We start from the raw sequence: 70,000 nt of genomic DNA on the forward strand, positions 1-70,000 counted from the left end.
TGTATGTAGGTATGTAATTATGTATATTCTATATACATACATACATATATATATAAATATATACTATATATATATATATATATATATATATACATATATATATATATGTTTACCTATTAGTTTTCTTAAGTTATCATTTATAAGTTTTTAAAAAGTACACTATTATGCATTTATGTGTAGGTTATACGTCTGGTGAATATCTGAAATTATTTTGCTATTAAATGAATAGCTAGTTCGTGGTCAGGTTTGTTTATATCATAAAGCCCCTGAATACATATAGTATATTCACTTACTATAATTCAGTCGTTGTTTTCGTATATAGTACCTTTATATTTCTTATCCATTGCTCCTACGTTAACAGGTCAACGTCAAAGCGAAAATAGTAAAAAAAGAAAAAAGAAAAAAAAATTTAGTAAGATATTCAGAATGTACTTAATATCACTTGATGGAAACATGTCATCATTTGCTTTAGAATCTTTGTTGTTTAGTGTACCGAACACGATAAGTCGGTTTGAAAGTGTATACTGGATAAAATAACGGTGTGATGATGGAGAGTACAAATGACTTCAATTATCTAAGCGTTCTCCAACAATCAGAATGAAGTGCAGGAAATTTAAGAAAAATAAAAGAATAAATAAATAAATAAATAATAATAATAATAATTATCATCATCATCATCATCATCATCATCATCATCATCATCTTGATGAACATAAACTAGGACAAACAAATCATTTTTATGTTCGCTTTCAGCTAAAAAAGAAAAACATTTTTGATGAAGAATATAAGCTAGGACAAACAGAGGATAATAATAATAATAATAATAATAATAATAATAATAATAATAATAATAATAATAATAATAATAATAATAATAATAATAATAATAATAAGGAAGGAGGCCTTCTCTGAGGTCAGTAGCATTGAATACTATAGCAGTTTCAACGGCATTTAATTTATATGGAATCTTCTCAACTCTTCTTATTATCTTTTTCTCGTCAGCATGCAGCTGGTAGAGATTATCCATGACGTCACAAGCCACGCCTTTTAGCTCCCTCTTCAGTCCCATATCCATTACTACCGCCAGTCACGATGCCTAACAAATACTTCTCAATTTCACAGTTTACGGCTTGTATGACATATACATTTTAGTCAGCTATATCTGAACATAATGCAACACTAATTTCACAACCATATATTTTTCAAATGAGATATACCGTGAAATATATTATGCGTTATTGGCTTCTCCCTCTTGATAAATAATATTTTCACATCGCGCATTTCTACATTATATACTTGAAAATGTATGTTTAAAGCCATTATAATGAGTTACGATAACTCATGGTATGAATCAAACAATATACAAGATGGTAAAAATGATGGTATTTGACCTGTCTGTAGGGGGAAAATAGAGAGAGGGGGTAGGCTTACAGTAGGGATTTCTATGGACATATGCTATTTCGTAGTAATACACATTACTGTGAATTGTATAAAAGCAATATACTGACCATTACTAGGCCATGAACAGGAATCAGGCTGATATAGTCCCTACTATTTACAGGGACACAGTATCAGCTTCAGTCATTAAATTATTTCAAGAGCTAATGTGCCCTTAAGGAAACCTAAGGAAACCTACGGTATTGTTATTTTGGCTAATCTGATAAGCTGTAGTAAAAAATTGCCTTTTTGAGGTGGATTCTGTTTTGATAAAACCTTCCAGATGCACTTACCTGATTGGTACTTGCCATTCATTGTGTACAAGTATGTAAAAAGTTTGTTATTGAATATTTTTTGCTTTTGATTCTTACTTTTCATACATTGTGTATAAACAAATAAAAAGTGATAACATGATTCAGTACTGAATATTTTTACCAAGCCCTTACGTGATGTTTGCTTAAAATTCATTGTGTACAAAGAAAACACTGATTATTTAATTCATTATATGTTTTTAGCAAACCCTTCTTACTTGTCATTCATTGTGTGCAAAAAAAAAAAATACAAGGAGTATTTCATTAGTATGTAATACTTTTAGCAATCATAGTAGTACAGAATACTACCTATTTACGGAGTCACAGTAGACTTTTTTACGAAGCTAAACTAGAGCAGAATTGATGCATAAATTTATTACAACTGCTATATGCTTTAAAATAAATATGGGTAACATTTTTTTCATCTCTCTTTCAACAAAAAATTTGATACAAATATTCAACATGTATTAATTAAAGCCAGGGATAACGGTAGTATATGAGTATACTACTATTTTCATACAAGCTCACACTGAATGGCAAAATGTATGCCTTAAATTAAGAGCATACTCTTTTTTATACATATAGAATTTTGACATTATGCCAAGCACTGGGGCAACTAAGGCCATTCAGCGTTGAAACAGAAATTGACAGTAAAAGGTTTGAAAGGCGTTACAGGAGGAAAATCTCGCAGTTGCACTATGAAGCAATTGTTAGGAGAGGGTGGACAATAAGATGGAAGAAAAAGAATATGAACGGAGGTAACACTAAAATGAATGACAGTAGTTGCAGCTAGGCGCAAAAGGGACACTGCAAAGAACCTTAAGTAATGCCTACATTGCACCGAATGGGGTGTACTGACAGAGTGCATAAATTTGTCATCAAACTGTATCCTCCACATTTCATTTAGGCCTAAGGCAGTTATTATTTCAGTATTGTACATAATACCTTTTTATAGCCTGAAACAACAGGCAGTAACACCTGAACAAAACGATCCATGCTCCAGGCTTTTCAAGTCGTCACTTTCAAAGTCGAGGATTAAATTCATCTTAATGAGAGTCTAAGCGCCGCAAAGTTCTTGGCCTCCTGTCTGTAGTCTGTAGTGCTAAGTACAGGTCATATACCATCATTTTTACCATACCATCAATTTTACCATCTTGTATATTGTTTGATTCATCCCATGAGTTATCACAACTCTTCATAAATGCCATTGAACACGTATTTTCAAGTATATAATATAGCAACTTGCGATGAAAATATTATCTATACAGAAAATATCGACTTTGTGAGCAGGAATTAAGAGGTACTGAGCATTATTACTAAGAGGAAGGAGCCAATAACGCTTCATATATTTCACGGTGTATCTCATTTGAAGAATATATTGTTGTTGAATTAGTGTTTCATTATGTTTAGATATATCTGACTAAAATGTATACGTCATACAAGCCGTAAACTGTGAAATGGGGAAGTTTTTCTTCGGCATTGTGACTGGCAGTAATGGCTATGAGTCCGATTGTAGCTAAAAGGCGTGGCTTGTGACGTCATGGATCAGCTCCACGTGCTTTGATTGGTCCTAATTTTCCCCATCCTTATACTCTTCCAGACTTGGGAAATATGCACCCCGGCCAGACCACGAAGATCTCAACGCCTCAGGGATAGATTTCGTTACCATCCAACGACCAATTACAATCCCTGCTCACCGACCCGCCCACCGATTGTACACGACCTTGCCTGCTATAAATACTTCGAAAACGTATCTAAATTCACTTTTCTTTATACTCTCATAGATGACTGCCTGTGCACTATCGACACGTTAGAGGAATAAACCTAAGACAAATGAAATCTTTACATGTCCTTGGGAAACCTAATACACCAGCTACATGCTGACGAGAAAAAGATAATAAGAAGAACTGAGAAGATTCTATATAAATTAAATGCCGTTGAAACAGTTATAGTATTCAATAATAATAATAATAATAATAATAATAATAATAATAATAATAATAATAATAATAATAATAATTTTGATGATCGTCAGCTAGCACAAACAAATGATTTTTATGTTTGCGTTCAGATAAGGAAAATAAACAAAACAAAAAAGCTCATTTTTGATGAAGAATCATAACCTAGGACATAAGAAGTGAATTTTATCCCCGCGTTTAGAAGATCAAGGTATTATTAATCCGTCTGGAAGCTTCAAGCCGGAATATGTGGAGAGAAAATCTTCATATAGTAGGTCAGATAGATTATAAAATTTCTTCGTAAGTCAAACGCCCTGCGGATGGTATTAGGGCGGTTAATCCTTGTTGTGTACAAGAGACAGGAAATGGGCACAAGCAGACCTTGGGTTACGCTATAAATAATAGCCTCTCTCTCTCTCTCTCTCTCTCTCTCTCTCTCTCTCTCTCTCTCTCTCTCAAACACATTGTGTACAAGCCTTATAGCTTATAATATTCTGTTCCATATACTCTCTCTCTCTCTCTCTCTCTCTCTCTCTCTCTCTCTCTCTCTCTCGCTCTCTCTCTTCTCTCTCTCTTAAATTATATATATATATATATTATATATATATATATATATATATATATATATATATATATATATATATATATATATATATATATTATTTTTATATATGTACATACATATATATAGTGTATATATATACATCTATTATTTATATATGTATATATCATATATAGTGTGTCTGTGTGAGAGCATATGTGAAAACACAAAATTCGTACAATAATGCTTAAAAAAAATAAATGGAATATGCGAAAATATTTCCCCCACCATATATATATATATATATATATAATATATATATATATATATATATATATATATTATATATATATATATATATAGATACATATATATATATATATATATATATATATATAGATTATATATATATATATAGATATATATATATATATATATATATATATATATATATATATATATATATATATATATATATATATATATATATATATATATATATATATATATATATATATATATATATATATATATATATATATATATATATATATATATATATATATATATATATATATATATATATATATATATATATATATATTATATATATATATATAGATATATATATTATCTATATATATGTATCTATATATATATATATATATATATATATATATATATATATAGATATATATATATATATATATATATATATATATATAGATCTATATATATATATATATATATATATATATATATATATATATATATATATCTATATCTATATCTATATATCTATATCTATATCTATATATATCTATATATATATATATATATATATATATATATATATATATATATATATATATATATATATATATATAATATATATATATATATCTATATATATATATATATATATATAGTATATATATATATATATATATATATATATATATATATATATATATATCTATATATATATATGATATATATATTATATATATATATATTCTATATTATCTATATATATATATATATATATATATATATATATATATATATTAATATATATAGATATATATAAATATATATATATATATACTATATATATATATATATAAATATATGTATATCTATATATATATATATATAGATATATATATATATATATATATATCGAGCTACAATGTCCTTTAATATCTAATTCGCTCTACCTCGAATTATATATTTTCATATATGCTTAACCGAAGGGAATTTTTTCTCGATAATAGATTTACCTGTACTTGGGCGCGAACGCAGGTACAGGTTATAAACATCCAGGATTGCATCAGTGGAAGCGATAACCCCACTGGCAACCATCCGCGAGAGGCTTAAGGTATATGTCGTCTCTCACCTCAAATACTTTCTCGCGCTAAGAATAGTTCGTTGGTTTGGAGACAACATCAACCCGCCTCGACTCCGGTAGTTAAGTAGCGCTTTTGACAACACGTAGCATTTTACATAAGTCATATCACATTACAGTGATTCATATACATATATCGAGCTACAATGTCCTTTAATATCTAATTCGCTCTACCTCGGAATTAATATATTTTCATATATGCTTAACCGAAGGGGAATTTTTTCTCGATAATAGATTTACCTGTACTTGGGCGCGAACGCAGGTACATTATAAACCAGGAGCGTCAGTGGAAGCTATAACCACTCAACCACCGCGAGAGGTAAATCTATTATCGAGAAAAAATTCCCTTCGGTTAAGCATATATGAAAATATATTAATTCCGAGGTAGAGCGAATTAGATATTAAAGGACATTGTAGCTCGATATATGTATATGAATCACGGTAATGTGATATGACTTATGTAAAATGCTACGTGTTGTCAAAAGCGCTACTTAACTACCGGAGTCGAGGCGGGTTGATGTTGTCTCCAAACCAACGAATACTTCAGCGCGAGAAAGTATTTGAGGTGAGAGACGACATATACCTTTAAGCCTCTCGCGGTGGTTGAGTGGTTATAGCTTCCACTGACGCTCCTGGATTTATAATGTACCTGCGTTCGCGCCCAAGTACAGGTAAATCTATTATCGAGAAAAAATTCCCCTTCGGTTAAGCATATATGAAAATATATTAATTCCGAGGTAGAGCGAATTAGATATTAAAGGACATTGTAGCTCGATATATGTATATGAATCACGGTAATGTGATATGACTTATGTAAAATGCTACGTGTTGTCAAAAGCGCTACTTAACTACCGGAGTCGAGGCGGGTTGATGTTGTCTCCAAACCAACGAATACTTCAGCGCGAGAAAGTATTTGAGGTGAGAGACGACATATACCTTTAAGCCTCTCGCGGTGGTTGAGTGGTTATAGCTTCCACTGACGCTCCTGGATTTATAATGTACCTGCGTTCGCGCCCAAGTACAGGTAAATCTATTATCGAGAAAAAATTCCCCTTCGGTTAATCATATATGAAAATATATTAATTCCGAGGTAGAGCGAATTAGATATTAAAGGACATTGTAGCTCAATATATGTATATGAATCACGGTAATGTGATATGACTTATGTAAAATGCTACGTGTTGTCAAAAGCGCTACTTAACTACCGGAGTCGAGGCGGGTTGATGTGTCTCCAAACCAACGAATACTTCAGCGCGAGAAAGTATTTGAGGTGAGAGACGACATATACCTTTAAGCTCTCGCTGTGGTTGAGTGGTTATAGCTTCCACTGACGCTCCTGGATTTATAATGTACCTGCGTTCGCGCCCAAGTACAGGTAAATCTATTATCGAGAAAAAATTCCCCTTCGGTTAAGCATATATGAAAATATATTAATTCGAGGTAGAGCGAATTAGATATTAAAGGACATTGTAGCTCGATATATGTATATGAATCACGGTAAATGTGATATGACTTATATATATATATATATATATATATATATATACTATATATATATATATATTATATATATATATATATATATATATACATATATATAATAGTAACATTTCGAATCATTTTTTCTGATGCTTCGGCGCAGTCGAGTTTTCTGTACAGCTGCTACAACGTATAATAATCAAGGCCACTGAAAAAATAGATCTATCTTTCAGTGGTCTCGGTATAACGCTGTACGAGCCGCTGCCCATGAAGCTTTAACCACGGCCCGGAGGTGGTCTATCCTATGTCGTTGCTAGATGCACGGCTGTGGCTAATTTATTAACCTTAAGTAAAATAAAAACCACTGTGGCTAGAGGGCTGCAATTTGGTATTCTTGATGATTGGAGGGTGAATGATTACCGTGCTAATATGCAACTCTCTAGCCTCTGTAGTTTTTAAGATCTGAGGGCGGACAGAAAAACTGTGGACAGAAAAAAGTGCGAAGAGGATAAAGTGCGGCTAAAAAAATGCGGACAGAAAAAAAGTGCGGACAGTAAAAGTACGGACAGAAAAAAAGTGCGGACGGAAAAAATGCGAACAGAAAAAGTGCGGACGGAAAAAATGCGAACAGAAACAGTGCGGACAGAAAAAAGTGTGGACAGAAAATGTGCGGACAGAAAAAAGTGAGAACAGAAAAATAGTGCGGACAGAAAAAAGTGAGAACAGAAAAATAGTGCGGACAGAAAAAAGTGAGAACAGAAAAATAGTGCGCGGACAGAAAAAAGTGAGCACGGAAAAAAGTTGAGAACAGAAAAATTGTGCGGACAGAAAAAGTTGAGAACAGAAAAATAGTGCGGACAGAAAAAAGTGGGACAGAAAAAATGCGGACAGAAAAAAAGTGAGAACAGAAAAATAGTGCGGACAAAAAAAAAGTGCGGACAGAAAAAAGTGAGAACAGAAAAATAGTGCGGACAGAAAAAAGTGAGAACAGAAAAATAGTGCGGACAGAAAAAAGTGCGGACAGAAAAAAGTGAGAACAGAAAAATAGTGCGGACAGAAAAAAAGTGCGGACAGAAAAAAGTGAGAACAGAAAAATAGTGCGGACAGAAAAAAAGTGAGAACAGAAAAAAGTGAGAACAGAAAAATAGTGCGGACAGAAAAAGTGAGAACAGAAAAAATAGTGCGGACAGAAAAAAGTGCGGACAGAAAAAAGTGAGAACAGAAAAATAGTGCGGACAGAAAAATAGTGCGGACAGAAAAAAGTGAGAACAGAAAAATAGTGCGGACAGAAAAAAAGTGCGGACAGAAAAAAGTGAGAACAGAAAATAGTGCAGACAGAAAAAAAGTGCGGACAGAAAAAGTGAGAACAGAAAAATAGTGCGGACAGAAAAAAGTGAGAACAGAAAAAAGTGAGAACAGAAAAAAGTGCGGACAGAAAAAAGTGAGAACAGAAAAATAGTGCGGACAGAAAAAAGTGAGAACAGAAAAATAGTGCGGACAGAAAAAAAGTGCGGACAGAAAAAAGAGAGAACAGAAAAATAGTGCGGACAGAAAAAAGTGAGAACAGAAAAATAGTGCGGACAGAAAAAAAGTGCGGACAGAAAAAAGTGCGGACAGAAAAAAGTGAGAACAGAAAAAAGTGCGGACAGAAAAAAGTTAGAACAGAAAAATAGTGCGGACAGAAAAAAGTGCGGACAGAAAAAAGTGAGAACAGAAAAATAGTGCGGACAGAAAAAGTGAGAACAGAAAAAAAGTGCGGACAGAAAAAAGTGAGAACAGAAAAATAGTGCGGACAGAAAAAAGTGAGAACAGAAAAAAGTGAGAACAGAAAAAAGTGCGGACAGAAAAAAGTGAGAACAGAAAAATAGTGCGGACAGAAAAAAGTGCGGACAGAAAAAAGTGAGAACAGAAAAATAGTGCGGACAGAAAAAAAGTGCGGACAGAAAAAAGTGTGGACAGAAAAGAGTGCGAGCAGGAAAAGTGCGGACTAAAAAAATGCGTACAGAAGAAAGGTGGACGGATAAAATTGCGAACGGAAAAAAATGCGAACAAAAACAAAAAAGCAAGTGCGGACAAAAAAAGTGCGGACAAACAGACAAAATCGGTACAATAGTTTTCTTTTACAGAAATCTTAAAAAGGAGATATTTACTTGCAATGTGAAATAAAGAAGTAATTGAAAATAAAAATAAAAAACTATATCCACATTGAATAATAATAATAATAATAATAATAATAATAATAATAATAATAATAATAATAAAGAATCTTCATTTATTATTAGCTAACGAAGAAATGTACCCCAACCTAATCGCTCCCCCCAACCCCCTCGCCTCCTTAAAATAAAGATAAATGAAAAACTTATGGATAAAAATATAAAAAAAAAAACCGCGGAGCGCGGAATCTCACTCCGTAACCACACACACACTCACACACACACACACACACTCCACACGAATTTACCCTCCCTTTTCCCGCGCTCCCACCTGCCTGAACATTCACTCAACATCAAAGCCAGTCCGTTGTTGCTTTTGTATGTACCTACAGAGCGGTTTGATTGCCGTGCTTGCTTGTGCGTTGCGTGTGTGTTCCGTGGCCATATCGTGTTCCCTCTCTGTTCTATTCGCGGAACAATGGCGCCGATGTGAGGTGTTCGTGCTTACCGTTTTTTTTTTCTCTTATTCCCTTTACTTTTTATTTCCTCTTTTTTGATTTTTGCCTCTTTTTTTTCTTTACTTTTTATTTGCTCATTTTTACTTTCCTCTTTTGCTTTCCTATTTTTTTTATTTTGCTTTCCTCTTTTGTTGGTTTACCTCTCTGCTTTCCTCTTTATTTTTGGCTTTACTCTTGTCTGGTTTTCCCAATTTTATCCTTCTGGAATACCTCAATCTTATCCTTCTGGAATATCCCAATCTTATCCTTCTGGAAAATCTAAATCTTATCCTTCTGGAATATCCCAATTTTATCCTTCTGGAAAATCCCAATTTTATCCTTCTGCAATATCCTAATCTTATCCTTCTGGAATATCTCAATCTTATCCTTCTGGAAAATCCCAATCTTATCCTTCTGGAATATCCCAATCTTATACTTCTGGAAAATCCCAATTTTATCCTTCTGGAAAATCCCGATCTTATCCTTCTGGAAAATCTAAATCTTATCCTTCTGGAATATCCCAATCTTACCCTTCTGGAATATCCCAATCTTATCCTTCTGGAATATCCCAATTTCATCCTTATGGAATATCACAATTTTATCCTTCTGGAATATCCCAATCTTATCCTTCTGGAATACCCCATTCTTATCCTTCTGGAATATCTCAATCTTATCCTTCTGGAATATCCCAATTTTATCCTTCTGGAATATCCCAATCTTATCCTTCTGGAATATCCCAATCTTATCCTTCTGGAATATCCCATTCTTATCCTTCTGAAATATCCCAATTTTATCATTCTGGAAAATCCAAATCTTATCCTTCTGGAATATCCAATCTTATCCTTCTGGAATATCCAAATCTTATCCTTCTGGAATATCTCAATCTTATCCTTCTGGAATATCCCAATCTTATCCTTCTGGAATATTCCAATCTTATCCTTTTGGAATATCCCAATCTTATCCTTCTGGAAAATCCCAATCTTATCCTTCTGGAATATCCCAATTTTATCCTTCTGGAAAATCCCAATATTATCCTTCTGGAATATCCAAATCTTATCCTTCTGGAAAATCCAAATCTTATCCTTCTGGAAAATCCCAATCTTATCCTTCTGGAATATCCCAATCTTATTCTTCTGGAAAATCCCAATCTTATCCTTCTGGAATATCCAAATCTTATCCTTCTGGAATATCCCAATTTTATCCTTCTGGAATATCCCAATCTTATCCTTCTGGATTATCCAATCTTATCCTTCTGGAAAATCCCAATCTTATCCTTCTGGAAAATCCTAATCTTATCCTTCTGGAAAATCCCAATCTTATCCTTCTGGAATATCCTAATCTTATCCTTCGGAAATCCCCATCTTATCCTTCTGGAATATCCCAATCTTATCTTTCTGGAATATCCAATCTTATCCTTCTGGAATATCAAATCTTATCCTTCTGGAAAATCCAATCTTATCCTTGGGCTGGAAAATCCCCAATCTTATCCTTCTGGATTATCCCAATCTTATCCTTCTGGAAAATCCTAATCTTATCCTTCTGGAATATCCAAATCTTATCCTTCTGAAATATCTCAATCTTATCCTTCTGGATTATCCCAATCTTAACCTTCTGGAATATTCCAATCTTATCCTTCTGGAAAATCCCAATCTTATCCTTCTGGAATATCTCAATCTAATCCTTCTGGAATATCCCAATCTTATCCTTCTGGAATATCCCAATCTTATCCTTCTGGAAAATCCCAATCTATCCTTCTGGAATATCCCAATCTAATCTTCTGGAATATCCCAATCTTATCCTTCTGGAAAATCCCAATCTTATCCTTCTGGAAAATCCCAATCTTATCCTTCTGGAAAATCCCAATCTACCCTTATGGAATATCCCAATTTTATCCTTCTGGAATATCTCAATCTTATCCTTTTGGAAAATCCCAATTTTATCCTTCTGGAATATCTCAATCTTATCCTTTTGGAATATCCCAATCTTATCCTTCTGGAATATCTCAATCTTATCCTTCTGGAATATCCCAATCTTATCCTTCTGGAAAATCCCAATCTTATCCTTCTGGAATATCTCAATCTTATCCTTTTGGAAAATCCCAATCTTATCCTTCTGGAATATCCCAATCTACCCTTATGGAATATCCCAATCTTATCCTTCTGGAATATCCCAATCTTATCCTTCTGGAAAATCCCAATTTTATCCTTCTGGAATATCCCAATCTTATCCTATGGAATATCCAAATCTTATCCTTCTAAGAAAATCCCAATCTTATCCTTCTGGAATATCCCAATCTTATCCTTCTGGAATATCCCAATCTTATCCTTCTGGAAAATCCCAATCTTATCCTTCTGGAATATCCCAATCTTATCCTTCTGGAATATCCCAATTTTATCCTTCTGGAAAATCTCAATCTTATCCTTCTGGAATATCCCAATTTATCCTTCTGGAATATCTCAATCTATCCTTCTGGAATATCCCAATCTTATCCTTCTGGATACTCAATCTATCCTTCTGGAATATCCCAATCTTATCCTTCTGGAAATCCCAATCTTATCCTTCTGGAATATCTCAATCTTATCCTTTTGGAAAATCCCAATCTTATCCTTCTGGAATATCTCAATCTTATCCTTCTGGAAAATCCCAATCTTATCCTTCTGGAATATTCCAATCTTATCCTTCTGGAAAATCCCAATCTTATCCTTCTGGAATATCCCAATCTTATCCTTCTGGAATATCCAAATCTTATCCTTCTAGAAATCCCAATCTTATCCTTCTGGAAAATCCCAATCTTATCCTTCTGGAATATCCCAATCTTATCCTTCTGGAAAATCCCAATCTTATCCTTCTGGAATATCCCAATCTTATCCTTCTGGAAAATCCCAATCTTATCCTTCTGGAATATCCCAATTTTATCCTTCTGGAATATCCCAATTTTATCCTTCTGGAATATCTCAATCTTATCCTTCTGGAATATCCCAATTTTATCCTTCTGGAATATCTCAATCTTATCCTTCTGGAATATCTCAATCTTATCCTTCTGGAAAATCCCAATCTTATCCTTCTGGAATATCTCAATCTTATCCTTCTGGAAAATCCCAATCTTATCCTTCTGGAATATCCCAATCTTATCCTTCTGGAATATCCCAATCTTATCCTTCTGGAAAATCCCAATCTTATCCTTCTGGAAAATCCCAATCTTATCCTTCTGGAATATCCCAATCTTATCCTTCTGGAATATCTCAATCTTATCCTTCTGGAATATCCTAATTTTATCTTTCTGAAATATCCCAATCTTATCCTTCTGGAATATCCCAATTTTATCTTTCTGGAATATCCCAATTTTATCCTTCTGGAATATCCTAATTTTATCCTTATGGAATATCCTAATTTTATCTTTCTGGAATATCCCAATCTTATCCTTCCGGAATATCCCAATTTTATCTTTCTGGAATATCCCAATCTTATCCTTCCGGAATATCCCAATCTTATCCTTCTGGAATATCCTAATTTTATCTTTCTGGAATATCCCAATCTTATCCTTCCGGAATATCCAAATTTTATCTTTCTGGAATATCCCAGTTTTATCTGTTTATCTCTCGTAATATTTCAATTATTCTTTTACACTTTTCCCTTTTTGATATACGTTTTTATTTCATTTTTATAACTGTTTTCCAATCCTTTATTGAACTATTTTTTTTTCTGTATTTCGTCACATATTTAGTATTCTGATTAAAAGTTAAATTTTAATATTAATTTTGTTATTATTTTATTTCATTATTTTATTTTTAGGAATCTTTTCCTTTATATTTGTACAGTTAATTATTTCTTCCTTAAGGTCACAGACGTCAATATTATGCGTTTATGTACAAAATGAGTTATGTTTTTAATTTTAGTTCAGTTTACACACGCATAGAATTAACCAACATTTTTTTATCTCTATTTTCAACATGCATTGATTCCTCTCTGCCGCATTTCAGTTATACATAAGTATAGATCATGTCCGTATTTCCTACCTATATCCTTCCAGAAATACGTAGTATATGAATTTAGAAAATTAATGTTCAATCAGTGTTCTATTTCATTGAGATATGAGAATCCACTGTCACGTTATTAGTTTTGCGAACGAATCTTATGATATTCTTTATTAGCCTCCCGAATGTTTATCAAAATCTCGTGTTGAATTCCTAAGGTTAAATATTTGATCGGTCACAAAGCAAAGCTTTAGAGACACACCACAAACAAGTGGCAATGGATCGCAATTTGCCGTTGATTAGCTTCTGTTGTGTCAACAAACAACGCCGAGAGGCGCTTGTTTTATGGGGGGGGGGAGGGGGGGGGGACTTGAACAGGTTGCTAAGTTGCCCGCAAAAACATTCGAAGAAGACGAGCGATAAATATAGCCGATAACGCCCTCGGTTGGAGACGGAATGGGGTTATACTATACGGGGGAGGGGCCAGCCGTCGGGTCGTACTGTAAATCATTCGTCTGGTAAACATTCCTCCTGTTGGGGTCTCATCGTTAATGTTGTGGCAGAGTGAAAGAAATATGATTGTTTACCCGCCTGGGCCAGATTAGGAAATCGATGTGCACAGCTTTTTCTAGCTAGTCTTATTTGTTTGTGTGTGTGTGTGTGTGTGTGTGCGAAAGTGTTTGCTCTCTCTCTCTCTCTCTCTCTCTCTCTCTCTCTCTCTCTCTCTCTCTCTTTTAGCTGATAGCTATAAGATCCACGAAACAATTCATAACAAAAATTCTCAATATACTGTATACCTCCTCTAACACCATTCCAATGCATAATATCCTTTGGAGCACCTTTAAAAAAAATGTAATTTAAGCCTACAGGCATTTTTATCTGAGTTAGCAGGATACATCTCAAGAACAGCTGGACGGGATCTGATCAAACTTGTGGATACATTTCATTAAGTCAACTTTCAGAACAAAATCTGCTCAGGGTTGAGGTGGATTTCGACGTCTGTGAATTTCTCCCCAAATCAAAGTAAATAATACTCAAGTTGGACCTTTATTTTCCCAATAAATAAATGTCCAACTGTCCCAAGGGAATCTCTTGGCTAAATATAGCTGCGTTAGGCCTCCTCCACGGCTGGTTCACCCAGCCACGGTACGTATCATTGACGTGCGCACGGGCAAACAAACGCAAGTGTAAACATACCCCTTTGCACTTTATTGCCCGAGATAATGAAGCAGTGAAATTAATGAACGTGTTTGCCACACCCCCACACACCCCACCCCGCTCCCATCCCCTCCCCTGGCGAAAGAAATTGAAAGCAAACATACACGTATAATTAGTGTACAGTTTGCTACCAAATTCCACCGTTACATTTGTCGTTGTGACAGCGCCATAAAGAGGAAAGCTATCTTTAGTTAAAGGCTCAACCTTCATATAAAAGGCTTTTAGACTGAGGTGTGGCAACTTCTCGCGTCGATAATCGTTCGAGAATAACGGATGCTGGGTAGAAGGGAGCATAAGAGAATGTGTATTAAGTTAATGATAACGTGTTAATGACACAAGCTAGAGAGAGTTGCAGAAAACGAAATTTTTTCTTAGCGCGAAAGTATTCTTTATAGCTTTTTTCAAATGAATGTCTTATTAAGCTTGAAATTAAATAATTTTCAATAATAATAATAATAATGATAATATTACTACTACTATTATTATTTTTTTTTCTTTTTCTTTTTTTTTGCTCTATCACAGTCCTCCAATTCGACTGGGTGGTATTTATAGTGTGGGGTTCCGGGTTGCATCAGCGGAAAAAATTTAGGGGGGTGTTTTTAAATATGTAAATATAAAATCAATATGAAATGACCAGGATCATATCATTAAACTTTGCATTTTTAAGTGAAAGGGTAGAGATGGAAAAAATGCATTTTAAATATTTAATCAATTTAAATTTAAATGGTTAGACATTTATGAATACAAATAATTTAAAATGAGATAAATTTCACTGTAGCAGCTGGTGGTGGAATGACGTAAACGAGTCCTCGAATGATTAAGAATGTCAAGCGAGGACGAAGAAATGCACTTTTGTACGAGAGATTAAGGTTCACAACTGCGAGGGCTTAACCTTCTTCCTTTCACTCATCCGCTAAAAAATACAAAGTAAAGGAGAATCACCACGGGAAAAATCAGAACAAAAGATACAACACTAATAAAAAGTAACTAAAATAAACCAACAAAAAATCAACACTAATCAAAATATCAATTACTGCAATCGCATGATTAAAATCTACAATTTTCATGTAAATCAATAAAATCTTGAAATCAACGAATCACCGAAACAGCAGTTAGCTAATCACGAAAATCACCTTACGTAAATATTTACTTAAATCAACACTAATTCACAAAAGCTCTCAAATCATCAGTAAAACAAATAGCAAAATCAACGAGTAGTCAAATACCTAAGAAATAAATTTATAGACTGCATTGAATTCATAGGTTCAATCTAGCAAGAATTTAATAAATTAAAATACTTGAAACAACTTTCAAAACACTGGCATATAGAATATGTAACACAAGAACAAGAATTAAAGCCCCTTATGCTTACCCTGTTGCGATAACAGTTCTGGCGAGTGTGGAAAAAATCATTAAATAGACGATCATCGCTAAGCAGCGTCCGGATCCCATCCTCGATGAATTAGTGTGTATTAGTCCATGATGGAGAAAAAAAATCATAGTAATTAATCCAGCACTAAATCCAGTAGTAATCCAGGACGGAGTCATAAATCCAGCGATGAGTGGTATAAATCCCTAAATCCACTTGAAAAAAATGTGAGAGAGAAAGAGAGCCGCTCCTCGTCACTCCCGTGTAAGGTTATGCTGAAGACTGCTTAACTGTGTGAAAAAACTTCACAAAGGCTTTAGCGGCAGGCAGATATAACTACTGTTAAGTAGTTACTTTTTAAAAGCAAAGGGGCAATTAGCGACACTTCTGTATGCCAAATGTATAAATAAACTGAATTATTCAAATTAATAATTTGAAGTTTTTTCAATCTGCCCCCCGCGGATTTAAATTTAAATTTCTATACAAGACCAGATTGAGCTAGCTGCTTATTCTTCTCAGAACAAATCAAAGCAGCCCCCCGTTGAATTCTTGCAATATTGTCATTAGAAACATAAGAATCACTCTGAGGTACAAGATTTAAATCTAACTGATCAATATGAGAATCACTTAACCCATCACCTTTAACCAAAAGAATAACAGACGATATATCCCTAAAGACAACACTTTTATTACCCTTGACCAATTGTACTTGAACAGCCTCACCAAGAGAATTATAAATAACATCAAGAACTCTAGCTAAAGGGTAATTGGGAGCCTTAACCATTGAATCCTTTATCAAAACTATGTCACCTTTTGAGATTTTAACGTGCTCTCTAGGGTAATATTTATCTCTGTGTAGTTGCCTGATCTTGCAATCCAAATAAAAATTCATTGTGATAACTATTACGCAATTTCTCTTTAATATGAATTAAACGCTGAAAGTCCTTACCCAAATCAGAAGAGTCATAATCATCAAGTTGACCTTCGTGATATATACATTCCATAACCTGTGTATCATATCCAAACTTCAAAAACTCTGGTGACAGCACCTGAAAATCATCATTCACATTCTGCTCCCTCAATGCGCCAAGTTCAGAAATGGGTTTCTTATTAGCGTAACATATGCATTGTTTAATTACATGAGAAAATTCAGAAAATCTAGAATCCTTATTATGGATTGCTCCCTGTATTAACTTTCTTACCAGACCAACTCCGGACTCTATGATACCTCCAATACACGATTCAGAGAACCAACGAGGATACTTGTGAAAATTCAGTGACATCGACACCCCTCTGATTGAAGAATTCCTGCACCTCACTTGCTTTCAGACATTCCTCAATCCATGTGAATGCACCACCAAGATTTGAGCCAGAATCTGAAAATACTTTGTTAGGCAAACCATAGCTGTAAACATGATTTGAAAAGCCAATAAAAAATCCTTTAGAATCAGCTGAAGTTACTATTTCAACATTAATCATGTTAGACCAAATACATTTAAAGATTACCCCATAGGTTTTAACTTTGTCACTTCCATACATTGTGAAATATGGCCCAAAGTAATCAATGAAACATACAGAAAAAAACCTCTTTATGGGATTCACATTCCATTCTCTATAGTCATTAGCATTAACTTTAAACTGGTCTACTATTAAACGTTGTTTACAGTGGTAACATTCATTCACAACTTTCTTAACTGTTGAAAATCCCTTAGCAGAAAAAATGCCGGTTTCAATTTATGTAACACATAGTAAGTACCTGAGTGATTAACTTCAAGTGAGTGTCCATTATCAGTATTCTACCGAAATCACTATTTTATCTAATGAGTATTGGAGTTCTCGACATCATACCTTTAGACATCTTTCCCATCTTACATTTTACTCTAAGAATACCATCAGAGTCAAAAATACATTCATTCTACTAACTAGCTCAGGAATAGACTTTTTTGCTTTCAGTTTTGAAGTGAAAAAATCATGTAAATCTGGAAAGCAATTCTGTTGATCAAGCTTTAGCAAATCATTACTGCATTTTTGGTAGCTTGCATCTAATAAGGCAATTGACTGCTGGCTCTTAGAATTTATTCTTAATCTTATATTGTTTATGAAAGCTTAACTTTCATTAGTACTTTAACCGCTTTGTTAAGTGAAGAATACTTAGTTATATCAACAACTGTACCAACTGACATATCTTCAACACTTGCCTTATTTTAAAAACCACCGCTTGGGTATATCCACATCATTAATCATGCCTGGATTAGGAATTACAAGCCATTCCAGTAAACTTAAATCTTTCCGCAACATCTCGGGTCCGGTCAAGTAACAAGAGTTTCTCAACTTTGAGAAAGATACTAATCTAGTAGTGAAATCTGCAGCATTTTCATTTGATCCTACATGAGCTAACTTCACCGAGTGTATAGACTTACAGAGGTCGACAAATATTTGTGATTCTATTATTCACATACACACTTCTCTTTTGAAGCTTTGTTCTCAAGTTCTCATAATCAGCTAGCCAACTTAAGGCAATCGTAGAATCTGAAAACAACAAAATGCCATTAACTGCAATAGGCAACAATACAAGTAGTGAGCATTTTATACAGCTCAAAAAGCCCTTTGCAATGCATACTCTACTGCAGTGAGTTCGAGTACAGGCATAGTTCGCCCTTGCAGATTTTTATTCAGAATCTTATTATGGGCAGATACGAAGGATACCAACTTTGAATCTCTCTCCTGCAAGTAAATAACACATCCAATAAAGTTTTTACTCGCATCACTCATTACAATTATATCAAAAAGTAGACTTTCTGCTACCCATATATCTTGGTATCTCTAGCCTTTCACCATTATTGAATTGTGAAGCTATGTTTCTCCATTCATTTAGCTGAGCACCATGAAGAATAGTATCCCATTTTATTTACATAATCCGACTGTAATTGCCTGAGGAAAATCTTACATCTGTTTAAAACAGGCAAGTTAGCATTATTTCAAATCAAATATACTCATTACTGAACTCAAAACTGCCTAGGAGTATCAGCTTCAACATTTAATTTTAACACATGTGGCCTTTAGTACATCATTATATCTGTCCCAGCACATGCCAAGAATTTTAACCTCTTGTGGAGTCTCTGTGCCAACTTTACAGTCAATCTCATGCTGAAATTGAGAATAATTAGTAACATACTGCTGCAACGGAAATTTATGCTGCTCAAATATTGTACTGGCTTCCCTGTGAACCATTTCAACTTCATCTTCCATCTGCGCAGCCAATCAGAAAATTATCAAGATAACTGCCTTGGTAGATTCTTTTTTTCAATTCCTGAATTTCTTCAGCATCACCATCTGTCCCCATATTAACATTATTAAAGACTGCACTGCAACAGATATGGAGAAACAGACATCCCAATATTACTCGCTTTGAGCGATACACAACTGGTGTAAAATCTCTGGATTCAACATCCTTAAACCAATAAAAGAGAAATTTTGAGGAATTCTCATCATCAATGGCTAATCTGTGAAAGGCTTTTGAAATATCAAATCCAAATACAAACTTGTCAAACCTCATCATGGTCAATGCATCACTTATCTTAAATTCTTGTTGTAACCTGGGTGAATACATTGATTCAGACTAATGCCTTTACTACCATCAGGTCTCTTTCTGCAAGATTCGCCATGTAAATAACTCTTACTTTCGTAGTATCTCTTTCTTCATTTAATTACAGGACTGTGGCTAATGAAGAAATATTTTGGAAATTTTCCTTTTATATTCTTCAAAATCTTCAACTTTTTCAATGATTCCCAAATCAATTTGTGACTGGAAAACTTCATCAACTCGCTTTAGAACATTACTGTTCATGTATTTCTTCTTCAGACTGCACAGAACCTTGAAAGCAAGTCCCTCATTTGATCCAAGAAGATCTTTATATCTAGTCAACCAAGGAATTGGTACAACATAATGTCTTTCAGAATCTCTGGAAATGTTGCATAAAATAAAATCCGTCACTTCTTGCTCAGTTTCATTAGTACACATTCAATAGAATTCTCTTCTTCCATATTTATGAATATTTACAATTATGATCCAACTGAGAATAATCCGCAACCTCTGCTATATCTGGCATGCTTTCAAAATTACATATTCATCAAGTGTTGGCACTTCATAGTCAAATCCATCAGAATCAATCTCCATAGTGCCAATATATGAAGTAGTAGATTCTATTTCTTCAGAAATCTTCTTATTAGACATCAAAGATGTATCTACCACTTCGGAAAGATTCTTTATCCAGTCAGAAATAGAACCAATCATATTAGTTTATCATTAATTCTGTAAAAAGAAGTCAGTCTGTCTTTTTGACCTAGTACTCCACTCTCCATGCTCATCACACAATGCCAATCCTTTGCACCTATCAGTAACTTTATATCATCAATGTCATGAATTCTGTTTACACATTGAATTTATCATAAGCAACCTCTTTACACCACTCTGCCTTAACAGTTCTATTAATTAGACATATGAGGAGCTTTCATCTGAATTTTAATCTTAGGAATACAAATGCAAGTAATTTCATAACTTACATCACCAATCTTAAAAGGAAAAACTCACTGACTTGGTACAAATCTTTTGATTAGTATTAATCCCCTTGATAATCAAATGTATCTTAGGATCTACTACCTTTAAGTTTAAGAAATCTGCTAAAACTTTCCTCAATAAAGGAATTCTGGCTACTGAATCCAAAACTGTAACCACTTTTACGCGATCATGTTCAGTTGTCACTGTTAGTATGGTAATAAAGAATCAACAATATCCAAATGACTGGATGCTGTAACAGTTGATGGAATTTCATTAACACTCTCAACAACATTGAACCACCTTTGTGGTAGTTTGTTTACTATTACTAGAATCTGTTGGCTTTGAGCTACACAAAAAACTCCAGTGTTTACCCTTTTTGCATTTGAAGCATACACCTGATGTTTGAAATCTGCACCCATTACTATTATGACCTGCTTTTAAGCATTTAAAGCACTTGTGCAATTCTTTCAATCGCTTTATTTTATCAGATACTTCCAAGTACTTTGTACAACTGGCAATTTTGTGATCTTTAGCGTTACAAAGCATACATGTACTCCTTGTTAAACTAGTATTCAAACTAGTAGCCAATACTGCGGTCTTACATGGACTTCTTTCACTAGTGTTTTAATTGAGCGTTATATCTGCTGCAAGCTTCTAAAAATTTACAGTGACATCATCTAAAGTAGGATAAGACTTATTTGTGATCGCAACTATGATATCTTGAAATTTAGTAGGCAGTGAAGACCACACAAAATAAAGCATAACAGTGTCCAAATCAATAGCATATCTTTCACTGCATCAATCAGCTTCTTAATATGACATAAAAAATATATGGATCATCCTTGCCCCAAACAAACCTCAAGTCAGTTAACTCTTTAATGAGGACAAACTTCTGAGGCATTTCATCAGCAAATGCTGCGATCAAAATTGTTTAGCCTGACCAAAAGTTTGCTGGGACACATGGACTAACTAATCATAGCCTTTGCTCTACTATGACATTGCTGCTCAAGTAAATTATACCTCTCGACTTCATTTAAATTATACGGAGCAGTCAAGTGTTCAAAACTTCAAAAGAATCGCTTGCATGTAAATTTATCTTCCTTAGAATCTGCATAAATACTGAGGCAAATTCAACTTGGGCAAATCAATTCTAGTTCTGCAAGGAGTTTTTATTATCAATCTGTAAGGAGAGATTATCAAGTCTAGATTGCATTTTGTTTGACAGTAATTTAATTTACGATAATATTCCTCACATTCAGAATCCTGCCTATCCAAATCCTCCTGCGGAACTAAGGAGTCCAGTCTAACTTTACTCAAAATCAAATCATCTAAGCTCTGCAATCTTTGACTGTACTCACTCAGAAAACTCAACTGTGTTTGCAATTCAGCTTATCCAAAGAATCAAACAGCATTACACAATTTAGATATACAATACTCAACCTTACGGCGTATGGTAGTACGTTCACGCTTTTCCGATTCCGCCATTGCCTCTTTAACTAATAGACAACACACCACACAAATCTACTTTCAAATAAAAAACTAACACGTATAACGCGAGAGGAGGGGGACCCGGACACCGCCCAACTAGACACGACCAACATTCCACACCAGTGCTTAAAAATATGAATCCAAAAGTTCGAAGGACCAAGCGGAAAAAATTTAGTGTTTTTTAAATATGTAAATATAAAATCAATATGAAATGACCAGGATCATATCATTAAACTTTGCATTTTTAAGTGAAAGGGTAGAGATGGAAAAAATGCCATTTTTAAATATTTAATCAATTTAAATTTAAATGTTAGACATTTATGAATACAAATAATTTAAATGAGATAAATTTCACTGTAGCAGCTGGTGTGGAATGACGTAAACGAGTCCTCGAATGATTAAGAATGTCAAGCGAGGACGAAGAAATGCACTTTTGTACGAGAGATTAAGGTTCACAACTGCGAGGGCTTAACCTTCTTCCTTTCACTCATCCGCTAAAAAATACAAAGTAAAGGAGAATCAACCACGGGAAAAATCAGAACAAAAGATACAACACTAATAAAAAGTAACTAAAAATAAACCAACAAAAAATCAACACTAATCAAATATCAATTACTGCAATCGCATGATTAAAATCTACAATTTTCATGTAAATCAATAAAATCTTGAAATCAACGAATCACCGAAACAGCAGTTAGCTAATCACGAAAATCACCTTACGTAAATATTTACTTAAATCAACAACTAATTCACAAAAGCTCTCAAATCATCAGTAAAACATAGCAAAATCAACGAGTAGTCAAATACCTAAGAAATAAATTTATAGACTGCATTGAATTCATAGGTTCAATCTAGCAAGAATTTAATAAAATTAAAATACTTGAAACAACTTTCAAAACCACTGGCATATAGAATATGTAACACAAGAACAAAGAATTAAAGCCCTTATGCTTACCCTGTTGCGATAACAGTCTGGCGAGTGTGGAAAAAATCATTAATAGACGATCATCGCTAAGCGCGTCCGGATCCCATCCTCGATGAATTAGTGTGTAATTATGTCCATGATGGAGAAAAAATCCATAGTAATTAATCCAGCACTAAATCCAGTAGTAATCCAGGACGGAGTCATAAATCCAGCGTGAGTGTATAAATCCCTAAATCCACTTGAAAAAATGTGAGAGAGAAAGAGAGCCGCTCCTCGTCACTCCCGTGTAAGGTTATGCTGAAGACTGCTTAACTGTGTGAAAAAACTTCACAAAGGCTTTAGCGGCAGGCAGATATAACTACTGTTAAGTAGTTACTTTTTAAAAGCAAAGGGGCAATTAGCGACACTTCTGTATGCCAAATGTATAAATACTGAATTATTCCAAATTAATAATTTGAAGTTTTTTTCAATGCATCCTGCCTCCTTAGGAGTCCATCACTTTTCTTACTATGTGTGCCGTTTCTAGGATCACACTCTTCTGCATGAGTCCTGGAGCTACTTCAGCCTCTAGTTTTTTCTAGATTCCTTTTCAGGGATCTTGGGATCGTGCCTAGTGCTCCTATGATTATGGGTACGATTTCCACTGGCATATCCCATATCTTCTTATTTCTATTTTCAGATCTTGATACTTATCCATTTTTTCCCTCTCTTTTCTCTTCAACTCTGTGTCCCATGGTATTGCGCATCAATGAGTGATACTTCTTCTTGACTTTGTCAATCAACGTTACGTTCTGGTCTGGTTTGCACGTATCACCCTATCCGTTCTGATACCATAGTCCAGAGGATCTTTGCCTGATCGTTTTTCTATCACTCCTTCAGGTTGGTGCTCGTACCACTTATTACTGCAAGGTAGCTGATGTTTCTTGCACAGGCTCCAGTGGAGGGCTTTTGCCACTGAATCATGCCTCTTTTTGTACTGGTTCTGTGCAAGTGCCGGGGATTCACTTGCTATGTGGTTTATGGTTTCATTTTTCGTTATTGCACTTCTTACTACATATGGGAGAGATGTTAGTTTCGTCTATCGTACTTTGAACATATCTGGTTCTTAGGGCCTGATCTTGTGCCGCTGTTATCATTCCTTCAGTTTCCTTCTTTAACTCTCCCCTCTGTAGCCATTGCCAATTGTCATCGCGGGCTAGTTCTTTAGTCTGTCTATGTATTGTCCGTGCATTGGTTTGTTGTGCCAGTCCTCTGTTCTTTCTGTCTTTCTCCTGTCTCGTATATTTCTGGGTCTTCGCTACTTTTATTATTCCTTCTTCCCATGCACTCTTTAGCCACTCGTCTTCACTGGTTTCAGATATTGCCCCTGTGCTCTGTTTTCGATGTTGACGCAGTCCTCTATACTAGTAGTCCTCTCCTTCCTTCGTGTTATGTATAGTCCTGTCCCGTATTTGCTCTTGGGGTGTAGTGCTGTGTGTTATTGTCATATGTTTCCTGGTTTTCTGATCTATGCTGCGGATTCTGCCTTCGTCCATTCCACTATTCCTGCGCTGTATCTGATTACTGGCACTGCCCATGTGTTTATAGCTTTTATCAATATTCCGGCGCGTTGAGTTTGACTTGAGTATCGCCTTGAGTCTCTGATATATTCTCCTCCGATCGTGTCCTTCATCTCTTTGGTGTTTTATATCTCCTCCTTCCATTATGCCCAGGTATTTGTATCCTGTCTCATCTATGTGTTTGATGTTGCTCCCATATGGTAGCTTTATCCCTTCAGTTCTCGTTACTTTGCCTTTTTGTATGTTGACTAAGGCGCATTTTTCTATTCCAAACTCCATCCTGATGTCCCAGATACAATCCTTACAGTCTGGATTAGGGTATCTATTTCCTTGATGCTCTTACCATACAGCTTTTTATTATTATTATTATATTATTATATTATTATTATTATTATTATTATTATTATTATTATTATTATTATTATTATTATTATTATTATTATTATATTAATAATAATAATAATCAAATCTGTCTTATTAAGCTTGAAATTATTTTCAATAATCAATAAGAATAATTATTAATTATTATTATAATGATATTATTATTATTATTATTATTATTATTATTATTAATAATAATAATAATAATAATCTGTCTTATTGAGCTTAAAAATAATTAATTTTCAATAACAATAATTATGATGCTAATAATATTATAATTGTTTTTAGTATTATTATTACTACATTAATAATAATAATAAATCTGGCTTATTAAGCTTGAAATTAATTAATTGTCAATAATAATAGTACTCCTACTACTACCACTACTACTACTAATAATAGTAATAATAACAATAATAATATCATTATTAGGGAAAAACTCTCTATCACGAGAGTATATATAATGTTCTAAAGGGTCCACAATAATACAAAGTGTAAAAAGTCCGGGACTGAAGATGAACCCAGGGAAGGGTTCGAAAGCTTTCTGTAAAGCCTTCAAAATTAAACACGGACTTTTTACACTTTGCATTATTGTGGACCCTTTAGAACAAATATCATTATTATTAATTATTATTACATAAATAATGATAATAATAAATCTGTATCATTAAGCTTGAAATTAATTAATTTCAATAATAATAATAATAATAATAATAATAATAATAATAATAATAATAATAATAATAATAATAATAATATTTTTTTTTTTTTTTTTTTGCTCTATCACAGTCCTCCAATTCGACTGGGTGGTATTTATAGTGTGGGGTTCCGGGTTGCCTCTGCCTCCTTAGGAGTCCATCACTTTTCTTACTATGTGTGCCGTTTCTAGGATCACACTCTTCTGCATGAGACCTGGGAGCTACTTCAGCCTCTAGTTTTTCTAGATTCCTTTTCAGGGATCTTGGGATCGTGCCTAGTGCTCCTATGATTATGGGTACGATTTCCACTGGCATATCCCATATCCTTCTTATTTCTTATTTTCAGATCTTGATACTTATCAATTTTTTCCCTCTCTTTTTCTCTCAACTCTGGTGTCCCATGGTATTGCGACATCAATGAGTAATACTTTCTTCTTGACTTTGTCAGTCAACGTCACGTCTGGTCTATTTGCACGTATCACCCTATCCGTTCTGATACCATAGTCCAGAGGATCTTTGCCTGATCGTTTTCTATCACTCCCTCAGGTGGTGCTCGTACCACTTATTACTGCAAGGTAGCTGATGTTTCTTGCACAGGCTCCAGTGGAGGGCTTTTGCCACTGAATCATGCCTCTTTTTGTACTGGTCTGTGCAAGTGCCGGGCATTCACTTGCTATGTGGTTTATGGTTTCATTTTCGTATGGCACTTCCTACATATGGGAGAGATGTTATTTCCGTCTATCGTACTTTGAACATATCTGGTTCTTAGGGCCTGATCTTGTGCCGCTGTTATCATTCCTTCAGTTTCCTTCTTTAGCTCTCCCCTCTGTAGCCATTGCCAATTGTCATCGCTGGCTAGTTCTTTAGTCTGTCTCATGTATTGTCCGTGCATTGGTTTGTTGTGCCAGTCCTCTGTTCTTTCTGTCTTTCTCCTGTCTCTGTATATTTCTGGGTCTTCGTCTACTTTATTAGTCCTTCTTCCCATGCACTCTTTAGCCACTCGTCTTAAACTGGTTTTCAGATATTGCCCCAGTGCTCTGTTTTCAATGTTGACGCAGTCTCTATACTTAGTAGTCCTCTCCCTCCTTCCTTTTCGTGTTATGTATAGTCTGTCCGTATTTGCTCTTGGGTGTAGTGCTTTGTGTATTGTCATTTGTTTCCTGGTTTTCTGATCTATGCTGCGGAGTTCTGCCTTCGTCCATTCCACTATATTATTATTATTATTATTATTATTATTATTATTATTATTATTATTATTATTATTACAAATGTAAATACACACAAATAGCTACAAATAAAAATGCAACGGCGCTGAACAAGCACAGTCCTCAGCTCCAACCAAAGTACTACACTTTAAGACAAGCAAAAAAAAAAAAAAAAAACAACAATACCATGATAAATCTCGTAGGGCACAGACCCATTCAAAACATCCTTACAGGGAAAAGCCTGAGACGCCATCAACTGCACAAAGGAATTCTTCGGCCAGAGGAGCATTCGTTCGGCTGGGGGGGACGGGGGAATGGGGTTATTCAGGGGTCTCGCTCGCCCCCCCAGTTTTCGAAAAGGTTGGTTGTACCGACGCCTGGATAACACTCCTTTTAAAAGGTTGGGGTGCTAACTTCTGGATAACACCCACACCCCCCCCCCCACATACCAGCCCCCAACCCCTCAAATTTCTGTGCATTGGTAATATTCCTGTTCACACTGCATCTAAAAGTGTCTACTATGTTTGCGAATTCCTGTTTACCAATTTTACTGTTTTTTTTACTTTTTTTTGTTTTTTGCATCCGTTTCCGCCGTGTGCTCCCTTCTGAGAATTCTGGGAGAAGGATCCATGGAGATGGATAAAAGCCGCCAGTGGGAGGGGAACAGGTGGGGTGGGAGGGAGGGGAAAGTGGGGGAGGCGTTCCAGGAGCTGGTATCCTGGAACCTGGAACCTGGAAACTTACGCGGGCGTGTGTGTCGTATTTCAGCCGGCCTCCGATAACCTCCGCCGATAATGCCCTTTTATCCGGGAGGGGGGAGGGGGATAGGGTCCAATTCCCCTCTCCCCGATCATGCCGCTTTATCTGAGAGAGAGAGGGGAAACTAGCATTATTTACGCCCTTATCAACCTCGTAAAAAGATATCCGAGGGAGCAGGTTATAAGAATTTACGGTTTCGGTACTCGGGCGCCATTGCTTGTATTTCTGGAGATCTGCTTCCAGATTTGCCTTCGGGAAATCCCCGACAGCTCTCTCTCTCTCTCTCTCCCTCTCTCTCTCGGAGGGCCTTTGAACCATCCTCCGTCAATTTCATCTCCTCCTCCTCCTCCTCCTCCTCCTCCTCCTCCTCCTTTCTCATGGAGAGGGAAGAAATGCTTTTCTGTAATTCAATTTTTTTCTCTCTCTCGAACCTTTTTTTTTTTTTCCTAAATTCCGATAAGGACATCCTCTCTCCAACAGTCCTTCCCCCTCACCCCCACCCCCTCCCCCCGCCCCCCCCATCCCCCACCCACGTACCCACTTCCCCTCGCACTTGTCATTCTCTTGCTTCTTATTCCACTTCTGGTTCTCCTTCCTTCGTTCTTATCATTCTCTCTTTTGTTTATTCGAATAATCTTGACAATTCTTGTTTGGGTTTAAATTCTCCAAAAAGTGTCTGTCGGTTGGTTGATTGTTTGGTTGGCCAGAGTTCAGAAGTCAACATTAGGCCTGGCATTCACCTCAACACCCTACCATTATACTAAAGGGCCCGTGCTGGCATAAGACCGGTTAATTCTAAACTTTCTAACCAACTTTTCCCTTTACAAAATTCAGCTTTTGCCTCCAAATTTGAGTTTGTGTCTGATCAAAGTCGCTCGTGTTGATTACCACACCAAGCAAATGTTCAACTTTTCCTTTCCAAGTTCAACTTCAAACTTATATCTACTTCATCTTTTACTTCAACTAGCTAATGATCAAATAGACATCCACCCACTCTGCTTCTTATCGTGACATATACTATAATGTGTGGGTGTGTGTGTGTGCGTGTATTGCTGTGTAGCCATACACAGCAGAATAACCACACACTAAACGACAAGTATGTACATAAGATCAGCTCTCGACAAACGAACCAAAAGAAAGTGGATAATATCCACGACCCAGATACAAACATCGATATCCACGCTCCCGTGAACCGGAAAATGTAGTGGTGTGTGTGTGTGTGTGTGTGTGTGTGAGTGTGTGTGTGTACCGACGTGGGTGTATGAATGCGACAGCTTTTGCGGGCTGTACCTTATGCAATGCAATGAAGCAACAAACGCGCATTCATCTCCACAGCGAGTTAACGAAAAACATCGCTCTTAATTGGGAGGGGATCAAACTGTGCAGGTTTGCTTCTCTAATTCCGACCTGATTCGTCCGATGTTTGGAGGAGGAGGAGGAGGAGGAGGAACGCACGCTGGCCTATATTATTTATTATTCTATTATATATATATATATATATATAGCTATTTTTCGACCCTTTCAATTAAAATCCACTCTCCTGATTGTTATTGCGAGAGTCTCTCTCTCTCTCTCTCTCTCTCTCTCTCTCTCTCTCTGTTTGTGTGTGTGTGAAAGTATTATTGCGAATCTCTCTCTCTCTCTCTCTCTCTCTGTAGAAATGTTATTGCTAATCTCTCTCTCTCTCTCTCTCTCTCTCTCTCTCTCTCTCTCTCTCTCTGTGGAAGTGTTATTGCCAATCTCTCTCTCTCTCTCTCTCCTGTGGAAGTGTTATTGCTAATCTTGCCCTTCCCTCTCTCTCTCCTCTCTTTCTCTCCTCTGTGGAACAGTCGTAAATTGTTTTAATCTCTCTCTCTCCTCTTCTCTTTCTCTCTCTCCCTTCCTCTCTCCTCTCTCTCTTTCTCTGTCGGAAGTGTTATTGCCAATCTCTCTCCTTCTTCTCTCTGTGGGGAAGTTGTTATTGGCCTCTCTCCTCCTTCTCTCTTCTTCTCTCTCTTTCTCTTCTCTGTGGCGTGGTTATTGCAATCTCTCTCCTCTCTCTCTCTGTGGAAGTGTTATTGCTAATCTCTCTCCCTCTCTCTCTCTCTCTCTTTCTCTCTCTGTGGAAGTGTTATTGCTAATCTCTCTCTCTCTCTCTCTCTCTCTCTCTCTCTTCTCTCTCTCTCTGTGTGTATTGCCAATCTCTCTCTCTCTCTCTCTCTCTCTCTCTCTTCTCTCTCTCTCTTTTCTCTCTGTGGAAGTGTTGCCAATCTCTCTCTCTCTCTCTCTCTCTCTTTCTCTCTCCTCTCTCTTGTGGAAGTGTTATTGCCAAATCTTCTCCTCTCTATTCTCTCTTCTCCCTCTCTCTCTCTCTTCTGAAGTTGTTTCTTGTATGTTCCTTGCCCAATCTCTCTCTCTCTCTCTCTCTCTCTCTCTCTCTCTCTTTCTCTGTGGAAGTGGTTATTGCCAATCTCTCTCTCTCCTCTCTCTCTCTCCTCCTCGTGGAAAGCCAAGTGGTTATTGCCAATCTCTCTCTCTCTCTCTCTCTCTCTCTCTCTCTCTCTCTCTCTCTCTCTCTGTGGAAGTGTTATTGCCAATCCTCTCTCTCTCTCTCTCTCTCTCTCTCTCTCTCTCTCTCCTGTGGAAGTGTTTTGCAAAGCTCTCTCTCTCTCTCTCTCTCTCTCTCTCTCTCATAGAATTAACAGTTCATTCCAAAGCAAGTGAAAATAGAGATAAGCAAGAAATGAAAAAGTGGGAAGGATATGGAAAATACAACTTCTACAGTAAAAATTCTTAAAATGGTCAGAAAATTAATTAATGAAGAATTAAACAAAGATTGGGATAACATTTTCGTAAGTGATGACATAAGGGTAAATACGGAGATATTATATAAAATATTGGAGAAAATAGTGGAAAAATATATACCGAAGAGAAAAGTAAACATCATTCATGCATACCAAGAGACAGAAGGATCTTGTTCCAGAAAATCAGAAAGTGGAAAAAAGGTCTTGCAAAAGAAAAAATGCATGGAAAGTTTATAGAACTAAAAAGTAAGATAGAAAATGCAGAACAAAAGATTATACAATCAAAAGAAAATGAAAAACGGGACTTGGAAGAAAAAACCCTAGTAAATAATCAAGCAAAACCCCAAACTATTATACTCATATGCGAAGAAGATGAATAAAAGAAGAATAGAAATAGGCCCTCTGAGAATTGGCAATGGGAGATTAACTGAATGAAAAAAAGGAAATTTGCAACATACTGGCAAGAACTGATTATAAGAGAGAATTCACCCTAGAATAGATAATGAAGATAATGATATAGAAGTAAGGAAGAAAATAGTGAATATTTAGCTGACATAGAAATTAATGAAGCTGATATTGTGCAGGCAATTAATGAAATTAAAAATGGAGCTGCTGCAGGCCGGATGGAGTCCCTGCTATTTTGTTAAAGAAAGTAGTTCATTCTATCGCAAAGCCACTTGCAATATTATTAAGACAAAGTGTAGATACAGGTAAGATTTAGATGAGCACCAAATTAGCATATATCACCCCTACTTTCAAAAGTGGATCAAGACTAGAGGCAAGTAATTATAGGCCTGTGAGTCTAACATCACATATTATGAAAGTGTATGAAAGGGTAATGAAGAAAAATATTATGAAACATTAATAAAAAATAATTTGTTTAATATAGGACAACACGGTTTCGTACCTGGAAAAAGTACACAAACCCAACTGTTAGTCCACCGTGAGAACATATTCAAAAATATGAAAAGCGGAAATGAAACAGATGTGGTTTATCTAGACTTTGCAAAAAGCTTTTGACAAAGTAGACCATAATATATTAGCAAAGAAAATTAGAAAACACAATATCGTAGATAAAGTAGGAAGATGGTTAAAAAGAATTTTTACACAACAGAAAACAGATAGTTATTGCAAACGATGAGAAATCGGATGAAACCAAGGTAATATCCGGTGTGCCACAAGGTACGGTGCTAGCTGCAATATTGTTTGTTATTATGATTGAAGACATAGACAGTAATGTTAAGGATTCGGTAGTGAGTAGTTTCGCTGATGACACAAGAATAAGTAGAGAAATTACTTGTGATGAAGCATAGGAACGCTCTACAAAGAGACCTTAACAAAGTATATGATTGGGCAGAGGTAAATAGGATGGTATTTAAACTCTGATAAATGAATCAATAAATTATGGAGACAGAGAAGGAAAGCTATATGCATATAGGGGACCTAATAATGAGACAATCACAAATAAGGAAGCAGTTAAAGACCTTGGTGTGATGATGAATAGGAACATGTTATGCAATGATCAAATAGCAACTCTGTTGGCAAAATGTAAAGCAAAAATGGGAATGTTGTTACGGCACTTCAAAACAAGAAAAGCTGAACACATGATTATGCTTTATAAAACATATGTTCGTAGTCCACTTGAATATTGCAATATGATATGGTACCCACACTATCAAAAGGATATTGCACAAATAGAGAGTGTACAAAGGTCCTTTACAGCTAGAATAGAAGAAGTTAAAGACCTTGACTACTGGGAAAGACTACAATTCTTAAAATTATATAGTCTAGAAAGGAGAAGAGAACGCTACATGATAATTCAGGCATGGAAACAGATAGAAGGAATAGCAGAAAATATCATGGAACTAAAAATATCAGAAAGAGCAAGCAGAGGTAGATTAATAGTGCCCAAAACTATACCAGGAAAAATAAGGAAAGCACACAGGACATTAATCCACTACGCACCAGCATCGATAATGCAGCGTCTATTCAATGCGTTGCCAGCTCATCTGAGGAATATATCAGGAGTGAGCGTAGATGTGTTTAAGAATAAGCTCGACAAATATCTAAACTGCATCCCAGACCATCCAAGATTGGAAGATGCAAAATATACCGGAAGATGTACTAGCAACTCTCTGGTAGACATTAGAGGTGCCTCACACTGAGGGACCTGGGGCAACCCGAACAAGATGTAATTTCTGTAAGGTAAGTAAGGTCTCTCTCTCTCTCTCTCTCTGTGGAAGTGTTATTGCTAATCTCTCTCTCTCTCTCAAAAAGAAAAATAGAGTACCTAGAAGAACTAAACCAAATTGAAAAGAAAATAGATATAAATGGATATAAGTGAAACCTGGTATTCCCAAGACACTGGGAATGATGATCAAATAAGAGGGTTCCAAACTTATAGATCAGATAGAAAAAAATAGGAATCAAGGGGGAACCGCAATATATGGGAAAAACAAAAAAACAAGGAAAAATATATGAGAAATATAGTAACTCAGAATGTGAACTAATAGCGGTAGAATTTGAATCTGAAAAATTAATGAACATAGTAATATATAGACCTCCTAATACTAAAGAGTTTGACATAATAATAGAAAATTGGATGATATATGTAGAAATCACAAGGAACTGGGACTATTTCTCCTATCAGGAGACTTTAACTTTCCTTTCGTAGAATGGAAAGAACGAATAGGAGATTGTGGTTGTATTTATACATATAAAAAAGAGAGTAATAGTAGTGCAGAAGATAAGAGGCAATTCGAAAAGCTATTAGATATGCTACTAGAATACAACATTCAACAAATAAATCACCTGCCAACAAGAAAGGAAAATACTTTAGAACTAGTATTTGTGAACGAGGTGAATTATGTTAAAGAAATAATAGTTTATAATGCGAGTATTTCAGACCATAATGTCATAGAATTAACAGTCCATTCCAAAGCAAGTGAAAACAGGGATAAGCAAGAAATGAAAAAGTGGGAAGGATATGGAAAATACAACTTCTACAGTAAAAATATAAAATGGTCAGAAATAAATGAATAATTAAACAAAGATTGGGATAACATTTTCGTAAGTGATGACATAAGGGTAAATACAGAGATATTATATAAAATATTAGAGAAAATAGTGGATAAATATATACCGAAGAAGAAAAGTAAACATCAGTCATGCATACCAAGAGACAGAAGGAACTTGTTCCAGAAAATCAGAAAGTGGAAAAAAGGTCTTGCAAAAGAAAAAATGCATGGAAAGTTATAGAACTAAAAAATAAGATAGAAAATGCAGAACAAAAGATTATATAATCAAAAGAAAATGAAAAACGGGACTTGGAAGAAAAAACCCTAGTAAATATCAAGCAAAACCCCAAACTATTGAACTCGTACACGAAAAAGATGAATAAAAGAAGAATAGAAATAGGCCCTCTAAGAATTGAAGGGAGATTAACGAATGAAAAAAAAGGAAATATGCAACATATTGGCAGAACGATATAAGAGAGAATTCACCCCTAGAATTGATAATGAAGATAATGATATAGAAGTAAGAGACGAAAATAGTGAATATTTAGCTGACATAGATATTAATGAAGCTGATATTGTGCAGGCTATTAATGAAATTAAAAATGGAGCTGCTGCAGGGTCTGATGGTGTCCCTGCTATTTTGTTAAAGAAAGTGGTTCATTCTATCGCAAAGCCACTTGCAATATTATTAAGACAAAGTGTAGATACAGGCAAGATTTATGATGAGCACAAATTAGCATATATTACCCCTACTTTCAAAAGTGGATCAAGACTAGAGGCAAGTAATTATAGGCTTGTGAGTCTAACATCACATATTATGAAAGTGTATGAAAGGGTAATGAAGAAAAATATTATGAAACATTTAATAAAAAATAATTTGTTTAATATAGGACAACATGTTTTCGTACCCGGAAAAAGTACACAAACCCAACTGTTAGTCCACCGTGAGAACATATACAAAAATATGAAAAGCGGAAATGAAACAGATGTGGTTTATCTAGACTTTGCAAAAGCTTTTGACAAGGTAGACCATAATATATTAGCGAAGAAAATGAGAAAACATAATATAGTGGATAAAGTAGGAAGATGGTTAAAAGAATTTTTACACAACAGAAAACAGAGAGTTATTGCAAACGATGAGAAATTGCATGAAGCTAAGGTAATATCCGGCGTGCCACAAGGTACGGTGTTAGCTGCATTACTGTTTGTTATTATGATTGCAGATATAGACAGTAATGTTAAGGACTCGGTAGTGAGTAGCTTCGCCGATGACACAAGAATAAGTAGAGAAATTACTTGTGATGAAGATAGGAACGCGCTACAAAGAGACCTTAACAAAGTATATGGTTGGGCAGAGGTAAATAGGATGGTATTTAACTCTGATAAATTTGAATCAATAAATAATGGAGACAGAGAAGGAAAGCTATGGGCATATAGGGGACCTAATAATGAGACAATCACAAATAAGGAAGCAGTTAAAGACCTTGGTGTGATGTTGAATAGGAACATATTATACAATGATCAAATAGCAATTCTATTGGCAAAATGTAAAGCAAAAATGGGAATGTTGTACGGTACTTCAAAACAAGAAAAGCTGAACACATGATTATGCTTTATAAAACATATATTCGTAGTCCACTTGAATATTGCAATATGATATGGTACCCACACTATCAAAAGGATATTGCACAAATAGAGAGTGTACAAAGGTCCTTTACAGCTAGAATAGAAGAGGTTAAGGACCTTGACTACTGGGAAAGACTACAAACCTTAAAATTATATAGTCTAGAAAGGAGAAGAGAACGTTACATGATAATTCAGGCATGGAAACAGATAGAAGGAATAGCCGAAAACATCATGGAGCTAAAAATATCAGAAAGAGCAAGCAGAGGTAGATTAATAGTGCCCAGAACTATACCAGGAAAAATAAGGAAAGCACACAGAACATTAATCCACTACGCACCAGCATCGATAATGCAGCGTCTATTCAATGCGTTGCCAGCTCATCTGAGGAATATATCAGGAGTGAGCGTAGATGTGTTTAAGAATAAGCTCGACAAATATCTAATCTGCATCCCAGACCATCAAAGATTGGAAGATGTAAAATATACCGGAAGATGCACTAGCAACTCTCTGGTAGACATTAGAGGTGCCTCACACTGAGGGACCTGGGGCAACCCGAACAAGATGTAAGGTCTGTAAGGTAAGGTAAGGTCTCTCTGTGGAAGTGTTATTGCCAATCTCTCTCTCTCTCTCTCTCTCTCTCTCTCTCTCTCCTCTCTCTCTCTCTGTGTGTGTTGTGTGGTTGTGTGTGTGTGTGTGGGTGGAAGTGTTATTGCCAATCTCTGTCTGTCTGTCTGTCTGTCTGTCTGTCTCTCTCTCTCTTATCACAATATTTGAATATAAAACACAACAGCATGGAGGTCTATTTTCTCCCTTAGTGCAAACTTAACCCGCGTCTATGATGACCTTATTAAATTCTGCCTTTGGGGGAGTGGGGAGGGGGGAGGGTTGTGGGTGGATCTTTTAATATGATGTCCATTGTTGAGTAAAACTCACCAAAAGACAGGAGACCCCCTTCCTAACCCCCCCCCCCCCCCCGGCCCCAACACCCAAATGAAGCCATCACGAACCTCATCTATTGCATCAGTATCTCCTTTCCTCTTTTGCCTTTGCAAGCAGCAACAGCCGAGGAGAGATCAGGAGATAATAAGGGGTGACCGACGCCCCCCTAATCCCCTCCCCCTCCCCCCGGGTTGATAGGAGAAGGGGGGTTAATGTATTTGGCTCGCTATTGTGTCCAAAAACTCCAAATCATGCGCAAGCATAAGCTCCAATACTACCCACCATTTTTGTTTTAATTCATCAGCCTCGGATTTAAGATATTAGATGGTCATGGTTTGCGATTGCAGTGGCGCGCTCGCGCGCGTAATCTGAAGCAAGCTCACGGGCGCGAATCCTTTATTAACGCCGTATTTCCTCGTTTTCTTTCGCTCTTCTTTCAACGTATCAAAGGAAGGATCACGACGTAACATAACCGAGCGATTTGCAAGAGCTCTCGGATGCGAACGAAGTCGCACACGCACGCACGCACTCGCGTGCGAAAGTAGAATACACACACACACACACACACACACACTAAACAAAGCCTTCGTTAATACCGCGCGTCTCTTGTTTTCCCGCGATACGACTCGCATTTCCCCGCCTTGATGCCGTTGCTCCATTGTGTCTCTGGAGAGCCCTGACGGGAGCTTCTTCAGTGTGAGGTGATATGAACGGCCAGGTTTTCATAGCCGACAAAGGAAAGACTTCAAAGACCTCCTCCTCCTCCTCCTCCTCCTCCTCCTCCTCATCCTCCTCCTCCGGGTAAGTCTTATAGGCCTAATGGAATTCAATGCGGAGCAGGCTTGTTTTCCCCCGTTTTACATTTTTTTAAAGCTTATTGGAAGACTGGAATCTTATTGTTTTCCTTGTGGGATGTCTGGCGTTATTGTGGGGTTTCTCTCTTGTGTGTTGGCAAATGGCTCTCTCTCTCTCTCTCTCTCTCTCTCTCTCTCTCTCTGTCTCGTGAGGTGGCGAAGAAAGAATGTTTGGTTCTGAGGGATTTCCAGACGGGATTAGTTGTGTTGTTTCCATCTCGTTTCGTGAAGGGAAGTTGGTGTACTATTGTTTGGATATGGTTTTGTCTGTGTGCTAGGATATATATATACGCCTAAATATTTACATTTGTATGTAGGGGATGTGCAGTAATACATAGGTGATGCGTGTGTATGTGCATGAGACTGTCTGTTACTTTTGGGCTTCTGCAGGACACATCTTTAACTTGCATTTTTACTTTACACTCCCATATTTTGTTGCAAATTTAAGTCACACCTAATTATCGTAAAGGCAGTGACATTAACCCAGCAATCAACTTTCGTTTTTTTTTTATCCAGGTTTGGGATAGGCCAAAGTGTATGTATGACCTCTTACGTTAGTATTTTTCTCACAGCGAAGCCAGTGCAGTGGTTAGGGCGTCCACATCACCATCTAGAGGTTCAAGGTTCTGTTCTCAGTCGAGCTGCAATCCCTTAACCCCGTTCTGGTTAGTCCTATTATGCCTATTTCGACTTAACCAGGACCTAAACAGTTGGTTTGAAAGAATATCAGAAACATAGTTATGTTACATCATTGTGGGTGGAGCGACGCAATATCCCAGAGAGAGGATGGTAAATGTATAGGCCCATGTTTTGGGATAAGATACTTGATCGTGAATAGTGTGGAATGTCTGCTGTATGCAGGTGCTGTAGTATTGATTGGAGAAGGTGTAGACGCAATGTGACATGGGATAACAAAGGGAAACTTAGAAACCAATGAGAGTTTGAGTGTTCACGAGAAGAGCACACCGAAGAGGATGTTTAAGCATCTGAAAAGTTATGAACATAAATGAAAACCAGGAAGATGTAGCAATGGACGTTGATATGGATAACAGTGGAAATGGAGAAAAGGAAAATCATGAAGATGTAGCAATGGTTGTTGCTAAGGATAACAGAGAAAATGGGAAAAAAGGAAAATCATGAAGACGTAGCAGTGGATGTCAGTATGGATAACATCTTGACAGATGATGAAACCAAGAAGGTAACATGACGCTTTCAAAAGATTTGGAGAGAATTGCGTCGTGGTGAAGGGATGTTTTTTTTATCCTTTTTTTTTTTTAGCCAGCTCTGCTTAGTGGCAGTGAGTTGTAGAGAACTTGATGCAAATGAGAGTAAAGGCTCACGTTGTTTGGGTAGTATTTGTGTTGTAAGATTAAGCTACAAATGTCCTTTAATAACTCCCCCTCGATTAACATAGTATGAAAATATATTATTTCCGAGGTAGAGCGAATATTAAAGGACATTTGTAGCTTAATGCTTGTGTATGAATCACGGTGATGTGATTTAATATATATATATATATATATATATATATATATATATATATATATAATATATGTGTGTGTGTGTGTGTGTATATGTATATGTATATGTATATGTATATATATATGCATATATATATATATATATATATATATATATATATATATATCGAACTACAAATATCCTTTAATATCTAATTCGCTCTACCTCGGGAATAATATATTTTATCATATGCTTAACCGAGGGGGAATTTATTTAAGCGAATAATAGAATGGCGATCGACAGGCGCGAACCAGCGACCTCTCAATTCCAGGTTCGCCTGCCTTCGATCGCCATTCTATTATCGCTTAATAAATTCCCCCTCGATTAAGCATACGAAAATATATTAATTCCGAGGTAGAGAGAATTAGATATTAAAGGACATTTGTAGTTCGATATATGTATATGAATCACGATAATGTGATAGACTTATATATATATATATATATATATATATATATATATATATATATATATATATACACATATATATATATATATATATATATATAATAATATATATGTGTGTGTGGGTGTGTGGTGTTGGTGAGTGGGCCTGGTGGTCCTTGTATTTGTTTTCTGTACCACTCCCATGAACGACCTCTTCCATGCCACCCGTAATTTCTTCTACGTCCTCCTCCTCCTCCTCCTCCTCCTCCTCCTTCCAAGAGTTTCCACGCAAATGAGAAAGCCCTCGAAGACGAGACGGAACTGCAGGAAGGGAAACAAGTTTCCTCGAGTAATGAGTCGTGGAAGAAGAAGAAGAAGAAGAAGACGAAGAATACGAACCGTAAGAGAGACGGTGGTAATGATTTTGGAGACACGAACACATATGTCCCCCTTTTCCGAAAAAGAGAGAGAGAGGAGACATAGAGAGAGAGACAGAGGAAGAGGAGAGAAGAAGGAGAGAGAGGAAGAAGAATTTTTCTTTTACCGCTGTCAGGTGGGTATGAGGGTGTGAATGAAGTGGTGCTCTTTGGCCAAAAAAAGTAGAAAAATAAAAAAATACGAAACGAATAAAGAGGAGATAGAGGAATGCAAAGTGAAAAAGGAATTCAGAAAGGTGCTGTGACGTTTGACGATATGAAGAGAAAGCTAATATAAAGAAACATCACATTTAGATAGGCCTAGGAAGGATGCTGGCTAATATTCCAGTAGGAGGGCTAAGAACGGGAGAGAGAGAGAGAGAGAGAGAGAGAGAGAGAGAGAGAGAGAGAGAGAGAGAGAGAGAGAGAGGGAGGGAAGGGAGGGAGGGAGGGCAACAGAAAATAAAAAAAAGAATATAGGAGAGGACGCACCAAACACCCACAACAATGCCATGAAAATGAGGAAACTTGTGTTTGGCAAGTTAAGAAAAGCAATCGCTTCCTTCAGTGGAGGGCAAAGAAGTTTTCTGATACGAAGGAGACGAAAAAAAAAAAAGATACGAAGGAAATTGAAAGAGTAAACGAGGTATCATCACTCGCAGAGTGTTTATATATCGCCCGACAAATCATTCGTGGATCGACAGCAATCCGCCAGATACGACGATCACAATTCTTGGCTTCAGTTCTCGAGTTTTTTTTTTTACCTTGTTTTTTTTTTTTAGTTCTTGGTTTTGGTTTGGAGGTCTCGTTTGTTTATGTTTGGTTTTTGTTTTTGTTTTTGAGTTCTCGGTTCTTGGTTAGGTTTGAGGTCTCGCTTGTTTGTGTGTTTTTTTTTCCTCGGTTATTGGTTTGAGTTCTCGGTTTGAGTCCTTCGTTTAATTTGAGTTCTCTTATTTTTTTCTCGGTTCTTGGTTTGAGGTTTTTGGTTTGGTTTGAGTTCCCTTTTTTTTTTTTCCTTTTTTTTATTTCTCGGTTTGTTTGAGTCCTCGCTTTGAGTTCTAAGACATATTTGATAATGCTTTTTAAGCCCTCAGCTGGAGTCCCTTGAGTTCTTCATTACTCTGATGTAATAACTAAAACAATGGTTGATCTGACCTCCACCTTACCCGGGCCACGTGCTAAAATCTACAAAAAATAAAATAAATGCGCTATATTTTATTAGAAATAACTGTTCTGCATTGTTTGAAATACACATTATTTAGTTTATACATTTTCATTCTAATAAATAAAATTGGAAATATCCCTTCCTAAAATGCCTGTATCTTTAACTCAAGTCGAATCACCCTTTACAGACCGTTTTATGCTTTTCCGTAGACCTTTCCTACCCCACCCCCTTAACTGCAACAACAACAAAGTATCACGCCATTCCATTTATCTCTGTAATTACAACGCTAGTTTCCCAGATTTTTACTTTTCTAATGAGATTAATGTCTCTAGTCTAGTAAATCAGCCACACTATCGAATAGAATAGAATACAGTAGTTGAGCCAAAGGCCAAGCGTTTAGGACCTGTGAGGTCATTTAGCGGTGAAACGGAAATCTAAAGTAGAATGGTTTGAGAGGCGTGATAGGAGGAAGAACCTCGCAGTTGCATTACGAATCAATTGTTAGGAGAGGGTTAATTAAAGTAAGATGGAAGTCAGAGAATGTGAACGGAGGTACAGTAAAGAGGAATGAAAGGGGTTGCAGGTTTGGGTTTCTGACGGAACGCTGCAGAGAACCTTAAGGTGAGTTTACACTAGATTTCACCGTACGCAGCATACTGAAGACTCGTCAACAACTCCCCCGAAATTATTGTTAGCCCAGCCTACTGGACCGCTCATCACGACTCCCGCCACACCACTAATTCACCCTAATGAGCAGTCCAGTAGGCGGGGCTAACAAGAATTTGGGAGGAGTTGGTGACGAGTCTTACAGATGCAGCGTGCAGTGAAGCCTAGTGTAAACTCACCCTTAAGTAATGCCTACAGTGCTTTGCTGCGTGAGGTGCACTGACAGCACTGCCTCCCTACGGAGGGCCACACTATCAGTCTTGCTCTTACACACACACCCCACCCCTCTCCTACCCCGGTTTTTCTCTCCTTAAAACAAGGTCGAGGTCAAACCAAGCCTTTCAGAGCTCTGAAATGACGAAAGAATAAATACAACAAATTAAAAATCCAGAACAGATGAAAAACATTTTTATAAAATTTATTCAAATGTTAAAAAAAGATGCATTCAAACATTTGCCTCTTCGTCGAGTGAAAAGTCAAATTGCTTTCATAATTATCGAAGCTGACGTTGGACCAATAAATCATTTCAGTGGAGGAATAAAAATGTTTCACTTTTTTTATTTCATTTTTCATTTCATTTTATTTTTTATTTTATTTTTTTTTTATTGTTTATCGCGAAACTTTTCTTTTCCTTCTGAACGCAACTATTGCTTTTCTTAACCTCCCGAGAACAAGTTTTTTCATTCTCATTTTTCTCCATCATTCTCCTCCATTCTCATCTTTCTCCTCATTTTCTTCATTCTCCCCCATTCTCATCTTTCTCCATCATTCTCCCCCATTGTCATCTTTCTCTTCATTCTCCCTAATTCTCATCTTTCTCACTCATTCTCATCTTTCTCCTCATTCTCTTCATTCTCCCTCATTCTCATCTTTCTCCCTCATTCTCATCCTTCTCCCTCATTCTCACCCTTCTCCCTCATTCTCATCATTCTCCCTCATTCTCACCCTTCTCCCTCACTCTCATTTTTCTCCCTCATTCTCATCCTTATCCATTCTCTTCCTATTCCGACATTCTTTTCTTTCTCCCTCATTCTCTTCCTTCGCCCTCATTGACCCTCATTCTAATCTTTCTCCCTCATTCTCTTCGCCTTCATTGTCCCTCATTCTAATCTTTCTCCCTCATTCTCTTCCTTCGCCTTCATTCACCCTCATTTTCATCCTAATCCATTCCCTTCCTATTCCTACATTCTCTTCATTCTCCCACATTCTCACCCTTCTCTCTCATTCTCATCCTTCTCCATTCTCTTCCTATTCCTGCATTCTCTTCATTCTCCCTCATTCTCATCCTTCTCTCTCATTCTCATCTTTCTCCCTCATCTTATTCTTTTCCATCATTCTTAATGTTCTCCTTCATTCTCATCCTTCCCCATTATTCTCAATTTTCTCCTGCATTCCCATCCTTCAGGTTTTACTATATAAGTTCTCTCTCTCTCTCTCTCTCTCTCTCTCTCTCTCTCTCTCTCTCTCTCGTTGTTTTTGGCAGGTATTTTACGGACGTTGCCAACCCTCCCTATTTTTCCGGGCTTGGGACCGGCACTGAATTGGGCTGGCTGGCAAGCCAGCCCATTTCAGTGGCTAGGTTAAAATGTTGTGTTTCCCACAGCAGGAAAATGAATCAAGTCATCCAGTCCGACTGAGTCGCTGAGATCGTCCTGACTGGGACCAAAAGGTAAACAGAATGGGTCACAGAAGGGCCCGGTGACCCTGGGATTTAACGCGCACCCAAAGCAACATTGTGGCTCACTCATGTTGGCCTTTAAGGGGGTGGGTGTCACGGGTCACTCACTCCTCCTGCTGTGGAAAGCAAGGCATCAAGATTATGCCTCTTTTTGCCTGAACTGACGTGTCATGTTTTTCGACTTCTCTGAGCAGACTGCTTCTCTCCTTGGAAGAAGACCTCCAAGGCAAACACGAATGGGTCACAGAAAGGCCCGATGACCGTGGGATTGAACGCACACCCAAAGCAAAATGAGAGCAACCACCATGAACACCTTCGGGGGGGAAGCCGTGGGGGGACGGCTTTCGAAGGTGGGGGGAATCATGTGGTCCCTCCAACACTGCTGAAGATGTGCACTCAGTCCCATGGTCGTCGAGTCAGTCTGTGACTCACTCATGTTGGCCTTATTGGTGGCTTAGTCCTTTTCCTCCTGACTCCCTGAGTCTTGGCTCTACGGGGCTCGACCTTTCACATTTCTTCTTCGTTGCTTTGATGACAGGTTTTGTCATCTGGTTTTCCATTGGAAATTTCACAGTTCTTGTTAGAATCTCCATGAGTGAGGTCCGTCAATGTCTGAGTTAGGACTTCCCACTGCTTCCTGTAGTTGGTCCTCTCACGCTGGGCTTCACAGTATTCCCTGTATTGTTTCTCCTTCCTCCTCAACAGTTCCGCTTCTTGCCCTTCATCTTGCTTCTCCTTTTCACTGATGTTGTCCAGAGTTTCAATTCCAGGCTGCCGTGCAATGTGCTGCAGATGGAAGTTCCTCTGAGCTGTCCCGTGAAGAAGCGTCATTAACAGGTATTTGTCCTGTTCCCTCAGAGCCTCTTCCTGTCTCCTTTGGCGCTCCCTGAGACGCTGTAGTTCCTTTATCATATTTTCCTCTTGTATCCTCCAATTTTCTTTCAGCTTTTCACATTCTGTTCTAAGCTGCTGCAGCTCTTTCTCATCTTCCCAGAGTTGGATCTCCATCTCCTTCCTCTGTTCTCGATGGTTTTCTTCATCTTTCCTCAGCGTCTCTACTTCTTTTTCCTTTTCCTGTAACATTTGCTGCCAGTTTACATTTTCCCTCTCTTCTTTAATCAGAAGATTGGCAGCATTTTCTAATCTGTCTTCCAACTCTAGCTTTTCAGCCCTGAGTTGTTCCTCTTTGCCTAAGAAATCTTTCAGTTGGTTCTCCCTTTTCTGGACCTCTTCCTCGAAATCATTTGCGAGTTTTCTCGCCTTTCTGTCTGCCTCCTCCAGCAAGCTGTCCAGTTCCTTCCTGTGATTGAGAGCGACGCCTAGTTTCTCTGCAAGTTCTTCTTTATCACATATCAGTTTTCTCTCCATGTATAAGAAGTTTTCAATTTGGAGGTCCTTGTTTTCGAGCTCTACTTTGACAGTTCTCAGGGAAGCCATCATCTCATTTCCTCTCTTCTTTTCCTTTTCCAACAAGTTTTCCTTCTCCTTACCATGATGGAGAGCATCCTGGAGATTTCTGTTCCTCTGTTTCGCTTTCCTTAAAGATTTCAGAAGTGAATTTAGTTTCAGGTGGTTTTTGTTTACTTCATCTTGAAGCTTGGTGTTCTCTCCACCAAGTTCTGCGACCCAGTTCTTCATGACCTGGGCTTCTCCAGCCAGAACTTGGGTCCTCTTCTTCTCATCATCTAACTCTTTCTTTAGTGAAGTCACTTCTGCTTCCTTTGCTTCTAACTCTTCTTTATAGTTTGCATTCTCTCCTCCTAGTTCTGCGACCCAGTTCCTCATAACCTGGGCTTCTCCAGCTAGAACTTGGGTCCTCTTCTTCTCATTGTGTAATTCTTTCTTTAGTGAAGTCACTTCTGCATCCTTTGCTCCTAACTCTTCTTTAAGGTTTGCATTCTCTCCTCCTAGTTCTGAGACCCAGTTCCTCATCACTTCTAGTTCTTGTGCCATAATCTCAGTTTTCGCTCTTTCTGCATTTAGAATTTCTGAGGCAGAGACCAACTGAGATTCTTTTTGGCACAAAACTGATTCTAACAACTGAACTTGATCTTCTAGTACCAAGTTCGTGTGGGTCTCGTCTGCCAGGTTTTTCTCAAGCTCACAATTTCTATCTCGTAGGTCAGCTGCTACCTCCCTAAGTCTAGAGTTTTCTGATTCAGTAAGCTTAAGTTTTCCTCGGAGAGCTTCTTGGTTCTCTTGAACGTCCATCAGTTGATTTTCCAGTTCTTCTACAGTACCTTCAATGGCCGTCATTTGCCCTTCCAGAGTCCTCAGTTTCTCTTGGTCGTTTTCAGACTCTGTCGCTTGACGTGCCAGTAATTCTTGTAGATGGTCGACTTTCCTCTCCTTCTGGTCTAAGGCCTCCATGTAGTCTACTACGAGCCTCATCAAATCTTCATTCTCTGCGTCAAGTATTTGATTGAAAGTTTCTGTCTCTTTAAGTTTGAGGCTCAGTTCAGTTCCTTTCTCTTGAGCGCACTCCAGTTCTCGTTCTTTATCGACCATCACCTTCTGGAAAAGACTTTTCATTTCTCTCTCGTCTTCTTCCCGTTTCTTTAGCAAGTGATCATTCTTCTCTAATCGTCTCTCCAGAGATGCTATTTTCTCCTTCAGTTCTTTATTGAAGTTCTCTATCATCTGTTCCCGGTCTAGAGCCAGTTCCAAATCGTCTCCTAGGCGTCGCTTTTCTGCCAAAACTTGTTCTTTTTGAAAGCAGATATTCTCGATTTGTCTGGTCATTGCTGCTGTCTCATCTGCCTTCTTTTCCAGCAAATTATCCTTATCCTCAAGTTGCCTTTGAAGCCGTTCAATCGCCTTTTCTGCTTCCTTCCACAGATGTTCCATTCTTGTGCCATTAATCTGACTCTTTTCCAGGGCTTCTTGCAATGTCTCCTTTTCTACATCTGGTTGTCCTTGATGTAGTCGCGGCAGCTCTCCTTCCTCCTCAGTGCTTTCCAGTTCTTCTATGTCATGGGTCTCTTCCAGTTCATCCTTACTGTCTTCCAAATCTTCCAGTTCTAGACTCTCTTCCAGTCTAGACACATTGCTCACTTCAGTTTCCGTGTCATTCTCATTTTCGCTCATAACAGTTTCCATGTCATTCTCATTCTCACTCATATCAATTTCAAAGTCATTTTCACTATCATTCATATCGATATCATCTTCAACTTCGCTCATGTCTGTTTCACTATCACTCATAGCGGTTTCATCATCATCCTCACATTCGCTCATATTCGGTTCATCGTCTTCATCCTCGCTATCACATACATCCATTCGTTCGTTTTCCAGACATTCTTCCAGTACATCAAATGTTCTTCCAGACATTCCATACATCCAGCACACAGCAAGCGCCAAAGCTGCCAACAAGGCCAAACCTGCAGGAGGTTTGGCGAAGGCAAAAGATGGCGCAGTCAAGCTGCTGTTAGATTGATCGACAATAACTTCTACTGGTTCGAGAGAATCGACAGCGGCATCAACAAGAGCACCAGGTACTCGGAAACCACCGCCGGCTCCTCGACAACAACAGAAATTAAGCAAGTCGTCCATGATCGTAGCGTATAAGTCGCCGTAAATGAATGCCAGTATCACAAGTAATATGCAATATAGCTCAAACATGATGAAATGTCAACCGTAGACGTTTGCTTTCTCAGTGCCTCGTTTTTAAAACTGCCACGGCACAGGACTCGGATTTCGGAGCCGCTTCTGGAAGATCCGAAGAACGCCTTCGATTGCTGGCCATGCTCCAATGGATTCACCTTCTTCTTCTTCTCCTCCCTCTTCTTCGTTGCTGTTGTGGTGAGAGTGTCTCCGGGTGCTCCTGAAGCCGGAGCTGGGGCTGCATTTGTCCTTCTGGAGGAGGAGGGAGGATCTACGATGCCTCCTCTCGGCCTCAGAGGAATTCTCGGATCGGAAATGTTTTTCTTCGCACTTCTTCACCTCCCACGAAGTCATAAATTTTTCATTTCCTAGTTCAATATTATGTCAGTAATTAATAATAATAATATATTAATAATAATGAATTCTATTTCTTCACTTCTTCACCTCCCAACAAAACATAAGACCAATATTCCTGCAGTAATAATAATAATAATAATAATAATAATAATAATAATAATAATAATAATAATAATAATAATAATAATAATAATAATAATAATAATGAAATTCTATCTAAGCTTAAAATGTGACCCACTGGTATCCATTGATAATAATAATAATAATAATAGCTTTATTATTATTTCATATATATATATATACACACACACACACACACACACACACACACACACACACACATATATATATATATATATATATATATAATATATATATGTGTGTGTGTGTGTGTGTGTGTGTGTGTGAAAACAACTTAGGTAATTACTAAGCTAAGATTATGTTGAAGTAATGTTAGCATTCAATTTCGGAATGTGTTGAAAGAATTTACCGTATATAATTGTAAAGATGAAATAACCGTGTAAAAACACTTACAATTTATTATTATTATTATTATTATTATTATTATTAATTATTGTTATTATTAGTAGTTTATTATTATTATTATTATTATTATTATTATTATTATTATTATTATGCTCTGAACTCGGGATTCCTTATGTAGTGGGGAAGGAGTGATAATTTGTCCTTTTCACAATCCGTTGATGTATATTTTTGGCACTTTGTAATCTGTCATTGTAACCTTAATGAAATTCCAGTTTTAAAGTGTTCATGTGTAAAATACTACACTTTGCATACTTCACTTGATGGATAATATTAATTTTGGCTCGGTTCCTTTACCTTTACTCCATTGAGTCTCCAAGCCAACCTTTTGCCCAAATTTTCTCATTAAAAATAAACCACATCTCGCCTGACACTAAATGTACATAATCTCTGCATAGTCGTTTTGTAATGATAGCTAAGAAAATGTCTGTTAGGAATAGCGTCAATATAGAAGAGAGAAAAATAAATGAGAGAGAACCTTTAATAGACAAATGATAGACAGAGAAAGAGAGATAGAACGAATAATAGAGAAACGAGAGAGAGAGAGAGAGAGAGAGAATTCGTTACCGGAAGAGTCTTGAACGATAGCCATAACACGCGCGAAGTTCTGATCTAAGCGCGCCCAATCAAAAATTCTCACCTGTGACCGGAAATGTCTTGGTTCCGGTGGGAGTTGAAAGGTTATTTAAATAAAGCAACGAATGCACTTATTTAATGGCCGCCCGGACGATGAACACTTCACTGGTTTAGGTTATTGCGAGAACAATTCTCTCTCTCTCTCTCTCTCTCTCTCTCTCTCTCTCTCTTTGTCTATTCTTTCATAATTTTCCCTAACTAACATTACACACACACACACACACACACACACACACACACACACACATATATATATATATATATATATATATATATATATATATATATATATATATATATATATATATATATAGTAAAAGGAGTCCATAAAAACGTCAAAATATAGAAAGAAAATACTATAATTCAGAGATCTGCTGTCTCTCTCTTCAGGTAGATGAATGAGAAAACTTACAGAAAAGGTGGTATTTATACCAAGATAAATACAAATACCACCTTTTCTGTAACTTTTGCCATTCATCTCCCTGAAGAGAGACACAGCAGTCTCCCGAAATATAGTATTTTCTCTCTATATTTTGGCGTTTTTTGGGCTCCTTTTATTAGTTGGAATTTTGTTGTGACGGAACATGTTGACCAGTCATATATATATATATATATATATATATATATATATATATCTATATATATATATATATATATATACAGGGCGTTTAAAAAGGCCTAAGAGAGAGACCAGGTACATAATATTATCTCCTTCACAAATCTCAATTTTAACTTGTGCCATCTGGAAGTTCGCCTTATCTCCGTGGAGATTGCGTAACAGTCTGTAGATAAGGTTTTCTAGCAAGTTCACCAATTAAGCTTCTAAGGTATCTCTCTCCAACTGGAGATGAGCTGTTTTCAGTTTAGTTTAGTCATTATGATAAAAATTATCTCTTGATGAAGTAGGAAGTGTCTATCTTTCTTTTTTCGACTGATAACTATACACACACAAACAGACACACACATACATAAAGAATAGAATATATATATATATATATATATATTATATATATATATATATATTCGTTGAAAACAATTGCTTCAGTTGGCATCAAATAAAGTTTTTTCCTTGGGCCAGGTATCCTCATACGACTAAGTTTTTTTTTTTTTTCCGATTTTCTTGTTCGTCAATTTCTGGTGAAAAATACGCAGACTTCCTTCTTCCATTTATTGAATTTTGTCGCGACAGCTGTTTCGCCTTATGGCATTATCAAGCGACTACTGACTTACAATCTGACCTTCCGACCTATTTATTTCATAGTGTGGGAAGTATGACCTTGAGGTATGGGTACTGGTTAGTCAAGGGATTAATAGCTTAAGGGTGTTGTTTTGGATACAAAGAACATAAGGACATATGTACTGTGACAATAAACGTGAAAGTTTAAACAGTGGTTAAATAAATGTTCAAAATACAATGCCATGTGCTAGTGTTTCCATAAATGTATGTTTAAAATTTAATATGTTACATGTTGGTTTTAAATACAAAATTACATACATGAATAAAAATGAATATAGAAATCTAAATACAGGAATAAAAAATATTTTATAGCATACATAAAGGTACAAATCAGATCATTTCTGTTTATACATAAATGTGTATAATATTAAATTTGAGTGAGTGAGCGCGCGTGTGTGTGTGTGTGTGTGTGTGTGTGCGTGTCCAAATGGTCTACATTGGTTAACGGCTGCAGATTCGTGTTGGGCGGGGCCTATGCGACCTGAGCAAGGATGGTACTTGGCTCTCGCTGGGTCCTCTCATGTCTTCTAAGGGGCGCGATGTTCTCGGTGGGTTGGGGCGTGATGTCTGGTCCCTGTTGGCTTGTGTATTCCTTCTCCTGCTGGAGGGGAGTATATGGTCCGATTCTTGTTGGACGTTCAAGGTCGGCGTCTGAATAGCGATGCTTACCGCTTCCGTTATTAAGAGCCGACCGTAGTTGTCTTCTCTGTGCACGACCTGGGTGCCTTTTATGAGCTCTTGTAGAGATGGCTTCCTGTCGTGAACATCTATACAATGCTGATGGATGGTCCCTTGATTTCTATGAGCCAGCAGACGTCTCCGAAGGGTCGTTGAAGTGTGCCCGATGTAGTTTTGGCTGTGAGATTGACACATCTCTGGACAAGTGAATTTGTAAACTACCTCTCATAGAGAGAAAGAGAAAAGATGGAAAAAGGAGATAGAGAAAGGTTAAGATAGAGAGAGAGAGAGAGAGAGAGAGAGAGGAAAGGAAGCTAAGGACCGAAAGGGAGGGGTGGGACCTCCCTTCCTGCCCTGAGCTCCTTCTCCTCTTCCTACCTCTCATAGAAAGAAAGAGAAAAGAAGGAAGAAAGAGACAGGGAAAGGTAAAGATAGATAGATAGAGAGAGAGAGAGAGAGAGGAAAGGAAGCTATGGATCGAAAGGGAGGGGTGGGACCTCCCTTCCTGCCCTAAGCTCCTTCTTCTCTTCCTATCTCTCATAGAGAGAAAGAGAAAAGAAGAAAGGAGACAGAGAAAAGTAGAGATTGAGAGAGAGAGAGACAGAGAGAGAGAGAGAGAGAGAGAGAGAGAAAGCTAAGGACCGATGACACAAGAATAAGTAAAGAAATTACTTGTGATGAAGATAGGAACGCGCTACCTTAACAAAGTATATGATTGGACAGAGGTAAATAGGATGGTATTTAACTCTGATAAATTTGAATCAATAAATTATGGAGACAGAGAAGGAAAGCTATATGCATATAGGGGACCTAATAATGAGACAATCACAAATAAGGAAGCAGTTAAAGACCTTGGTGTGATGTTGAATAGGAACATATTATACAATTATTAAATAGCAATTCTATTGGCAAAATGTAAAGCAAATGGGAATGTTGTTACGGCACTTCAAAACAAGAAAAGCTGAACACATGATTATGCTTTATAAAACATATGTTCGTAGTCCAATTGAATATTGCAATATGATATGGTACCCACACTATCAAAATGATATTGCACAAATAGAGTGTACAAAGCTCTTTACAGCTAGAATAGAAGAAGTTAAGGATCTTGACTACTGGGAAAGACTACAGTCCTTAAAATTATATAGTCTAGAAAGGAGAAGAGAATGCTACAAATAATTCAGGCATGGAAACAGATAGAAGGAATAGCCGAAAACATCATGGAGCTAGAAATATCAGAAAGAGCAAGCAGAGGTACATTAATAGTGCCCAAAACTATACCAGGAAAAATAAGAAAAGCACACAGGACATTAATCCACTACGCACCAGCATCGACAATGCAGCGTCTATTCAATGCGTTGCCAGCTCATCTGAGGAATATATCAGGAGTGAGCGTAGATGTGTTTAAGAATAAGTTCGACAAATATCTAAGCTGCATCCCAGACCATCCAAGATTGGAAGATGCAAAATATACCGGAAGATGTACTAGCAACTCTCTGGTAGACATTAGAGGTGCCTCACACTGAGGGACCTGGGGCAACCCGAACAAGATGTAAGGTCTGTAAGGTAAGGTCTCTCTCTCTTTCCCTTTCTCTGTCTACTTCTTTCTTCTTTTCTCTTTCTTACTATGAGAGGTAGGAAGAGGAGAAGGAGCTCAGGGCAGGAAGGGAGGTCCCACCCCTCCCTTTCGGTCCTTAGCTTCCTCTCTCTCTCTCTCTCTCTCTCTCTCTCTCTCTCTCTCTCTCTCTTAGGAAGAGGAGAAGGAGCCCAGGGCAGGAAGGGAGGTCCCACCCCTCCCTTTCGGTCCTAGCTTCCTTTCCTTTTCTATCTCTCTCTCAATCTTTCCCTTTCTCTGTCTCCTTTCTTCTTTTCTATTTATCTTTCTCTCTATGAGGGGTAGGAAGAGGATAAGGGGCTCAGGGCAGGAAGGGAGGTCCCACCCCTCCCTTTCGGTCCTAGCTTCCTTTCCTCGCCCTCTCTCTCTCTCTCCTTCTTTCTTCTTTTCTTTTTCCTCTCTATGAGGGGTAGGAAGATGAGAAAGGGGGTTTTTTCAGTGTAGAAAGAGAGGTACCCACCCCTCAATTTCGGTCCTTAGCTTCCTTCAATCTCTCTCTCTCTCTCTCTCTCTCGCTTCTCGATAGATGATAGATAGATAGATAGATAGATAGATAGATAGATAGATATATATATATATATATATATATATATATATATATATTACATATATAAATATATATATAGGTGGCTTCTTGCTGCAGTTAGAACACCACCGTTAACACTGTTGGTAAAAGTTTTGTATCGATCTCGTGGATAGTCATGTCTGTATATAAAATATAATAATGTATAGGAAATGCTGACCTAAGCACTTTTATTCTCATATTTATTTCGCATATTTCCTTAAGTGCATTTTTTACACTCAAACCCAGTATCGTCAACAATAAAATGTTTACGATCACTCTCTTAATTAACGATAATAGATTATGGATACTTTGCTCTATGCTCAAGAAAAATACCTGCTGCCCACTCCTTCTTCCTTGGACTGACAGCGCGACATCTATTGGACGCTCCATTAGTTACTTGGTCAACTGCTTCGGGGTTTCATAGTCGCGGATTCGTGTTCACTCTGGATTAGCGGAGGGAACGAACTATTGTGATTGATAATACACATCACAGACGAGCGTTGTACATAATTAAATCGGTAGTTATGACTTGCTAAGCCACAGAAACTGTGACGTGCAAATGAAAGTTGCTGATGAGGTAGTGTGCTCCAAATACGAGCTGATTCCAACTTGACCTCTACAACGGAAAGTGAACAACCCCCTAATTACCCAGAATGAAAGTAGTTTCCAACTCACTCGTGTAACGAAATGTCAAGATAGATGACCGACGCGAGGGTTACTTTGGCTTGTTGCGTAACTCTCATCAACCTATTGTAACCAGGTCATTTAATTTAACCTCCGTTACGTAACGTAACGTGACGCTGATGAGATGTTCTTTCAGTAGTGCGTGCGGACCGATGACTACTTACGTCGTCTTGTGTGGTCTTATAGTAGAGCCAGTTTTGAACCTGCCGATATGTGGGCACAATCACCCTCCCCCACCCCCCACCCCCGGTTGAGAACCACTGGTATGAACATACTAACGATTTCTCACAAGACCAGATAAAACCCCCATTACATATCGTCGCTGATTCGGTCGTCTTAATTAATTAAACAGTTTTGTCATTAGTGATTTCGACGGTCAGCGCGAACGTCTGGTTTGAATTTGAGGGGGGAGGGAGGGGTTACGGGGGTTGGGGGAGAGAGATGGGGATTTAATTAAGTCGTTTCGGCCTTAATCATTATCAGAAAAACAATAAAATACCGCGGCCATAAAACGTCGGTAATTAACTTCCCCAAAACCGCCATAAATCGATTTATAAATCTGTTTAATGGACCGATAATGATGTCGGTGCGAGGAAGACCTAATTTATGGGTACGTGTTTGATTTTTTTTTTTTTTTTTTTTTTTTTAGTTACCTCCCAATTACTTAGGTCCCTTCAGTACTTTCCACAATAAAAAAAACAAAAATAATAAATAAAAACACGAAACAAACCTGAAAGAAATTTTTTAAATTTTATTGAGGTAAATATATACTATAAATTTTTTTTAATGTTTTTTTTTTATTTCTCGTTATATAAGGAAAATTATTTTAGCCTCTGTTGTGGAAAGTATGGAAGTAAATATATGTGAATTGAGAATTTTGATTCAATTTTCTCATTTTTCTTTTGTTTTTTAATGGAAAAAAAAAATTATATGTCTGTTGTGAAAGAAATTTTTTAAAAATACGTACTTCACATTATATATTTTCCTCCATACTTTCCACAACAGAGACAAAATAATATTAATTTAAAAGCAAAATATAAAAAATGAGAAAAATAAATAAAAATTCTCAAATCACATATATTCATTTCCATACTTTCCAGACAACAGAGGCTAAGATAATTTTCATTACGAAACAAAAGAGAAATAAAAAATAAAAAATAAAAAAATTTTCTTAATTCATGGTATATATTTACCTCCATATTTTCCACAACGGGGAATTAAAACAAAACAAATAACAAACAAACAGAAATCAGAGAAATTCTTTAAAAAATCTCAATTCACAGTATACTATATTTAACTCCATACTTTCCACGACAGATAAAAAAAAGTATATCAAATTACAAAACAAAACGAAACGAGATAAGTGAAAAAAAAAAAAACACGAGTATTATAATCACAAGCGATGTTTTTTTCCCCACGTCCAAAAATAAGTTCATTCTGGACACCTCTGCATCTGGTAATTACCGGGGTCGACTTGCTAATGAGGTATGAAAGCGAGGCTCTCTCTCTCTCTCTCTCTCTCTCTCTCTCTCTCTCTCTAGGTCATATAATATGTACTTATGCACAGTTCCTCCAGTACATGCCAGCATTTTCGGCGCGTAAACTGCTGGCACATACTGTGACGTGCCACCAGAATACGTACCAGTAGTTTAGGTGCCTAAACTACCGGCACGTATTCTGGCACGTCCCAGTACGTGCCACCAATAGTTTACCCGCCAAAACTACTGGTATGTCCCCGCAAGTTTTCTGGAACGTCCCAGTACGTATCAGTAGTTTAGGTACGTAAACTACTGGCACGTACTGTGTCGTGCCACCAGAATACATACCAGTAGTTTAGGTGCCCAAACTACCGGCACGTATTCTGGCACGTCCCAGTGGTTTATCTTTAGATGCTAACCACTTTCTCTCTCATCAACCATCCATATTAACATCCATTGGTCACCACTGCCAGTTTGACATATCACTAATACAAGTTCACCTCTGCGAATTCGTCTGTGGCTGCGTAGTCTCGCGAGCATTGAAAATGATGCAGGTCATTCAAAGCCCCGTTTAGTCTTTTACACTTTACGACTTGCCTTGGGGCTGTCTTACGGTTCCTGATTTTCACCTTTACTTTTGAACATACCCTGATGTCAATGAAAGCTAGGATCCCAGAATGGGAGGGCAATTAGCTGATTGGTAAAACACGCGCTGATATTAAACGTCGTGGAAAGCCCCTTGGGGCGAATTGAATCCATTCGATATAATAATCTTATTTCTGCTCCTTTTTTTTTCATGATCTCTATCATTGAAGTTGGAAAGATGTTATGTTTGAATATAAGTCTCTGAGGTTGAACGAATCTTTGCGAATCTTTTTTAGGTATTTCCGTCTGGTTCTTTCCCCGAGACGATTCACTGAGGCAGGGGGTCTTAACAGGGGGTATCCATACCCCTTGCGGGTGTGGGGGGCGGTGTTATGAGAACCACATGTTGGGGGTATGGGACTTTATCTCTGGATACTTGTATATATTTGATTTTAATGTGTCAAAATACACATGGGTACATTTTTTAAATAACTATATAAAACTATAAATGCTTTTGATTTTCATGTATGTTTTATTCCTATCTATTCATACCTGAATATATTCAATTAAATTGTCTACAAATAGAACTTGAGTGGACCTAAGCAAAGGGGGTGTGGAACCATTTTGGGCGATTCATTGGGAGGTCTGGAGTCATCAAAAGGTTAAGAACTCCTGCACGAATGGGAGCTATTGGTTCAAGTATTCGCCGACATGGTAAACACCTGTTCCACTATAAATACAAAGACATGTTACCTCTTCAATAATGAAGATTACAAAGTCTTAGCCATTCCATCTATTTGATTTTCATCCGATATAACGTTCTCAAAGCAATCAGAGTTGGTAAACTCGTAAACTATTCCTGCTGTACAGCATTTCCAAAAGCATAAACTCTTTCATTTTCAGGCGACTGTTGAACACCTTAGTTTTTCTGCTATGGAGCTTTTAATCAACCTGACGCTTTAAAGATTTATCAGTTGCAGGATGACAATCAACTTCGCTTGCTGATGATGAGCTTGAACCAAATACATGTTCTTTGGAATATCAGTTACATGACAATATATACTTCGTCGGTTCTTCCAGCTATTCTGCTGTAAACCAAACTAGTACTCTCCAAATTATCAGCTTCATAGACCAGAACGTTAAACCCTCAGTCTCTCGAGAGAGTTCACATAGGTAGGATGTATGTCCCACCTCTCCGGAGAGATACGTTTTTCAAAAGTATTCCTCAGGAGAGGTGGAACATACGAGAGACTGAGAGTTTCCAGCCCGGTGGTTGGCTTTATTATTATAATAGGTGTTAGTTTTTCCAGACCTCTGAGTCTCAAGTAGACTCTTCTCGGCTGGTTCTCAGGGATCAATCCTGAGAAGAAGAAGAAGAAGAAGAAGAAAAAAAAAAAAAAAAAAAAAAAAAAAAAAAAAATTAGACTTTATTTGAGAAACCCCGTCTTATTTTAAAAAATTATAAAAAATGATTTTATTAATTGAAAAATCCCTGCTTTCCCGCAAGAATATTTTTCATTTCCGAACTCCGCAGATAAATAGATCTTTGCTGGGTCCAATTTGGGCACTCACAAGCAATGCTGTACTGTCATGGGTGTTTTGACATCTGTTACATTTCACTGGTCAGCATGTGGTGTGACATCAAGTGACCATGTTGAGAATCTTGTGTTCCTATACGTAGCCTTGCTAGATCACCTCTTTTGCTCTTTCCTCCTGTGAGGATGTCCTCCATGCATAGACTTCAGTTTTTATATTTTTAAGTTTATTTGTTGTTGGCACAGAGGCCCATTCTTCTTTCCAATCCTGGTATATTAATGTTTTAACTGATTTTACCCAGTCTGACACTGGGGCATATGAAAATTGTTGGAGGGATAGTGGCAGGCTAATTTGGCAGCAGAGTCTGCATATTCATTTCCTTTTATTCCCACGTGTGCTGGGATCCAATATATTTCCATTGATATTCCCTGATTGAGGAGTTGATGAATTTTTTTATTTGAATTTCCTGTACTATTTGGTTTCCTGGTTTATACTGTCTTATTGCATCTATAGCGCTACGTGGTCACTGAAAATAACAGAGACACTTGCTTTGCCTCAGATATCATATCTAGAGCCATCTGTATGGCTGTGACTTCAGCAGTAAATACTGATGATATTGAAGGTAGCTTTTTTTTACTTAACATATTTTTCGAATATGCAGATGCTCCTACTCCAACATTATTTTTGGAGGGCCGTCTGATATATCATAAATTTGTCGCCTTTTCTTCTAATGTGCTCCAAAGCATGTTGGCGGTACATTTCCGTACTTGTCATTTGTTTTTTGAGTAGTAAGACAGGGAGGTACATATCTTTACTCTATTTAAAATCCATGGTGGTGGCAATTCCATTGGTGGGTGAAAAATTGGATTCATATTATGTATGTTCATTATGTATCTAGCTCTTTTTGGGAAAGAGCTAGTACTATTAACTGCTGTTACTTGATTACAGTTTTGGAAGCAGTAAGTTGCAGGAGACGATCCTGCTTGCATTGAAAGACCTCTTTGTATTGTTATTAAATTTACGGTGATGTTTTAAGGGCAAAAGAAAACACCTGCCTCCACCAAAAGTGAGTTTGTTGGGGACGATCGGAAAGCTCTCCTGTGCACAATCGCACGCCTTCATGGTGCACTGCATCGAGAGATTTTAATGCAGATTCTGAGGCGGATGAATATATTGGACAGCAGTAATCTATTATGGATAAGGACTGTTGCCTATATATCATTAATAAAAATGTCTCGCTTTGCTCCCAATTAGTGTGTGATAACTTTTTTTAATATGGCAAGGGCTTTGATGCCCTTGGCTTTAATGTATTTGATGTGCTTTCTTTTTCCAATTTAACTGTTGATCAAAATATTACTCCTAGATACTTGATTTTTTGTACAAAATTGTATTTCAGTGCTATAAAAGATGCAGTTTGATTGTTTGGTTCTTCATCCACCTTTTGTCTTTGTAGAAGACGATTGCTTTTGTTTTATCAGTTGAAAATTTAAATCCAACTGAATTTGCCCAACTACATATATTTGAAATGGCAGTACTGAGAACTCTCTGAGCATGTCTCAGATTACTACTCGTATAGTAAATGACAAAGTCATCAACATATAAACTGTTTTTTTACACCACTTGGTAAATTTATAGTAATGTCATTGATTGCTAAAGCAAACAATGTACAGCTCAAGACACTACCTTGAGGGATTCCTTCTTCCAGTTTATAGGTTACTGAGTAGGAATTTTCTACTCTTACTTGAAAAGTTCTGTTTGTTAAGAATTCTTAATAAATATTTGGTAAGTGGCTTCTTAGTCCTTGGAGTGGAGTTTTTGCATGATGTTGTTTCCATGTTGTATCGTATGCTTTTTCTATATCAAAAAAATATAGCTACTGTTAATTTCTTTTGTTCAAAGCCTTTTTTGATATGATCTTCTAAAGGTGTTAAGGGATCTAGGGTTGATCTGCCAGCTATTGAACCAGATTGTGTTGGTTGTTAAATGGATTCTTTGGTTATTACATACGTTAATCGTGCATTAACCATTTTTTCTAAGATTTTGCATAGGCAACTTGTTAGAGATATCGGTCTATAATTGGATGGATTACTTGCATCCTTTCCTGGTTTGTTTATTGGAATAATTATGGCATGGTTTTCCATTTATCAGGAAAGACACGTTTTAGCCAGATACTATTGTAAAATTTTAAATAAATATGATTTAGCTATAGGAAAGGCTAATTTTTTCTATCATTTCAAATGATATTTTATCATATCCTGGTGCAGAGGGATGACAAGAGTTGATGGCATTATCTAGTTCATCCATGTTAAAAATATAAGTTATATTCCAGGTCTTCAAGAGTTTCAAAATTGAGTATTATATTTTCTTTTTGTCTGATACTTTGAAAACTGTATCTAGGCTGGAGTAAGCACTGATGTTTTCAAAATGTTTCCCAATTTATGTTGATATTTCATAAGTATCATGGTATCTTTTTCCATTTAAATGTATTGCACTTCTTGGAGGTCTTATATGTTTTCCATTGATTTTCCTTATCTTTTGCCAGACATCCCTTGTGGATGTGTTTGAAGATATGTTTGAGACATATTCCTTCCATGATGCGATTTTTCAGCTATTACCGTTTTTTCTAAATTTGGCTGTATATTTGTTATATAGTGGTAGTGGTTAATTGTTATGTTTGTAATAACTATTTTGTTTAATATGTTTATACTATAGGGCATTTTGTTGATGATTTAAGGCGAGTTTTGAGTCTGTTTAGAATTGCGACTCAATATATGTTTTATTTTACTTAATGTTGTTAATGTTGGATTCCACATGGGACAGGGGTGGGTTTTGTGGAATGTGTTTTGGTTTTTGGAATACTTTTATCTGCAGCATTTATTATAAGTTTGAGAAGGATTCACATGTAGTATTGTGATCTTCATTATGTGGGAATGGTGGTTATGTTTCGTGTGTATAGGAAATATTTATCCCAGTTAGCTTTTTGGATATTATATCTTGTAGGTGGCAATATTTTGACATTACTTAAGTAGTTCAGAATGATTGGGAAATGGTCACTGTGGTTATGAATAGTCTAGGACGTTCCATTCAAATTTCTCCGCTACATCATTTGAACATAAATGAAATGTCAATTGAAGAAAAGGTTAGGTGTGTATTTGAAAAAAAAAATATGTTGGAACTTCGCTTTCATTGAGACAATACAGATTGTGTTTCATTATAGTATTCTCTATGTTGATTCCGGATGTGTCAGTGGGGTTATTAATATCCCATAATGGATTATGTGCATTAAAATCTCCTACTATAGTAGTGGTTCCTGTATACTTTTGCTAATAAGTTCAGAAAAATCACTGAAATTTGCATTGAAATTTGGTTGGTTATATAAATTACAATAGTAATTTTACTTTTATCAGGCATATACAGTTTTAATTGATGTTATTTGATATGGCATAGATGGTATGTCAACAGGTTCATATGTAATGCTATTATGAACGTATATGGCTGTGCCTAATTTTCCACCGTCAGTTTGGGGTGAATAAAAACAGGCAATTTTATAGTGTTGGATATTTGTAGGTTTACTTCCTATATGTTGTAGACATATGGCACCATTGGGTTGTGGTCTCGTATGATTCTTTGTAATTCCACCCAGACGTAGTCGGGTTAAGAGGACCATTTATGATTCAAATTGGAATGATTTTATATTCCATTATTGGGGAGGAATTGGTGTTAAATTCTGTAAATTGATTGCTGATTTTTTTTTTTACTTTATCTCGTAGTTTATATGCATTTGAATTATTGTGGCTTTTTTAATCGTTGTATTTGTATGGTTATTAGATTCTGCAGTTGTTTGTTTTTTCATAGTTGAATATTAATAAGTCTATTTTTGATTTTATAATTTCCTTTTGTATTTTAAGGATTCAGAACATAATTCGGTTTCTCAGTGGTTTGGTGTTAAAGGGCACCTCCTTAATTTGGTAAATTGTCAATACAATCTTTCGTACTGTGTCCTCTGTCTTGGTAGTTAGTTGGTTATATGTACTTACAAAAGCATTCATTACAAACCACAAGATGAAGCATGTTTGGTAATGTAAATTATTGGTTCAGAGTTTTTTGGTCTAGCTTTAGAAATTTCTGGTTTTGTAATTCTATTGTTCCTTTTCTGTAGTGATAAGGACTGTTGGTTTGAGGGGTTATTTGTTTTGTTGTTGTTAATGGGATATTTCGGTCTTGTGGATGGTTGGGGGGTGATAGTTATATTTTTTGGTTTGGTTTAATGGTATGATGATTTTTCATTAGATTATTATTGATGGAAATTGTAAAGAGTGATCTTTACTGTCCAGATGTTGGCTGTTTGATTGAGATTGAGGGTAATTGTGTATTTCCACTTGTGATGAGGTTAGTTTAATATCTTTTTAAAAAATGCTCCTGGTGTAGTTGGTCTCTCTGGATTGATTGTAATTTTCAATATTACTTTTTTCCCCTAGGTGGGTTCTTCTAGAATTCTTTTTCTTTTTTTGCCAGTTCGATTATCATCATTATTTAATTCTTCTTCTATTGGAGTTCTTTTCCATGGATAACTGAATCATCTATGTTGGTGGTGGTATTGGTTGTTGTAATATCACTTTTATTTTGGGTTTCAGTATTATTGGTATGAAATCCAGTTTTCATGTTTATACTATCTTGTTTGTCATTGTGCTGTTTTGATGTCTTGATTTTTAGTCACATTGAAAAGGTGGGGGTTTTGGATGGATTGTTAACGCCTCTTACTTTTAGCTCAAGTCTGGCTTCCATGACTGACATTCCTGTCCTATTTATTAACAACTAAGTTCTGTGTTATATTGGTAAAATGAACACTCCTTAGATTTTGCGTGATGGGCTAGTCACAATTAATACATTTTGATTGTTTACAGTTCCAATTAGTGGTATGGTCAATCTGATGCACAGACTGCACATATAGCTTTATTACGGCATCTTTGTATGTGTGTCCATACCTTGAGCACTGTGTACATTGTAATGGTTTAGGAACAAAAGGACGAACTTCTCTATTTTGTCCAAGAATTTTTATTTTAAATGGTAAGTCTTGGCCTGTAAATTTTATTTGGTTTGGCAATGTTGATATTTTTACTTTTATCTTTCCTACTTGAAATAGAGTATATTTCTAAATCGTGGATATTGTTATATCTCATTTTAGGAGTCTAGCAATAGTTGTTTTGAAGGAGCTCCTGCTCGCTATTGGGTAGGATGACTGTACCCTGTACATAATTCAATGTTTCATGGCTTGTAATTATTACCTTTATATATTTATTTCTGTTATACTTAAAAAGGCAGTGGACTGCTTTTTATTGGTTACTTGGATAAGCCATCATTGTCCTTGATGTGTCCTGCATTCCATGTCTTGTGTTGGATATATGTTAAGTAATTTTTTTTTCTAGCATCGCTGCTGAGATTTTGTCAGCTTTGAGGACTAGAAATCTTGACCAATTATCTGGTCCAAAGAGGTCATCAAAATGTACCAATGTGGGATTAAGTCGGTAATTTTTGTTTCTTTTTGGTCCTTGTTTTTTAGTATGTTGCTTGTCTATTATGATTTTTATATTTTTCTGTATTGCTGAGAGGAATTATTTGTCTCTAATTCAGAATTATTGTTCATCATATATGGTTCCATGTTACGATTTGGATTGGAGTTTACCATTTATTTTTGTTTGTTTTCTTTTGTATTTATGCACTCTATTTGGTTTTCTGGCTCTGCTGCTTTACTTGGAACAGGGTGTTCCTTTGTATCTTTTATAGTTACTTTCACTACTTGTGGCAGTACCTAGAAATTCGGGAGTGACGTGCCAATGGTCATCAACTGTGCCGTAGTTTTTCCATCATGGGGGCCCAGGGGTACTCAAATCATTTATTTCACAGTTCATAAATTTTGAGTTTTTACACACACACACACACCCCACACACACACACACACACCACCACACACACACACAAAAAACATTGTTGATATCATTGGCCCTTCGGCCTTCGCGAAGTTAAATTTTCTGCCAAAGGCACAAGTGAGAAAGGACTTCCAAATGTCCGCATCCCTACCCTACCCCAAAAGGGGGATGGCATAACATGATTAGTATGGCCCAAGTGTAGCAGAACCCGCTTGCTAGGACTAAGAGTATTATGTTAATACAATTATCCCCATCCTAATCACCCTTATGGGGCAAACGGATAGAAATGCCGAGAGTTCTATTCCTAGAACCAGCCCCCCCCCTGGAATCCGTGGTCAGCTCCACAGAATAGTTCCGCCTGAAAAACAGGTCCGAACATTGTCGGGTATATGATGGATCTACCACAGTTCTCACTATTTACCTTCGGATTTAACTCCACGTTAAGCATGATATGTTTTTTTTTCTTCATTTATTTGCTTTCAAAAAAAAAAATTTTTGGCAAAAATGGAAAGGTACCACTTAAAGTTTACTCCCGAAAAAAAAAATATATAATGTCCATATGGGACTCTTGGGTTCGAACCTGGAAGAGATTCTGAGTTCGAGAGCCCCCTCACCACGTCAAGGTGGTCCCAAAATGAGGGGTTGTTGTGATGGGCTTATCAGCAGCCAATCACGAGCGTCGTAAGGGATCCACTTCTCCTGAGGGATACGTCTTTCAAAGTATCCCTCAGGAGAGGTGGAACATACATCCAGCCTATGTGAACTCTCGAGGGAGACTGAGTTTCCAGCCCTGTGATTGGCTTATCAACAGCCACTCAGGAGCGTCGTAAGGGACTGGCCTAGACATCAGATGCACAGTTGATGTGAATCTACTATAGTACAGATGATATATTAAGATTTCATTTCCTAAAACACTCCTGGAAATGATGAATAATTGATATACGGTGCACGTTCAGAGTTGTACTTCTTTCTCGGCGTTGTCATAGTACAGGAACTTTCTTTGTATCGTCATAATATTATAAGAGAATTCCGTTTCACCTGCATCTCTCTGACGAGCAGACAGGATTTGGGATATCTCTGCAACGACCTATTTCGTGCGTGAAAAGAGACTAGCAGCGGATATCTCGCGCCATTCCATTTCTGCCCGCAGAAAATGAGAATGAGTCTCCAGGTCGGTACAGTCTCCCATCGCCAGATGATGTCGTCTGACTCGCATAGAAAACGGATCCATAAACCCCCTGCTTAATGTTCGGTCGCAGAATGACATCAGGGCTTTTATCGGGGTGATATGAAGTCGTAACAAGAGTCTTGCAGGTCTTAATTGCGTCGTTAATTTTTTTTTCCTTCCGTTCATTCGCGGCGAAGCTTCTTGAAAATACGACCCTGGGTATTGATACCGATGTTTTTAGTTTTCTGTGAACGAAAACTGTCTGTCCGTCCGCCCTCAGATATAAAAAAGTAAAAATAAAAAATAAACTACAGAGGTTAGAGGGTTGCAAATTGTTATTTAAATCATCCACCCTCCAACCATCAAACATACCAAATTGCAATCCTCTAGCCTCAGTAGTTTTTATTTTATTTAAGGTTAAAGTTTTCCATGGATCGTGCATCTGGCAGCGCAGTTTGGAGCCATAAGGCACACCCTCACTCTGCCGCATCTGGTTAGAAACTGGAGAGCTGCCGGCCGGTCATAGTTGATGGTTTTGTACAGCATTATACGTCGTACAGAAAACTCGATTGTGCCGAAGAAACTTCGTCACATTTTGAGTTATTTGTAGTAACTAGGAAGTAGTTAAAACCTTTAATAATTCTAGATTTATATTTAGATATATACATAAAAGAGAGAGAGAGAGAGAGAGAGAGAGAGAGAGAGAGGCGTTTTATATCTTTATTTTATTCATTTCTTTAAACAATCGGGTAAAAAAGTAGTAAAAAATATGAAAATTAGTGAAAAACACAGGAAGTTTATTGGACTGATATGTCAAAGTTTATTTTTCAAAAGTAATAAGTAAATAATGCTAGAGATTTTTCGGGAGAATAGTATGAAGAAGAACCAACAATACGAGAAAACGATATTTTTGAATTCTCTCTCTCTCTCTCTCTCTCTCTCTCTCTCTCTTTGCCGTCGGCAGTATCACGTTCACTTTTCCGTTGGGTCTGGTTAGTTCATGGATTGGTGACCACTATCATTCTCTCTCTCTCTCTCTCTCTCTCTCTCTCTCTCTTTGCCGTCGACAGTATCACGTTCGTATTTCCGTTGGGTCTGGTTAGTTCATGGATTGGTGACCACTATCATTCTCTCTCTCTCTCTCTCTCTCTCTCTTCTCTCTCTCATTGCCGTCGGCAGTAACACGTACACATTTCCGTTGAGTCTGGTTAGTTCTTGTTTTGGTGACCATTATCAAATTCTCTATTATTTATTTTTCTCCCGTTCCCTCCTCCTTCTCTCCTCCTCTGCCGTCGGCAGTAACACGTTCACATTTCCGTTGAGTCTGGTTAGTTCTTGTTTTGGTGACCATTATCAAATTCTCTCTCTCTCTCTCTCTCTCTCTCTCTCTGCCGTGGGCAGTAACACGTTCACATTTCCGTTGGTTCTGGTTAGTTCTTGGAAGGGTGACCACCACGAAATCTCATACGGCATCCTCATATAAGAAGTAGGTCTAGAATTAACTAAAAATGGGCCATTTTGTCCTGGCTTTTCAAAATATCTATAAAATTTGCTTATAATTTTTCTTTGGAAATGACTCCACTGTACATTTACTAATACAGAAGAATTATTACTCTTGCTAAGTATTATTCTACGACAAGAAAATAGACCTTTCTGCCTTCCACTAATTTCCGTTTATCGTGTTGACATTTTAATTAAGCATCGTTGCATGAAAAATCACTGTTCAACGACGTATCAAGACTCATTGCTTTAAAATATATGCACACACATAAATATATATGCGCAGATATATCTAATGTAGCACGATGGAACACGTGCTTGAGAATATCACAAAATCCACGTAAGAAGGCGAGTGAAAACCTGGACTTTGACCTTTCGTAGTTTATTCTATATTTCAAAGTGATATATATATATATATATATATATATATATATATATATATATATATATATATAATGTTATATATCCTCTTCGAGGTTAGGACAGTAACGTGACCTCGTTCTGATCATTTGGATGCATGTTTGAATCCTGCTACTACTGACTTCAGAATTTTTCAAATTTCTTCCGTTCGGATTCTAGGCTTTGCAGTGACAAGCGTATACATTTAGTGTGAGGAAATCGAGAGTCACTGCGATGCAGTTAGGTCATTATCTGGTAAGAGTGACCAGTATATTCTATAAACCACACCCCCACACACACACACACACACACACACATATATATATATATATATATATATATATATATATATATATATATATATATCATATATATATATATATATACATATATATATATATATATATATATATATACAGTGGAATACTGCAAGGTCTTTCGACTTGTTTGTCCTTTACTTTACAGACTGAAGAAATAAAAAAAAAAAGTTTACAAAGAAACCGTGTATAAATGACAGATGGGAATTACCAAGGAAGAAACATGTACCTGAAGTCCAAAACAATTGAAGAATTTAGTAGACCTACCAATGCTTGCTTATTTGTTTAACAGGTTTTACAAAGGATTAGGCCCAGACTTATTTCTATATTCCCTCGGTCTGCCAAGTAAAGGACAAGAAGTCGAAAGGCCTGGCAGTACTCCATTGTTTCTCTTTCCTTCGGGGAACTTTTTCTTTATTTGTATAATCATCACGTTCCATATTTTCGTTCGGTTTTTTATTCAGGTATATATAGATATATATATATATATATATATATATATAATATATATATATATATAATATATATATATACAGGTAAACACTATCGTTCCCACGCGTGCACACTCACACGGACACACTGCCACCCGTATTTCCGCGTTTCCTTCATCCGTCTTGCGAGGCATGACGCAATCCTTTCTACCCTGGCAGGTTAATGACTGCCCGAGCCGTGAAGGAGAGTCCTAACCATTTCCTTGATGGGGAAATTAGGTAAATTGTGTTTGGGGTAATGGTCCTTTTCTTCCAGGTTAACGACTACTGCTGCTGCTGCTGCTGTTGCTACAGGTAAAGAAGGGGGCTGGGTGGGGACATGGATCTTAGGGGTGGGTTAGAGAGGGGGGGGGGGGGGGGGTAGGTGGCAAGGCGTGCCGCCGGATAGGTTGAGTGATGGTGATGGTTTGTGTGTTTGTGCTGCGGAGAGAGAGAGAGAGAAAGAGATGATCTGTCTCTATTTTTGTGAGAGAGAAGGAGAGATGCAGTGTCTTCAGTGCCAGAGATAAAGAGAGAGATTGCGTGCATGTGAGAGAGAGAGAGGGTGGAGGAGAGAGAGTTACAAGGATTAGGATGTCTCAGAGACTTGTTAGTCCATCCAAGGAGACATCATGCGCTCACATATCCCTAGTAGCAAGTTTTTATACTGTTCATTCACAGTGTCCTGATCATTTCGTATAGCTTTCAACTTTATGCTCTTCCACACTGTTGTTGATGACAACTACTGGTGGCAATTTATTCCATGTGTCACATACCCTGTATGTGAAGAAGTTCCCACAATAAACTGCCACCAGAAGTTGTCAACAGCAACAGTGTGAAAGAGTTTAAAAGAAAGCAAACGAAATCATTAGGAATGTGAATGAATAGTAAAACTTTCTCCTAGATATAAGTGATCGCGTGATGTGTTGTATCTCTTCAGTTCTAATTTTTGCCCATTATTTCTTTACTTCTTTTTTTTATTTTGAGAGAGAGAGAGAGAGAGAGAGAGAGAGAGAGAGAGAGATGAGAGATAAATGAAAAGGTATAACACTAAATTTGTTGATAACTGCGAACTAGCACTTTTCATGCCTGGAAAAGAATGGTCTGAAAGTGATAATGCTTTCTCTCTCTCTCTCTCTCTCTCTCTCTCTCTCTCTCTCTCTCTCTCTCTCTCGCCACGGCGTCCCGGGGGAGATTTTAGTAAATGATTCTCCCAGCGATGAGATTCATTAGTTGATGACGGGAGTGGGGTGAGGGAGGAGGGGGAGAGAGAGGAGATGCAGCATTCTCCTTCTTCTCCCAGGGGCCTTCGGAAGGGCGTCTGGAAGGGCCGCGGCGTCATCATCTCCTCCATTAGTCTGATTGTATCGTAGGACCTCGTGGAAATCTGTCTCACACCCTACGAGTCTTCTCCTCCTCCTCCTCCTCCTCCTCCTCCTCCTCCTCCTCCCAAAGGCAGTTTTATTATCAACTGTTTTTTCCCCACTCTGGAAGCCACTTAAATTTTTCTTGAAAGAATATTATCATCTCTCTCTCTCTCTGAGAACATACAAAAATATGAAAAGCGGAAATGAAACAGATGTGGTTTATCTAGACTTTGCAAAAGCTTTTGACAAGGTAGATCATAATATACTAGTTAAGAAAATTAAAAATTAGAAAACATAATATAGTGGATAAAGTAGGAAGATGATTAAAAGAATTTTTACACAACAGAAAACAGATAGTTATTGCAAACGATGAGAAATCGCATGAAGCTAAGGTAATATCCGGTGTGCCACAAGGTACGGTGTTAGCTGCATTACTGTTTGTTATTATGATTGCAGACATAGACAGTAATGTTAAGGACTCGGAAGTGAGTAGTTTCGCCGATGACACAAGAATAAGTAGAGAAATTACTTGTGATGAAGATAGGAACGCGCTACAAAGAGACCTTAACAAAGTATATGATTGGGCAGAGGTAAATAGGATGGTATTTAACTCTGATAAATTTGAATCGATAAATTATGGAGATAGAGAAGGAAAGCTATATGCATATAGGGGACCTAATAATGAGACAACCACAAATAAGGAAGCAGTTAAAGACCTTGGTGTGATGTTGAATAGGAACATGTTATGCAATGATCAAATAACAATTCTGTTGGCAAAATGTAAAGCAAAATGGAAAAATGAATGGTTACGACACTTCAAAACAAGAAAAGCTGAACACATGATTATGCTTTATAAAACATATGTTCGTAGTCCTCTTGAATATTGGAATATGATATGGTACCCACACTATCAAAAAGATATTGCACAAATAGAGAGTGTACAAAGGTCCTTTACAGAGAGAATAGAAGAAGTTAAGGATCTTGACTACTGGGAAAAACTACAATCCTTAAAATTATATAGTCTAGAAAGGAGAAGAGAACGCTACATGATAATTCAGGCATGGAAACAGATAGAAGGAATAGCCGAAAACATCATGGAGCTAAAAATATCAGAAAGAGCAAACAGAGGTAAATTAATAGTGCCCAAAACAATACCAGGAAAAATAAGGAAAGTACACAGGATATTAATCCACTACGCACCAGCATCGACAATGCAGCGTCTATTCAATGCGTTGCCAGCTCATCTGAGGAATATATCAGGAGTGAGCGTAGATGTGTTTAAGAATAAGCTCGACAAATATCTAAGCTGCATCCCAGACCATCCAAGATTGGAAGATGCAAAATATACCGGAAGATGTACTAGCAACTCTCTGGTAGACATTAGAGGTACTGAGGGACCTGGGGCAACCCGAACAAGATGTAAGGTCTGTAAGGTAAGGTAAGGTCTCTCTCTCTCTCTCTCTCTCTCTCTCTCTCTCTCTCTCGGCAGCTTTAGAAACCTTGGCGCATATCATTTTCACCACCCTTCCAGAAGCTACCTTCCGAAGCAATTGGAATCTCTGGAGTCACTATGCCCAGAACTCTGTACTTCGTAGGGGGTTAGTGCCGTCAATGCAGCTCATGCGGTGCACTGTAGGCATTACTTAGGGTTCTTCGCAGCCTCCCCATTCCTTAGGCCCCTAGCTGCAACCCCTTTTCATTCCTTTTACTGTACCTCTGTTCATATTCTCTCTCTTGCTATCCACCCTCTCCCAAGAACTAATACATCTTTCAAAACTCTCACTCTCAAGTCTCCCTTTCAGCGCTGAATGACCTCGTTGGTCGCAGTGCTTGGCCTTTGGTGTAAATTTTGTATTGCATGCAAATCCATTCCATCCTAAGAGGCTATAGTGGTTGACCAAGGCGTTCAATAATATGATAGAAATCCTCTTTCCTCTGTGAAGGTGTCTCAGTGTACCTGCAGACCTCATCGAAGTCAGTCATATGGCCGGAATAGGTAAGAATTGCTGATTATTCAAATTACCTTCTGTAACGGAAAGATGAAAGGCGTTCGGGTGTGTAGCAGTAAAAGTGTGGAACATTTCTGGCACTGAGAATACTTTCCCTTCTAATAATCCTTTATTTGAATTCTTTGTTATATATATGCCTATCCGATAATCCTGGATTATCGTTTTAATTTTTACCCCTTTGGCAATTAACCATCTGGCATTCATGATCCTTTTGTTTACCTGGTAACTTTCTTTCCAACTGTATTTCATTCGTTCCTTGACAGTGTCTTCGAAAGGACGAAAGCGCTTGGATTTCTGTCCTATCATTTTCCTGTGGTATTCGCTTATTTGATGAAGTCACGTGAATTTACTGTGATTTT

At 37.0% G+C, this 70,000-nt stretch overlaps 1 protein-coding gene across 1 annotated transcript; it reads right to left on the reverse strand.

Annotated features, from left to right (window-relative positions):
- Nucleotides 1–19,375: 19,375 nt before the first annotated feature.
- Nucleotides 19,376–46,519, reverse strand: LOC135214169 (golgin subfamily A member 6-like protein 22). The gene is made up of 5 exons (XM_064248239.1): nt 43,507–46,519; nt 39,287–39,366; nt 36,924–37,078; nt 19,749–19,941; nt 19,376–19,492 (listed from the first exon to the last, which is right to left on the reverse strand). Exons 1-5 carry the CDS (start codon nt 46,517–46,519, stop codon nt 19,376–19,378), a joined length of 3,558 nt encoding a protein of 1,185 aa, XP_064104309.1.
- Nucleotides 46,520–70,000: the final 23,481 nt, after the last annotated feature.

The sequence above is a fragment of the Macrobrachium nipponense genome, chromosome 45, assembly GCF_015104395.2.
Source record: "Macrobrachium nipponense isolate FS-2020 chromosome 45, ASM1510439v2, whole genome shotgun sequence".
NCBI classification, from domain to species: Eukaryota; Metazoa; Arthropoda; class Malacostraca; order Decapoda; family Palaemonidae; genus Macrobrachium; species Macrobrachium nipponense.

Excerpts from the sequence above, each read along its gene's own strand:
- LOC135214169 (XM_064248239.1), bottom strand. The coding sequence starts at position 46,519 with ATGGACGACTTGCTTAATTTCTGTTGTTGTCGAGGAGCCGGCGGTGGT. Across the intron at positions 37,079-39,286 it reads AGGAGGAGGAGGAGGAGGAC|GAGGAGGATGAGGAGGAGGA; the intron begins GTAGAAGAAATT and ends ACTTACCCGGAG. Across the intron at positions 19,942-36,923 it reads AATGGAGCAACGGCATCAAG|GTTACAACAAGAATTTAAGA; the intron begins GCGGGGAAATGC and ends GTATTCACCCAG.